Raw genomic sequence first — 57,050 nt, 5'->3', positions numbered from 1 at the left:
GCTTTCATATTAAAAGATAATTATTTTATATTCATAAAATTTGTTAGAATACAAGAAAAGAAAGTTTTAGAAAACCAGATAGGTACGAAATAGAAATAAGAATCTTTCTTTTATTAACATGTATGTTTATTAATATGTAAGTAAAATGTTTTCTTCACTTTAAAAGCTTAATTCCTAAATGTATAAAGTTAAAATATGATATAAAATTAAAAAATTAATAATTCTAAATATTATCATTGTCAAGGAGAAAACTTCGTTTACAAATTAGTACTAGATTAGAAATAAATAATACAGTATGTAAATTTTTCATGGACATAGAAATTGTCCATGAAATTTTCGGACTCAAGATTACCAACATAACTCACAGAAATACCAGTTTATATTTTCACCTTGGTCATGTTTTCACTGTACACTGTGCGTATGCACAACAAAAGCGTTGCAATAATCGATGTAATCTTTTTCCATTGTTTAATTTAATTAAATACTTGTTTGTATTTATCTGAATAAATATCTCTACATACCCTGTGGAAGGTACTCTTTGTTTCCATGTAGTTCTTCATACTAAAAAACTGTTTGTGTATATAAATGTTGTAAATAACTATTATATATGTTCCTAATTAACTGTTGCTTAATGAAAGCTAAATTAAAGCATTACTTGTACTTATTTAATAAATAAAGATATTAAAAATGTATGATATAAATATCATCATTTTCATTAAATTACGTTTTAACAACTTTAATTTTTACAGTGTGTAAGGTGAAGTTCAAATGTCTGGAAAAGAAAGAGGTTTGTTTCGAATTATTTTAAAAAATTTTATTGCATCATTTAAACCAACCCAACATAAGCTAATTGGTGAAGATTATTATGGTACAAAATATTACGAAATTGAAAATCCAAGATCAAGGAGAAAGAACTCACCTCGATATTTCGTACCTGTAAATAAAGATGATAACACGCAAGAAGTACCAGTAGAATGGGAGGCATGGTTAAGATATCGTCGAAAAGATCCACCGTCAGAAGAAGAAATAAGACAAAATTATCAATTACAAATGATCAAAAAACGAAATGCTGCAGAACTAGAAGCAAAACATGTAAGTAATGGATTACAAAAGCAAAAGCAAATTAACGAAGGAGAACATGTACCATTTCCAATTTATGAGGAGTATAAAAATTATGGTCAAGATTATAAGATAAAATATGATGGACAAAAGCACGAAAAAGATAAATAGACATAAATAAAATATCTGAGATTTAATTTAATTATATATACGCTTTTAGGATGTTAAAATTAATGGAATATCTAGTAAATATGTACAAACTTTATTATAACATATACTTGTAGTACGACATATAATTTAAATGTGTATATCATTTGTTTATGGTCTATGAATAAAACAATTTATTAATACCCTATTTTTCTGCATATGTACTTATATTCATCTGTAAATTAACCCTCTCTGAACAAAAATTAGTCTGCTACTGAATTTAAATAAAATATCCGTTTTATACAGAAGTAATAATAGTGATCCAATTGCAAATCTTCCATTCAATAGTTATTTCCAACTTATACTTTAACATTTAGCCAACCGAATAGGGAGATCTGCGTGACCGACCGGGAAGATCTCTCCTTTTGACTTTTGCAACGCGTTCTCTTCTTTTTTTTTGTTATTATCAGTTATTGTTCACATGAAATTGTTCCCAATTGATTGCACCACTTTTTCTGCTTTTATAAAGTACAGTATATAATAAAATACACCAATTTAGTGATATTAAAATTAATTAAAAAGTTACAATATCCGTTATGACTACATAAAGCTATAATCGAACGATACCACATTGTAAAAAAATATTAAAATGCATCATGAATTTTTAATTTCACGTTCAAGTTGTGTTATTTATGTTTAACCCTTTCGCTATTACGGGCGACTACAGTCGCTTTCCGTAAAATGCCACTGACATACTACGGGCGACTACAATCGCTCTGCGTAAGATACCACTGACGTACTACGGGCGACTATAGTCACTCTGCGTAAGATACCGCGTATTATACATACGACGAGTATTGTACATCCTCAAGCCTTTTATTAACAATAAAACGGTGTGACAAGAGGGCAATGTATATGTTGTCCTCTTTTCACAATGAAGAGTTTCGAAACGTCATTATCGCACGCAGAAAATGATTAAAAAAACCAAAGTGTGTTTTCGATTATAATCGATTGATGGAAACTGTGGAGCGAATCGCGATACCAGTGCCAGATTTGCGATGTTGGCCAATGTGTAACACCATGTTTCGAAAAATACTACACGCAATACCATTATTAAAAGCTATTAGTATCATATCATATTATATTATATTATATTATTAAGAAGTTATAAATACTCTGTTTTGAGGAAAGTTTTTTTCTTCGAAAAACACCGTCAGAGCAGCTCGGTTTGCAGTGAGACGTAAACGCGGCAGCGTTTATGATCTTTCTCGCGTACTATGCTCTGTTTTGGCGCGGCGACTCGTTCAGCGGGAATGCCGCGGCGGAGAAGCCGCCCGTAGCGAAAGGGTTAATCACCTTTAATGTTTTTAATGTTACCTATATTTTTTTATACTTTTAATATATACTTTTAATTTGATGTTTTGTATAAACAATATGTGAAATCGTTAAATAAAATCATTACCTTGGAAACATGCGCGGTGGACAGCGTATAGGTTAACTTGTTCGAGCGCGGTGAGAAACATATAGCTCGCTGTGACGCGCGCGGTTGGCTAAGTGTTAAAACGATTTTTTAAAACTATTATCTTATTAAGTAATGATAATAGTTTTGACTGATCTATTAATTTAAAGTCTACAAAAATGTAGATAAAAATTAAAAGCTAGACTTCTTAGTCAGAAGATAGACTATAAGTGTTGAAACTTCAAAAGATGTATTATGTACTTTCGATTAGACGCACGGAATATCACTCAACGATAGTATAACTTTTCTTTTGTTTCAAAGAAACTGACGAATTCAACAGATAATAAGTATCTTATGATCAACCAGAAAAGTCACTATTATCGAATAAAGCTTGATCATATAATTCTCCCTTCACTAAACGTCCACCGAAATAACGACCATTCAAAGAATCCCTTGCACGTTCCGCTTCTAAAATGATTATTTAATATCAATATCAAATTAAAATTCACACTTAATTAATTAGAAAACAATAATTCGTTATAAACTTACCACTCATTTGAGAAAATTCAACAAATATTTTTACGATAACTTCTGCATCTTCGTCATCTTCCGATTGTCGTTCATTATAAATAATAACTCTTTCTACAACTCCAAATTTAGAACATTCATCTTGAATTTCTTCTTGTAAACTTTCATCTACATCTTCTGGGGCTACCATGTTTCGTAAAATAACAACACGAGATTCAACTTTGCGCATAAGTTTCTGCATAACAAGATGACGCGCACTTTGTCCTTTGATCGACATATTTTCTTGTTGCTGTAATGTTTGGGGTTCTGTCTCCTCTAACAATTTCTTCTGTAATTCTTCCTGTTGTTTTTGATGAGCTGCTTGTTCTTGTGCCCGTCTCATAATATCGGAATTCGTCGTAGTTGTAACAGGTATCTAGCCACATTTCAAATAATTTAAATATTGTAACTTTTCAACGTATGAATAGAATAATAAATGAAAATCTTACGACTGGAGTTCCTACTATTGTAGGTGCTACAACAGCTGGAGGAGGTATAACAACTGGCTGTCCAGGTATCGGTTGAATTATCGCAGGAGGCCGAGTTAAAGTTTGCGGTATAGCTATACCAGGCGGAGGTATAACAGGTGCTACCGTTGCTATAGTTGGCGGTGCCATCATTGTCGCTGGGGCAATAGTGGGTCTTACTATACCAGGCAAAGCTGTGTATAAAATTCATGTTTATAATGACTTCAAAGAAAATTTCAGATTCTAAAATTTCCTCAATCACTATTAACTCATACCTTGATTCAAAATCGGCGGGGCAGCTGCTCCAAGCTTGGTCAAACCAAGAGCAACTGCATTACTAGCTACAGCATCCATTGCCTGAATTTTTGCAGTTGCAGCTGCAGCTGCAACCGCAGCAGCGGTAGGCATCATACTAGTTCCACTTGGTGGACCCATAAGAGCATTTGGTGGAGTAATAGCTCTGCCTACTCGCAAGTATTGCCCACCCAAGTCAAATAAATTCATTGATGCGATAGCTTCTAACGCGGCCTGCATTGTTTCGTATTCAATAAAACCGTAACCTTTATGTCGATGGGGCGAGCTGCCTTGTGCCAATTTACAATATGTAATTGGTCCAAACGCTTCAAACACGGATTTAATATCATCCTCGGTTAAATCTTGATGGATTGACGCAATATAAATTCGATTATAGTGTTTACTTTCTTCTGTAATTTCATCAATAACAGACTGGGCCTGGGGCATATTCGACGGACGCCCCACAACCTGAAGAAAAATAAAAATTCATAACTAATACTTTCGACTATTAAAAGAAAAGTATTTGTAACGAATCTGTCAAATATTAATATTTTAATTACAAAAAGAGAAGTATAAAAATAGGATTAGGTCCAGGAACTATATTCTTTATTCAAACACAACTTTTGACGTGTTAATAATAATTTTACTAATAAAAAGTATTAATTTTTATACAAATAAATCTTTCCTACCAAAACACATATTTGTCTAAAATAATGCTAGAACTCATTGTTATGTTCGTAAAAATATCAAAAAAAAAAGTAGTATCATAAGAGATTTTAAAATCTACGGTAAGAATCTAATGGAATCGTTAAAGAGTTTAACAAGATTTTTTTGACCGAAGTACATTTTCTAAATATAATGCAATTCAATCAAAAGGAATTTCAAATTGGATAAGGCTAAATAAAAATTTGCCGACCTCCGGCGGGATGATAGGATTGCTGGGGGACAGGAAATTCGTTATATAGGTACGTCCTGCTACCTTGATGTTACGTCCACCAATCATGACACCATTCATTTGTTCCAAAGCAAGTTGTGCTGCTTCAGGTATCTCGTATTCGACGAATGCGAATCCTTTGTGCTTCTGTGTAACTGGATCCCAAGACATGTTGATTGATTTTATAGGACCAAAAGGCAAGAAAGCTTGCCTAATCGTGTCCTCTTTTAATTCAAAACTGATGCTGCCCACATATACCCTGTCATATAGGAATTTTATTTTAGGTGATAGTCGCCCTTCGTTATATTAAACCGAGACATTACTGTTCAATTATATCCTAATTCATTAAGATACTCACAATCGTATCCTATCATAATCAAATAAAAAGGAAAAAAAAAGCAGAACAAATTTTTGAAGGTTCTTCTAAAAAAAATGTGTAAAGGAATTGTTATTTAAAAAAATATTGCCAATCTAAATATATATATATACTAAATAAAGCACAATACTTTGACAATACTTGAAATATAAATATATCATATAAAAATATATCCGTTATAAGTGACTATAACATGATTTTACTAAACAGAAATTTATTGAAAAACTTGAATTTCCAATTTGGGACAGTATATATATATAATTGAAAGAATTACAAATGAAGTTCATAATACTGTACTCAAATGATTTAAAATTCTTAACAGTAGAAAGAACGTATGTATAATTTTATTCTAAATAATTAAAATTTATCAAAATCTAATCTGAATGACGAATGGAAGCTTTTAGTCTATACACAATTAAATTTAGAATGTATTTTCTATTTAAAACGGCGAGTATCGAAGACGAAATTTGGAGGGCTAAGACAAAGAACAAACAAACCTGCACATGAGGGCGAGAGCCTGCTGTCTCTGCACCTGATTCCGTTGACTAGCCATTTGCTGTAACACAAAGGACCATAGGCCTTCTATTGATATCCCTCCCCCTTACATACACCATGTCTCATTCATCTCAAAAATCCCCCAAGCTCTTTTACCATTCCACCTTCGTTACTCAACTACTCTTACCTTAACCTTTGATTAAGGAATTAATCAAAGTTAAAATCTTGATACTACACTCAAAACTACAGATCAAAGCAACATGTGAACTGCAAGTATTTTCATAATAAACTCATTGAATAATAATCTAAATGTAGTATCTTCAACAAAGTCAAGTCAAAAAATAATTCAAATTTTTAACATTGTATTCTAAATATAAGTACAGTATCTTTGCAGCAAAGAGAGAAAGAATAGTTGAGCTCGAAAGTTTATATTGATTATTTTTCTCAAATCATCCAGAGATTCATGCACAAAAACTTGTCCTCCTTCGCGCTGGTACAGCTCTGCTCCCGCCGACTACTATTCTCAAGATATCTAACCTTCGCTTACAGTAGTAACTCAGGAAAACGTTTAGGAGTGTTTGATCATAAGGCGGTTTCGTATCGTTTCTGTCTTGACTTGGTTGACACTAACCTGCACATTAGCAATAAAACTTGCTGCCGCAGGACCAACTTATTCTTCTGCGGGGAGAAAAAATCAACCGATCAGAGTTAGGTTCCAGTGTTCGTTTTTAATTTCTGTTATATTTTTTGACTTTACTCGCTCGTCATAACGAACACAGGTTAATATATTTAGGATCAAATTAAAGATTACTCGGCGGGGCGAGCTAAATTGTAAGGACAAACATCAGCTTAAAACGCTATAGACATATTTCTCTCAATTTTTGTTATATAACTGGCAAAGAGCTAAATAGAGGAAGAAATGTAAATCCATCTTTTAATAAATAGCATTTTTTGAGACAAAAAAGAACCCCATAATTTTAATGTATCATTTCATAAATGTATACATTAATTCCATTGTTCATTCCTATAAAGTATAAACAATCAACATTCAATTAAATATTACAAATTTAATAGAAGATTGATTTACTATATACCATTTCCATTGTTGATTATATACAAGGTGATTGGTAATTGGTGGTACAAGCGGAAAAGGGGTGATTTTACGCGAAAAAGGAAGTTGAAAATATAGAATAAAATTTTTTTTTTTTTTAATTTTTCCATCGAAACAATGATCTACAGTGACATCCGTTATAACGTACCGCACACGTACCGAGCGAAAATTCAAAGTCGATTTTCTCGAAACCAAAGCCTCAAACGAAAAATTTTTATTCTATATTTTCGACTTCTTTTTTCGCGTAGAATCACCCCCTTTCCGCTTGTATCACCAGTTACCAATCACCCTATATATGTTAATTGTTTTATTAATTCCGTTGATATGAATGGAATTTTTAACACATTACTGATCATTCTTATTCAAACAAATCAATGGTAATAAAAGAATAGATAGATATTTTTTCAATATAGAAATCTATGAATGTACAATGGAATGTAAAATGTATGTTAGGCGAGTAAAGTTTGTTAGCGTCATGTTAAAAAATTACCTGCTGTTGATGCGCGAGAGTCTGCTTCATTAAAACCATTTTGATGCTTTGTTCCATTGCATACTTTTTTGCTCTATTTACTGTATCCTGTTGTTCAGATGTAATTTTTGGAAGACCCGCACCTAGAATGCCAGGTAATGTAAGATATTTAGCTCCAGGTCCTGTAACAAAATAAATATTATATGTAAAATAAGACATGCTTCATTAATACATGTTTTAAAACAATAATGTTCTTTCAGATCTTATCAGCTATTTGTTCACTAAATTATTATTGACTCTCAATATTACTTTAATTGGAGCAACAAATTTTAATTGTCACAATTTCTTTATAAACATCATATATAAATCTTAAATGTTTTATTTAAATTACTTTAATAGCTTATATTTTTTCTGAAAAATGAAATAATATTGTAATACTACATACCAGCAACAACTTGTTTTATTTGATTGAGATCATATATAGGGCCGGGCAAGAACTCTGATGCATTCCCTACGAAGAAAGTTGGCATTAGACAAAGATGAAATATAATACATATTACATTCAGTACTTCCACCATCACACACACATACGAACTTTTTAAAAACTGTTGTCTAATATTTGCTTTGACTCTTTTTTACTTTTTTTTTGCGATGATAGAGGTACCAGAACAATTCATTTGATTCGATTTCTTAATTTTTAGTTTTCTTATTCATTAAAATTAAACAGAATTTGAATTATACATGTAACTAATATTCAATTCAATATATTTAATATTTGGTATACAAGTATACTGTATAATTTTCTTAAGTTTTATATATCTCTATAAAGTCTTTAAAATGGATAAAAAGTGAAAGAAATGACTTAAAAAGAGACGGAAAAAGTAACGATGTCGTACAGCAATTCCCACTGCGGTAGGATCGTCCTCCAAACTGTAAGTTCAAAGAAATTAAAACAATCAAGAACAGTAACGTTATTCTTGTATATAAAGTAATGTATGTACACAATTACATGTATATACTCATACAAATGTATTTTGAAATAGAAATACATTTCCTTCTTTTTTTTCACGCCATTAAAATAAAAGTTATTTTATATTTTAGAAGAGAAATAACGTCAAGAGTATGCTAAAAACAATATCAAAATTGAAGAGAAATCATTGCAATTATTCAATTAACAGAGTTTTCACATTTAAATTTCATTACTGTTTACACTATCAGCCCCAAAAAAAGACTACCAATAACTAGATTAGGTTTCGTATGATCATAACCAATTTGGTCTGCTAGTCTCTGAAACAGAAATCAGAACACGTTGAAACGTTTCTTTTTCTCTTTTATGACTTTTGCAGTTTCACGAATTAATACTATTAGCTTTGTTCAATCATTTGATTAACAGCTAACCGTGTTCTGGGCTGAGCAATGATGGTTGTGCGCATACTATCCGAGATTGAGGCGACGCACAAATCTGTAAGCACAAAGCAAAGGAGAATACTCTCAGTGCATTTTCTGCGCCATTTTCTTACAGTTTGCCTTCTCCAACCTATCACGTAATTAACCCTAACATGTTCTGTATAGCAATGGCGATCCTAATTAATAAAAAAAAATTTATCGCGATCGACCTTCGTAAAAATATACTTTGCTTGTGATGTGCACCCTGTTCTGATAACATTCTTTTTGTTTATAACAGGTATATGTCTCTTCTTTAATAAACGAACAAATTACCTCATCTTTATGTAATAATATAAATGTGATTAAGAAAATCTTAAAAGACATACATCGCCATTGCATCTCCTATTTATAAGCTTCTGCCTTATTTTTTTGCACTTAAAAATTAAATCGGGGATCAAAGAAATTATTTACATTATAGCAAAAAAGGACATTGAAATAAAAAGGAAGATATGAAATAAAACAAAATTTAGTACATCAATGTTTCAAATAAAATATATTCAAACAATTATTTTTACTTTAATAAAATAAATTAGAAGCTTATAATTAGGATGAAAGAAAATTACCCTAAAATGCTGACCTATCTAACATACGCATCATATTTGGTACTCGACAATAGATGCTGTGTCAGTGGGAGTTTGCAAAACTCTGATTTGTTCTGTTCAACGAATGTAGCGTTCTCTTTCTTTGTTTGGCGCACGCTCATGATCACAGCTCAGTCGTAGGCCACAGATTCTGTACTGTCTCTCCGCTGTAACATCTCAGAACAGAAGGACAACCATACATTAGTTTTATTGAGGGCCAACGATCACCTATCACCCTAGCCTACCAAAATATATTCTGAAACTGCAATAGACCACTCAACACTTATAGCTTGCCAGCAGTTTAATAGAAAGCTAGCACCTGATTGTCCTAAATAAATAATATATGTTTTTCTTCATCATTTCCTTTGCTTAGAAATATATTATGCTTGCTGTTGCTTCTGTGTTCACCGTCTTTTCCAGTTGTACGCTTAATTGTATAGTTTATTAGTGTACATTAGAGATATACATTTATTTGGGAATATTAGCAATGTACCTTCAACTCTAGGTTTCTTGTTTGGAGGTTCCACATTATTCTGGGATGTTGGTGCCTAAGAACATATAAAACATCTATTAGATTTTACGATAAAAATTAGTGATTACTAATAAAAGAAAGTTTTTACGTTGCTTATTTATTGAACTACTATAATATCATTTTTATTAGTTCTAATAATATAAACATAATAATATGATTTTAAATATAATAACATCCATTATAGTCATTATAGTAAAAGAAAACATATTTTGCAATTATGTGAAAAGGAATTCAAGAAAAAATATAAACATATCTTTAATGAATCTATGTTAAAATAATATAACTTAAAAACAAAACTAAAAAGAAAAAAAAGTTAATAATTGTATTCATTATATATTGAATTATTATTAACAGGATGTTAGTAAAATATTGTAGAAATATGTTACTATCATAGATTTGATTGAATACTTCGAAAGTATTAATCATAAGTATGTACATTACAAGCATTTTACAACCGCCATTATGATCCGAAAAATTTATTACTTCTATCAATTCAATATTTCTTGCAGAAATAATAATTGCAGAAGTAATTAACTTACCATGGCCATCGCTCCGTTCATTATATTTTGTGATCCAATAAAATGAGTCCAACTTCTTTTAGACCTACTTTACCAAGCAAATCTCAAACGATTTTGAACAAGTAACTTATATGCAAAATGATCCGAAGCTTGCCTTTACGGAAGTGTTATAAGTACTATGTAAGTCAGTAACAATTTCATGTTGAATTGTATAATAATCGTTTAAATGAATAACAAAGAAATTTCAGTTTCAAATTTTAAACAAAAATACAATCAACCCAGAATCACCTCAATGTATAATATTCTTTACTATTATAAATAACTGTTCAGAGTTTCTGTAATTACAAGTTGACTATAGTAGTGTCATTGTAACAATTACAGACGTGCATTTAAAGGTTAGAAATTAATGTGATTTTTTTGTCAGGGATCAAGTTACAATGGATTCCAATGACTTTCAGATCAGATTAATTAACAATGAAAAGGTATAACAGTACATATGTAATTAATCATTATTTTATATAAAAATTTATGCGTTTCTAATTATTAACTTAAAAGAGAAAGACATACGAAACTTTCCTTACATTTATTAATATAGGAATCTAAATATTGATTATTATTAAAAGTAAAATAATTACAAATGTTTTACAGGGCAAGGGTCTTTTTGCTGTACGTTCATTTAAATATGGAGATACAATTCTAGAAGAAAAACCTATAATTTGTTGTCAATTCTCATGGAACTTAGACTATGGATACTTAGCTTGTGACAATTGTTTAAAACCTTTAGAAACTGCTGAAGAAAATGTACGTAGATTGACTGGAAACTCAGCAATTATTTTACCTTATCCAGAATGCTGCGAAACAAAAAAAGATTTGATTACAGAATGTCCTGAATGTGGCACAAAATATTGTAGTATTGAATGCCAGAATGATGCTTTTTTAAGGTAATATTACAATTCCATAAATTTAATATTAACATTAAGAACATTATATATAACTGTATGAAATGTAAAAATTTTAGATATCATAGTACAATATGTTTACAATCAAGAGAAAAGGATGAGTCTCATCCCTTGGTGCAATTAAATGAAACATGGAAGCAAATGCATTACCCACCAGAATCAGCAACAGCGATGTTATTAATTAAAATGGTAGCTCTTGTTAATCAAGCTAATAATAAAGAAGAAATGCTTTCAACTTTCTCACAATTTTGTCATCGTACAGTTAATGATACGCATGAAATTGCACACAAATTACTAGGAGAAAAGTTTATTGGACAAATTGAAGTGCTCAGACAAATGATGCAGAAAGCCGTAAATACAGAATTTACAGAACATGTATGTAGCGTAAATATAATTCAAAATATGCTATATTATAAAATAAATTGTTGAAATTTTAATTTACAGTGGTTTACACCAGAAGGTTTTAAAAGTCTATTAGCTTTAGTAGGTACAAATGGTCAGGGAATTGGAACTAGTGCATTTAGTCGTTGGGTTAAAAATGTATCTGCTTTGGAATTACCAAGAGATGAAAGAATCCAAGTTGATAAATTAATAGATCGAATTTATGATGATATGGAAGAAGGTAAATTTTTCTGATTTTAATATGAATTTATGTTTGTTACATAAATTGTACAAGTATAAATTTTATTTTATCATTAATGTTATCTTTTTTAGCTGTAGCTTTTTTTTTAAACAATGAAGGTTCTGGTCTTTATATCTTTCAATCATCAATAAATCATAGTTGTGTACCAAACGCAGTTGTGGAATTTCCTTATTCAAACAATGTATTGGTTCTAAAAGCTATACGTGATATTCATCCTGAAGAAGAAATATGCATAAGTTACCTTGATGAATGTTGTCTAGAAAGAAGTAGACATTCTCGACAGAAAGCCTTAAGCTCTTTATATTTATTTCATTGCTATTGTAATAAGTGCTTATCACAAGTTAATGATCCAGATTTAACATCAGAAGATGAAATAGACGATGACGACATTTCCAGCTGAAAATACGAATTTTTATAATATACATGCATATAAATCAATTTTTTAATATTCATATATATCATAATATATATACACTTCAATTTACTTGCATTTATATAGGTAATGTTATTTTACTAGCTCATAATATTAGTAATTACGTATAAACATTAAATATAAAATCGGAACTATTTACAGATATAATTCTTTATCTGGTTTTACCTCTTTCTAAACATATTTACAAATAAAACAACACATTTCGTTACAAGAAATCAATTAGTAGACAGTATTTCTATATACTAATTCTCCATAATACATTTAAAAATAAAATATTTAATATTTAATATTTAACTTCGATATTACTTACATAATTAAAAGACACATTATATTTATCTATAAAAGCTTTTTATTTATAAGCCGTTTTATTGTATTGTAAGTATCAAATAAATTGTATGTATGTGAAAATATTCTATCCTGATATTATATATTGTAATATATATGTACATACATATACATATATAAATGTAAATATAACTGGTATATTAATATAATAGTAAATTAATATAACTAGTATATTAATTTATAGAATCTTTTAATATACTTTTATTGTACTTTAAATAACATCTCACTTTTCACATATCCTACGTCATAAGCTTTCTTTTAACCTTGTTAATTAATGAGACTAATATAAAACGTTTGAAAAAGAAAATGAAAAATGTACTATGTTTCTTTATTTTTAGACATATGAAAATTACATTTTTTTATACGTAACAATTATTTAAAGATATTAAAAAATTTGTCAAAATCAATAACAAAAACATTTAAAAAAATAAATAAATTATGTCTTTATATATCATGGTAATACGTTTTTACTAATTCGTCTCTTAGAATTTGAATAATTACAAAATCATTGAAGTAATAGGCAAGCTTTGCTCACATTAGCTCCATACCAGTATAATATGACATTTAAATATTAATTATCAATCCTTCTTAAGTGTTAATACATTTCTTCCTAATGTCATTAAATTTGATATGTAATGAGGCACTGGTGTAACCAATATACGTCGTTCTATTAACTTTGTTAAACATGCAACAATGTTGTGACTGCGAAATTCCCATCTGAAATACATTTAAATACATAAAAAAATAGAATTTTGTTAAAACTATAAAATATTAAATCATATGATTTCATTTAAAAAGGACTCACGCTATTTGCATGTTTTCATTTGGTAATTCTTTTGATACACCTTCATGTGACAGAGGCATACTAGGCCCATTTACAACAAGTACTTCTAAGGTAGGAGGATTATCACCAAAACATTTTTCTGCATACTTTACCCGCTGCTTTTGTTGAGTAAAGTCTATGCCCGTCTTCCTATAGGATATATATGATATGTGATATTACTTTTCTTTAGAACTTTTAAGTTTCATTTTACATATAAATTTTTGAAAGATATGTTACTTTCTATCAAGAACACCATCTTCATATACCACAGTTTTATTAATATTTTCAGAATTCATTGTTCCTTCTTTCCTCTTCCAACATAATTTGCTCAAAGATTTAAGATCTCTACCCATCAATTTAAATCTTTTAGAGTTTTTATAACCCAAACTTCTTACTACAGTATTTAAAATATCAGATGAAATAGTTTTTTTGGTAGAAAAAAAATATTTTTGGCCCATAAATAAAGCAAAAACGTGTGAAATTGCACGTCGATTTTCTTTTCCTTTTTTATTTTTATATTTCGTTGCTGTTAAAGACATATATGTAATATCATTATGTGTATATATCTTTACATTAATTTTCATATTTAATGAATCAAAATTATCTTGCATATTATTTTGAATTTCTCTGTTTATGAAATAATTTACAGTTTTATCAGATCCTATTAATATATAGCCATACCACATTCTTTTATTACTGTGCCAGCTTATATCTGAAATATAAAAATTTCATTACATCAGTCTATAAAATAAATAAAGTCTATGATTGAATTTTGTGTGTCTTACCAACTAATCGTAGTGTTGATAAACGATCTCTTAAAATTTTCTCCGTAACTTTTTCTTCCTATAATAAAAAATAAAAGAAACGCAATATATAACAGTAAATAAAATTAATAAGATTGTATGCCTGTACATAAAACTTACGATGACAACCATTTTAATAACTTCTGCTACATTGTGTGATGTAAAATTTTTGTGATGTTTAATTAATTCGGATCTTATATTATTCCACGATATTTCTGGAAAAACTGGCGCTACTGATAATTCTAATTCCTCGAACTTGAATCTCTTAATAACGTTAACTATCTCTTGTACAAATGTAGACGTTGCTAAAAGATTTAAAAGAAATTATTAGTGTAATTTTAACTTAACGTTTCAAAATAACCTCTTTGATTTCATAAATGACATTTCAAGATATTAATTTATCAAAGAATACTAACTGGTCGGCATTATGTACAGCAAAAACGGAATAAAATTTAACAACAGAGTAATTTTATATTAGCGTCAAAATTTATGAAACTTTTTCAAAATCCATTAGGGTCTATTATCAAACATTTCACACATTAACAAAACATATATGCAAACGTAACTTATTTCCCGCCAAAATAGAAAGATTATGTGGCGCCCCCACGACCAACTTCACAATCAACCCATGAGTGGCGCCACGTCACGAACTACAAAAGCGCCTCCAAACCTCGTCAGTCAAAAAAGCAAACCCTAACCGCGCGACACAGACTTTCCATTTGTAATCTTTTCTCCAGAATAAACCACATCTTTTTAGCGTTAGCATCTCGTCATCTTTGTAAATTGGCAAACGCTAAAAATAGGAGAAAATAAAACTTTTAACTTCTTCCAAAAATGGTATATCAGTTGGTATAATATTAACCTTTTAAGGTTCTATATGTGAATGAATGAATCGTCGAGTGTAACTCGAGATATTATATTTCGTATGTGATTTAATATAATATATCATATAGTATATACATATATTTATAGTATATACATATATTTAATAAATATGTTATTGTGTTAGCTTGCCGCTAAAATATTGAAATAGCGGATATTAACTTGGCAACAGTAACTGACGAAAATAACCAAAATGAAAGTTCAAAAATACCGCGAATCATAAACGGTTAAATTCTATAAGATGTAAAATCTATACTATGGTTGATCTGTGATAATACGCAAGCGTATTGTGACGATACGATATTATAAATGCAGTACTAACTGAGGACTGTATGAAGTTGTCACGGTGCACTTGTCGCATGATGGCGCAACATGTTGTCTGCTCAAGCACACCGGCAGCTCTTTTATTACTTGTTTTTGTGACATCCAATTTAGTAACCGTTAATACATTTACAAAAGTGAAAGTATCTGATAATTTAAGTGTCAAGTCAGTGGATGTCTTAATCAGGAAAAAATCTTTTACGGGAGAGAACGTGTCTTCTAGTTCAGGTTTCTTGATTGAAATTCTTGGCACCGGCCTCGAGAATAATGTCTCATTACTCTGGTCACGTACAATTGATAACTGCGATTCAGAAAACAAATTAAGTGCAATTTGGATCTCACCGAATGGCAGTCGTGCGATATATAAGTTCGACAAAGTTCCTAATTTTAAGGTTACTACGATCTATTTCTGTCTAAAGATCGTCAGCATATTCGGTGAAATATGGACCAATCTTGGAAGCAATTTTACTATCAGGTCTCCAATACAATCAAAGTAAGTTAAATAATTAGATAACTTGTCTTTATCCGAGCATCATTAAAGAGAATTTTCTTGCCATATAAATAATAGACATTTATCGTATGACTTGGCACCATTTTTTACGAAAGCGGAAATCCCGATATTATCGACGGCAAGAGACTTCTCCTATAATGCTATAATTATATGTACATATGAAACATCATTATTTTGCTACTATGTAACGTTATAAAGTAACATGTTTATCTGATTCTATTCACAATTTCGTATTTAAACATTCAAATATAAGCAAGTTTAATTAATCGTTTGCATAAAGGTCAATTAATTCTAAAGATTAATTAATAATTTTAACTTTGCTTATACATCAGATATATTAAATTTATAATTCTTTTAATTAAAACATTAATTTTACTTTTAAAAAGACTAACAAAGACGTTTCTTATTAAATAAACTTTGGAACAATTCTTAAAATTACTTCTTGTTAATTCTAATAATTCTTAATTCTTTTTCTTTTTTTAAATAAAGATTAATTTAATCTATTGTTTTATGTCACTTATTCCCAGAAAATATTTTCGTACAAGACGTGACACTTTCAATTTATTACCTACTGTCAATGATGACCCCGAAAATCTATTTACTCGGCAAATTCATACAGATGTGTTTATTGAGGGTCTGAGAATAGAGACATCAGCAAAGGATCCTAGTTATAGGGAAGATGGTATTCCAGAGATACTTGCTGGCAGTAAGGCAGTCATAAGATTATTTGGTTTTGGTTTCACAGAAGGTACTTTGATTACTTTTACTGATGAACCAGCCAAAAGGGGTAGTATCTGCGATAAGATTAAAACCAATGAATTTTTAGTAAGCATTTCTATCTTACGTGTTAGAAAATGTTTATACCATAAATAATTTTTTAAAAATATGATTGATATAGATACAAAATGTAAGAAATAACACTGCAACTATTGATGTGGTATTACCTCTTGGTTCACCTTTCTTCATATGTGTAAAACAACCAGTATATGGAGAGGCAGATCCAAATACTTTACTCTTTAGACATCAAGGCACTGAATCATGGCAAACTGTAAGTAATAAAATATAATAAAAACAAAATACCATTAACCATTAATCAATATATTAGAAATATTTATTTTTACAGATATATACATATGAAAAATTTTTACCACTTTGGCTTAGTATTGTAATTATTTTCATGTGTCTTACTTTTTCTGCTCTATTTTCTGGTTTAAATTTGGGATTAATGGCAATGGACAGAACTGAGTTGAAGATACTTTGTAATACTGGAACAGAAAAGGTACCTTACTTTCTACTACTTGGAGTTATTTCAATTATTTAATTTTATTATTTAATTCATTCGATAATTCATGTATTAAAGGAAAAACAATATGCAAGAACAATACAACCAGTGAGAAATCATGGGAATTATTTGTTATGCTCAATTTTATTCTCCAATGTTTTGGTGAATTCGATCTTTACTATTTTGTTAGATGATTTAACTTCTGGATTAGTTGCTGTTATTTGCTCTACTTTAGCTATTGTAATTTTTGGTGAAATTTCGCCACAAGTAAGTATATTTGCAAGAGTATATATTTTATTTTCAATAGAAACATTGGATAAAAACATAACTTTTAAATTTTAGAGATAATTTAATAATTAGGGAAATTACTTTATACCTTTAGGCTATTTGCAGTAGACATGGATTGTGTATTGGAGCAAAAACTATTTACATTACCAAATTAACTATGGTATTAACATTTCCAATGAGTTATCCTATCAGCAAACTTTTAGATTTCCTTCTTGGAGAAGAAATTGGCAATGTATATAATCGTGAGCGGTTAAAGGAACTTGTGAAGGTATGGGGTAACGAAGCAACTGTTATAATTTTCTCTTTTAGCTTCCTATATTCTGAATATGATCTTTTCTGTTTGCAATTTGAAGTATATATTATCAAAACTCCTTTTCAAATTTTTTCCTGTATGGATCTTATCAGAATGCGTATGGATAGGACAGATAATTATACTAACATCTAAATTCAATCATATGTAGGTAAGATATAGATCTACTGACGTTTGTTTGGAGTTTTTATACTGTTCAGCGTATATGTTAGATTACTTATCATCATGAAACTTAAATAAGATAATCTTACACTCTTATACTGTGCCAATTTAAGTTGAATTTATCTTCTATATATATGTGCATTAATATAAAGATAAATAATATATTTAATTAATATCCATTAATTTTATCAAGTGTGTTATTCATGTAATCTAATAACATTATCAAAGATTTCATATCAGTATATGTGAATTATACGTATAATATATAAGTGTGTTATTCTGTATTGTTATCTGTAGGTAACAACAGGATATAATGATTTAGAAAAAGATGAAGTGAACATTATTGCTGGGGCATTAGAGTTGCGAAAAAAAACTGTTAAGGATGTAATGACAAAAATTGAGGATGTATATATGTTGGATTATAATGCCATTTTAGATTTTGAGACAGTATCAGAAATTATGAAATCAGGTTTAAATTTTGCATTACTTATATGTTTATCAATAGAATATAGAATATTGTTTTTACAAATAATAATACATATACATGTACAGTTTACATCATTTATTGTTGTTACTTTTTAGGTTTTTCTCGTATACCAGTATATGAAGGTGCAAGAACAAATATTGTTACAATGCTTTATATTAAAGATCTCGCATTTGTTGATCCAGATGATAATATGCCACTAAAAACTTTATGTCAATTTTATCAAAATCCATGTAACTTCATTTTTGAAGATGTTACGCTAGATATTATGTTTAAACAATTTAAAGAAGGTTTATATCTTTCAAACTAATCTATGTCATTGGATCGTTTAATGTATCTCTTGTAAAAGTAAAAATATATCTAACCTACACTTATTTTAGGTCATAAAGGACACATGGCATTTGTTCAAAGGGTTAATAACGAAGGCGAAGGCGATCCTTTTTATGAAGTAATAGGATTGGTTACATTAGAAGATGTTATAGAAGAATTAATTCAAGCTGAGATCATGGATGAAACTGACGTCTTTAGTAAGTCACCTGTATGAAAAATGCGCTATATTGTATATGCATGAATGCAATTAACATTAATAATGTTTTCTTGCAGCGGATAATAAATCTAAGCGCAGAAGACAAGCTAGACATAAAATACAAGATTTTACCGTGTTTGCAGAGAAGAAAGAAAATCAACGAATTCATATATCGCCTCAATTAACATTGGCTATGTTTCAGTATTTGTCTACAAGTAGGAAGAAGTGTTTTGATTTAAGAAAATATGAAATTTATATAAAACATTATTTTAGTGCTGTTAAAATGTATCTGAGTGTAATATATGATCCACAGCTGTAGATGCTTTTAAGCCCGATACAATATCGGAAACTATTTTGCGTCGTTTACTTAAACAAGATATTATTTATCACATCAAAGTGAAATCACGCGAAAAAGCAAGAAATGATCCCGTAGCGGTAATTTATCAACAAGGAAAAGCGGTCGACTACTTCGTCTTAATCTTAGAAGGTCGAGTTGAAGTTACAGTTGGAAAAGAGAATATGATGTTCGAAAGCGGCCCGTTTACGTATTTTGGTTCTCAAGCACTTACTGTCAATGTTGGAATTGGTAAAATTTATGTTAAGATTGCTCCTTATGTCTAAAATATTCAGCATGTTCATGGACTTATATGTAATTTTTCAGCTGAGTCACCTACCAATACAAATCCTCAAACGGTGGGAAGTATACAATCGATCAATTTAGATTCTATGTTACGGTATACATTCGTTCCTGACTATACGGTACGGGCAGTCACGGAAGTGTTTTACGTCAAAATTAAAAGATCTTTATATTTGGCTGCGAAACGAGCCACACTTCTAGAAAGAAGTCAGAAAGATTCATTACCCGGTCAGGAACAACAATTTGACGACGAAGTAGAAAAGGTTAATTGCATGATATTAATGGTCTTAAAAATATGATCAAATTTATATTATATAATAATTTCATAATTCTTAGTTACTACATTCTTTGGATGAAGATGATCGTAGTATGCCAGAATCTCCGATATTGCCTGTTGACAAAGAAAAAGAAAGTAAAAAGGAGAAGGAGAAAGAGAAAGAAAAAGATAATGTGCAATCTCCTATTCACAGTGCAACTGCTCCAACTTCACCCGCTCCAGTCAGTGCTAATCCAATTACACATTCGAAATTCATCTCATTATATAGTGATCATAATGGAAAACTTAAAAATTCACCAGTAAAGGTTGACTTTTTATTATCATAATTTCATTATTTTAATTTTATAGAATATAAAAAATTATACTAAAAAGTAATGACTTCATACATGTATTCTAGACAACAATAATCAGTCCTGGTCAGGCACAACCTAAGTTAGATTTAAATACAGAGATTCTGGCTCGTCAAGAAGCAAACAGAGCTATATCAGCAAAAAAATTAATCGAAGAAGAAGAAAGAACGAATCTCCTGCCTAAGCAAGAAGACTCTTAACGTTCGGAAAATAGTCGACAGCATTTAGTGAGTCGACATTAACACTGCAGGTATTAAACAACGAAGAGCAGGAAAAACCTCTATGACATACAATGCTATCATGGCATTAGGTACTTAACAAATTACTTAAATATTTATCGCGAAACAAATTGATAGTTGATCTTGTGTATTTTAAGTTTCAAATATTTGGGTTTGTGGAAACCACCCACTATGTTCTACATATATAAAGTTAGTACGCTCAGGGAAAGTTGCCAAAATTTCAGATACTCATATATCTACATTTGACTCTTCTTGTAGTCTACGTAAACAATTTCATACGTAATTAAAATTTAATACACTTTTAATCAATAAATGTTGCATAATTTTTTATAGATATTTTATATTTTAAAAGAGCGGAACACTTACTGAAGATTGTTTATTCTCGTTATTATAGCAAACTTCATTTTCTATTGTTTATCACAAAATGCATATATATTTTTCAACTATTCTTCTTGAACATTTGTAAATATCACTATACCATGCATTTCCTCATAAGAACGATACTTAATGTATGTGCATTTCATATTGATGAAATACACATTTATATGACATTTCTTAATGATTACATATGAATAATCCTGTTGTTATGCTTATGCCCCACAAAGCAAATGAAGTTTTTAAAAATTTAAAAACAAAGTAGCCAAATTTAAATGCAGTTGTATAACTACAATTAGTTTTTCACATTTCTTACACCATCAAGTCAACAAACTTTATTCAAGGATGTATTTGATTGAGAACGTGTTACATTAGAAGGTTAAAAGAACTCTGAATGTATAATTTAATATATTCTTTAGACACATAGAGTTCTTTGAAACGACACGTCATTTTTCAGTTATCTTGTATTCGTTAAATCATATTCCTTACACAAATGTGAATAGTGTAAATAGAAGGAACAAATTGTTCCCATTTGTAATGAATTATGAAACTCTCGGTATATATGGTATAAAAATACTATGTATTTTTATTCAGTGCCTTAAAAAATTTATAAACTGTGTTTAATCGTATTTAAAAAATTGCATTTTAATAAGAAATAGATATGATTTCTATAGCAAAATTCAAATTATATGTTCATTTAAATTTATTTGCTATAGTAAAATGCAATTGATTTAACTTTCGGTTTAAAACAGAAATTTACTTTGTTTATAAATCTTCTTTCATTTATGATGTATGTACAACATGAATAGTTATGTGTTTCTTAGAAAAAAAAAAAGAAATGTTGAGCGATAACACAATCCCTGTAGACAAATAGTGAATTGCAAAGAGTTCGATATTTTAACGATATATGCCTAATGTGTGCTTTTATTCCATTTGTTTTTCTCAATTACTATATTTTTATTATACAAAAGAGTGTGTGTCAGATATAAAATTTAATGTTCGACATTTGTACATATCTTAAGTTTCAAATAGTTAATAGTTTAAAATAGTATTTTACGAATAGAAGTTTTTCTAAATTTCAAAAAATCTCTAATAAAAAAATCATAAATGTATAATCAGCCGTTAAATGTGCAAAGTAATTAGATATTCTAAAAAAAATTTAGTATTGGTTTTCTTGACAAATAAAATTCAATTCATGTACTCACTCTTAAAAGCAGAACAAGTCTACAGTATAGAATTACTTGGATAGAGTGATGAAATTTATAATTCTAGATATAAATTATTGCAGCTTATCGTTATTTTTTCTTAAAATTTAATAGATAGACCATTACTGCCATATTTTTTAAACTTATAAATATTTCAATAATCCTTTCAAGTAGCTTTTAAAAATACGTAAGAAATTGAAAGCAATTACTACCATTATTTGTAAATATTAATTATTCAAAAACTGAATGAGATACTATAATTTCAAAGTATGCATTTTCGTTACAAAAGAATATTCATTTTAATGTAATATGAGCTTCAGATTTAAAAGAAGTCATTCAGATTTTAATTTTTATATAAGTATATATTTATTATTTAAGGAATTTTATGTAAATATGTTTGAGTATTTACATAAAATATGTTTAAATGTTTTGGGCAATTTTATGGAATATTTTACATTCGTACGAAATATACAATATAACTTTAAGATCCATATACTCATATTAACACATTATGTTACAATTAACATTAATGTATTTAGACAATGCATACCTTTAAATTACAATAGATAGACCACATAGTGTCATGTATTGTGTAGCATTTATTGTTCTTTTATTGTTTTTTTTCTTTATTGCTTAGTTCTTTATTCCCAATTTATTTTTAATTTTCGATGAATATTACAGACAATATTTTTACAATCCATTTAGTCATTATGCATTCTATTAACAGCAATTTAAAGTACTTATTGAAATTTATTTATATTTACAGTATTTTATAGAAATTATAGATATCACTAACTGTGAGTTTATACCCATAACAATTTTATGTTATTTTCACAACAGAAATTGTATCTTACTAAGTGAAGATATAAATATTAGTGAAGCATGTGAAAGAAAAATTAAAAAATAACAACTATTTATGTGTGTTATATTTGTAAACTGACTTTTAGTCGATTAACATTATGTAATAGTGTGCCTATAAATAAAAATAAGTGTATATTGCTCACATCAATAGCAAAATTTTGCCAAAATCATGATGCAGAAAAAGATATTCAGTTATCTCTTTCTGCACATTATTCCTTGATAAATCAAAATATTATCCAAAAAAAGGCATACACATTAATACTAAACCAAAATGCTCTGTATTGGTGTATAGCAGGGAACTGCACATTGCACATAGTTTCAGCAACATTGTATAATCTATATTGTATAATTATAGAATTGATAAAAAGCATGTCGATAAAAATGTGTATCCAAAAAAAGAGTCAGATATTTATCAACATATTATTATATCCGCAAAATAAAGATACAGTTTTGTTTTCAAATGCATTCGATTTTTTTTGTTGGATTCCTATATATTCAACTCCTATTTCTTATATAAATTTATATTATAAAAATATAACGTAAATATCAAATTTAAAAAAAATCCGTTCGTTTGTATGTTGTTAAAATTTATATATCACTAAGTTCTTTTCTTAGACTTTTCTTAACTTCAGATAATTTTTTCATATTAATGTTTCCTTCTTGTATACAAGTTTTAAGTATGGCAATTTTAGAATTTATAAAATCGACATTCAATCTCTTTTTCTTCTTTCTTCTTTCCAAATAATCACTGATTACATAATTTCTTATTAGACACCAAGGATATTTTTTATCTCTAAAAGCTATTAAATCTATTGCAATTTGTGATGTATCTGCCATTGAATTTTCAGGTATATAAATATCAGCTATAGTCTCCCGACCTACTATTTTCTTCATACAAAACAGATTTTGATATCCCAATTTTACATTAAGGACGACCCAACTATTTTTTGGCAGGACATCGTGAAAATTTGCTGATAAAAATATCCGATTTGCTATGTAATTTATCATCATTTTTGGGCATAACTGTATCTTGTCTTTATGTGCATATAAATTTATTCTTCTTAATTTATCCTTTTCTGCTGTTAATATTTCATTTAAAGTTTGTAATTCTTGAGTACCTTTATAAATCTTATCCATTATAAGTGACACACCATCTAACATACTGGAGTGAAGATTAATAAAAGTATTGTTTTCCGTTGACAATGTTCTTTCTACTGTACTTATAGGAAACTCTACTAACTGATTATCTTCTGTCAAACCTAAGATTATATTAGAGTCATATGATTGTAAACAAACAAAGCTTTTATCTTCAACTTTTACTTGATAAATATTATCAATTAGTAATTGCTTCTTTACATAATGTAATTTAGATTCATGTGAATAAACAATCCATAATATATCTTCTAGGGATTGGCTAAAACCAGCGCAAATGGCTTGTATCTGTGTTTTTATATAAATTGTTTCAAAAACAAGCACATTATCTTTTGAATGCATTAAAATAATATTTGTATTTGTAGTAAGAAGTAATGCTGCAATTTTGGAACTCTTTCGTACAGGTATTATATTACTAATGGAATAAATACTGCTATGCATTATTTTTACATTTTCATTGATTAGCATTAAAAGTTTTAGTCCATCTGCAATTATGCATAAATTTTTTACAGTAGAATCATTATTTGTTAAAGTTTTCATAAAATATTCCACAACGCCATCCGCATTTAATGAATAAACATAAAGTTGACTGGGATTAGTTTCTTGAGAAGAAAGCTTAAATAGCAGTTTATTTGTCATTTCTCGCTTATTATCTAAATAAAGATACTCATTTCTAGGTATCAATACTTCATGAAAAACAGTACCCATTCCAATTGCATTTTTACTTAGAACAGCAAATTCTCGGTCCCTTGAAAGTTTGTAAACGCCGTGTGGAATGCAAATTAAAAAAATTCGGCCAGTAAAACATTGTATAGTTTTTATTGGAGCTGGAGCTGTTAATACTTTAACAGATACGTACTCATTATTTGTATATGGAAATATTATAAGTTTATCTTGATTCCAGCAAAAACAAGTCCTTTCGTCGTAAAATGTATGAATAACAAAATTTTTTGATAAAAAATTAGTATCTGTAATAATATACATTATTATTATTGCAGTTCACGATATGTGTTAAACACCACGTGTTATTTTTCTTTTTATTGCGCAATAATATCAATCTAGCAATATACGTGTAAATAATATTTTATAACAAAAATGCTCCTGACATTTTTACTTGTATAAAAATTACAAATTAAGAAGAAATGTTCGAATAGGTTAATTCTCCTAGAGACAAAGCGCACCATCACACGACAAGTTTAATAACTAAAGCTTTCTTCTTACATTTTAATCATTTACGTATCTGGTGCAACTTCTAATTAGTTACTGTCAGACAAATTTTAACCTTCTCCTTGTCTTGAGTCTTGAAGTAATTATTATACAATCAACGTGAAAGTGATATAACCCTTACAACATTATTCAATTCGAAGAAATTTTACTTGAAATTCAAAGTTTTACTAAGAAGCAGAATTTTATCATTTAAAGCGATGACAAAAGACCCATCTTTTTTCCGTCTTTCCTTTAAAATCTCGTAGTACAATCTTCGTTTTATATATATATCTTTATTTTAATACATGATTTATTTCTTTCAATTGTTAATACAATATATCCACGTGTTTAATAGATCATGTGGAATTCAAAAATTAGTGAACGTGATGAACCACACATTAGAACTTATGCCGAGATATTAAAACAAAAACAGGATGATGAAGGATATCAAACAACAAGTTCAATACGACAAGTATGCTTTCAATATCAATAAATTAATTACCTACCAGATATACCTTTCTTTTTCTGTATTGTTAATATTCCTTAATGTTTTGAGTTTAGGATCGTGTTGAAAATGATATACTGAAATTATATAAATTAAGTAATGAACCTGTTTTAGCAAGACAGAAACATATTCAGTTCTTAAAAAAATCTTTGTTTCATCTTACTGAAGCTTACCAGGTAAGAATATCTAGATTGTATTTATTAGCAATCTATGTTTTAATTATACTTAAAATTGTTATATATATTTTTTTGTAGTGTTTAGATTCTAGCAGACCATGGCTCTGTTATTGGAGTCTACATTCTCTTCAAATCCTAGGAGAACGTTTAGAATATGATGAATATTCAAAAATTATTGGTTTTTTGGCCAAATGTCAATCACCAGAAGGAGGCTTTGGAGGAGGTCCAGGGCAGCATCCTCATTTAGCCTCTACATATGCAGCAATAAATGCTTTATGTACTATTGGTACTCCGCAAGCTTATCAAGTAATTGATAGGTATATACATAAAAGAAGTGATCGAAAGTACACATTTTAAGAGATTTTGATTTAAAAATTCCATTTGTAAGATTTTGTGTATTGATTTTAGAAAAGGACTTAAACAATTTTTAGCATCTTTACATGGAGAAGATGGTTCTTTCAGTCTACATAAAGATGGAGAAACAGATATAAGAGGAATATATTGTGCTCTTTCTGTAGCAAAACTGACAAATGTATATACTCCTGAAATATTTAAGGGAAGTGAAAGTTGGATAGCTAAATGTCAAACATGGGAAGGTGGTTTTGGTGGTTCTCCTGGTATGGAAGCTCATGGAGGATATGGATTTTGTGGGTTAGCAGCACTTATGCTTCTTGGAAAACCTCACTTCTGTTGTTTGAAATCATTTCTGGTATTCAGCTGATATAGTGAATTTTATAATACGTATACATTAAAAAAGCCATTCTTCATATCTATTTATTTTCAGAGGTGGATAGTAAACAAACAAATGCGTTTGGAAGGTGGATTCCAGGGGCGCACAGAGAAACTAGTAGATGGCTGTTATTCATTTTGGCAAGGTGGAGCCTTTCCACTGATTCATACAATTTTAAGTATGGAGAACAAAGTGTTTAATTCCGCATATTGGTTGTTTAATCAAGAGGCCTTACAAGAATATTTACTAATCTGCTGCCAACATCCTCATGGGAGTCTTGTAGACAAGCCTGGAAAGTATGAAACACTGCTATTACTTATTGTAAAAGCAATTTTATAAATTATTATATTTATTTCAGAAGTCAAGATGTATATCATACATGTTATGCACTTAGTGGATTGTCAATTGCACAGAATTCTCCATTGCCATTGATCATTGGATCGCCTAATTTAAATTTAGTGAAAATAATTCATCCTTTGTATAATTTAGAAAATTCTTGTGCAATTAATGCATTGAAATATTTTAATACGCTGCCGATACCTGACTGAGCATACATTTAATATTCAAAATAAATTGATGGAATATAAATACTTTTATTTCATCTTAGTAAGAAGTTTAAAGACAGGTTCTACTTTATTTTACATAAAAATTGACCAACAGATTGTAAATATAAGATTATTGAATAATAAAAGTAATAATAATTATAAATTATTGAATTAATGATTTTTTAATTCCAATGTTAATCAAAATTTAATTAACATTATTTTGTTGATGTTCCTTTAATCACTCATAACCTCACACGTCCTCTAAAAACGAAAACAACCTATCTATCTAATATATATTGCATCTTTGTGTAAAGTTAGCATTCTACAAATTTGTTTGATACTGTAATATAGACATCATTTTTTAAATTAGAAACTTCATATACAGGCAATCAGTAATATTAGAGTAATATATGTATTTCTATATAGTACATGTGCGTTTTAAAATGGTGCAATACGAGTATGAGACGTGCAACGAATAAGTTATATAAAGAAACCATCGTAAAAATTTGAAAACAGTGATATTACTATTTGAATATCATAAAAAACGAATTTTGTTTAGTATAAATATTTTCTGAAAGCTAAACCGCAAAAGAAAAATATACTGCAAATTGTTTTGACAACTATTTTCAATAAGAGGGAAGAGGTTATGGCAAAACACTTAGTACAAATAATTATAATGGGTACACAAGTCGTTGTTAAAGCATTTACACGTGCATTACGACAAGAAATTGCAGCAAGTCAAGCTGCTGCACATAAAACAGGTGGTGGAGCAAGAGGTACTCAACACGTCGCAGCCAATTACAAGACTGGTATTTCTTTGGAAGAAGCACTACAAATATTGAATGTTGAACGTGTGGATGAAGTAGAAGCTATTGAACGTAACTATAAACATCTTATGGAAGTTAATGATAGATCAAAAGGTGGTTCTTTTTATATTCAGTCAAAAATTGTACGTGCTAAAGAACGTATTGACGAAGAACTAAAAACTATGAAGACTCCTCCCCCAAACAGTAATTCTATACAACAAAATGTTTCAAAAAAACTGTAATACTAGAAATTTAATTGATATACTTTTGAAGTCTGTATATATAAATGTAATGACACTTTAGTCACCAATAAATAATATGGAACATCTATCGACAAAATTGATATACTTATGTCTTAGTATTGGTTAAAATGTTGAAATAAAATAAAACGTTATTTAAAGTATCATAAGTCTCTGTTTTTTACAAATTAAAGGTTTTTACAAATTACAACCAATCTTATTCATCAAAGTAAGGTAGAAAAGGAAAAACGTTATCGATTCTTATGTACATGTGTGTAGATCTAAATATATAAATAATATGTATGTACATGTATATATATAAATATATGCACATAACCAGAGATACAAATTTATGTAACAGTCTTTTAATACAAGTACTCGCTCTTATACGAGTCCTTTAGGTACATAATATTTAAAATTCAGTATGCCAAACCAGCTACCTTTGCATCTTCTGGTTTAATTCTGTTTTGTGATTGATGAATAATTAATCTTTCTTGATTGTGATGAACAGACCATAGATTTGGTAGATACTTTGGCTTCATAGTCAGAAGAAAATGTTCCCTCCACATACGTTCCAATTCTACTAAACCGCCTTCCCTTTTATGAAAATATTGAACAACCTGAAAAATAAAATTTGTAATATTTTTATAGAACAAAAGAACATCTATCATTCATTAATGATACCTTTAAACCATGAGGTTGGCATTTAGGTTGATCAGGATTGGGTATTGATATTGTGTTCTCTAATTTTTTGTTTAATACATCAAGCAGAATTGGTGTAACTTGTTTCTCATTTGTACATTCTAAAATATAATGTTCTAAATCTTTACGTCGTGCATCAGGCAAAGTTGTTCTTTCTCTTAAAGCTTTAACAGCTGAATGTAACTTCCTTGAATTATCTACATTTTTATTACGTATATGTGTCACTGGGCCAACTAAAGGTGCGTCGCACATGTCTGCTAGCTTTCTTCTGAGCTGCAGATCATGATAATTGCTAATTTCATGACAAGATGGACATAATAATAATATATCGTGAGATTGATGTGCTTTCATCACCACTAGAAAATATTTGGAAATTTATTAATAACGCATTTTACTATATGTGGAGTTTAAATAAAATTTTATTTAAAAGAAATTTAACTTACATGGAAAATATTTACGATATTCTCGAGGTACAACGTTTTTTCTAATAAACTTATCTGATGTTCCACAAACCACACACTGATTGATTTTAATTTGTGTGTAATACTGTCCAACCTGTCCCAAAGCTCGCCCAGAAGGTTCAAATTTTAACCTGACGGTAAGTGGTTCCTTTTCAATTACTTCTCCTAATCCTTTTGTAAGATACCATTCTGCTTTTTTACGATCACATGTACATAATATTTCTCCATCTGGTGCTTGTAAGTAACAATTATGATATAATGGTTTATTTCTTGTAGGTACATTATTTTTACGTATAGTGTTATTATTTGCTTTGTAATTTCTGGTATTCTTGCCAAAATGATCATTTTCTGTAATAGTTGTGTGTTCATGTTGAGCCTTGAACCTGGAATTCAAAATATTTTTAATATTTGATATTTATAAAATAAATGTTTTTAATATATTAAACATATTACCTCGTATCAATTACATCATTAGGTACACAATGAAAATGCATATTTAGATTTTTATTACACATACTTTTTATATAATTTTTTAAGATTTCCCACAATGAATACTTCTCTTTCATTTTCTGCGTAATCTATAAAATATGAAATAAGTTATTAGATATATTTTTCTGTAATGAAATTATTTAAAATGCATTAGAGATTATATTTTACTTGGTCATAAATAAGAACAGATGCAATTGCATCACAAGCAGCATATGCTACTTGCTCGTCAGTAAGAGTGCCAGCATCCCAATTGCCGCACCTAATTTCTATCAATTTATCCATTTCCAAGCCTAAATATTGCAAACTCATTGCAGCTAAACTTTGTGGACTTGGTAGCTTCACTCGTGCTGCTAATGTCCTTAAATCAATTGTACTGCTAACTCTACACCCATAATCTGCTAATATCTTCTGTCCATCCTCATATGAAGCAACTCCTACTTTAAGAATATCTTTATTAGCTAGTAAATCCTAAAAAAATGTTTGTCATATTATTTACATAACCATTTAATTTACATATTGATTTAAATTTGTGAAATATTACATACTTTCAATTTTTGAGGAATATATCCAATTTTGCCAATGCGAAAAAGGCCACATACTCCATTAAATGTAGCAAGTTGAAGCAAAGAAACAGATCCTTCATTGACCCATTCACAATCAAAACCCAGCACATCATTAGACAAGTTGCTTTAACACAAAAGATATTTATTCCAAGATAAACAAATGAATAATAATAATGACGATGTTTAAAATTACATTTCTATACTTTTAATTATGTATTGTCATAAAATGTATGAAAATCCTAATTATATACTTAGGACCATTACCAAACAAAAATTTATTATTGTAAAAAGATATATGTATGATTAAAATATATGAATATACTCTAAAATTCTTAAATAGCAGGAACTTATTGAAGGATAACAAGTAAGTAATTAAAAAAATATATATCAATATAAATAACGTTCTAAAAGTCCATAGTTAGGTATACAAGAAAAAATGTAAATAGAGCACTAGTGTATACTTTCTATATATAGCATTTAGAATATGTAATTTAATATTAAGATAAAAACAATTGTACAACTTACCAATGAATACGTTGAATAGCATAATCACATTTTTCTGGAGTATCAGCTAAAATGATTTTGTCCAATGTGATTTTAAGATCTTTCTTCTTATTATCACTTTGCTTACAGCTTTTACTGTTTATACATTGACAGAGATGTCTAACACTTTGAAAGACATTTTTGTGATATTTGGAGGCCAAAAGTACAAGGCCCACAGTTACGCATACGAGAAACATGTTGCCCCTTACAGGATGCATTAATTGCACAGATAAACTTTTATTTTTTAGAAAATTAGAATTAAAATTTCGTATGTACAATTTATTTTCCCTCCTTTATGTATATTTGTGTATGTATGTACATATATATATACACATATGTAAATGTATATATGTGTATGTAAACACATATATAACTTTTTTAAGATATAAATATTTACATTGATAATTGGTAATTAAATACTTTAAATAAATTATGTTAATTAAATTTGTTATCTAATTGAGCTATAAGAATTATAAATCATGACGACCGGTAGAGGAATAACGATAAAGATGAAAAGTTTCGCGTAATCAATGCACGAATTATTGAATTATACAAAATAATTAAGTAAGTACGCGAAAGGCACATCACGATCTTAATTATGAAAGAGTAAGTTAATAACCGGACAAGGTTCAAGGGAAACCGAAGCTACTAGAGCACCGGCTCACGTAAGTACACGGATACGAGTATCACACACGACTATTATTCTAACGTTATCTTCCTTGTTTATATTTCGATAGACCGTTCTATATACTGATTGGTTGATGTGACTTTCTAGACAATTTTTGTGATGAATTCTATGTATATATTATGTTTTATAATTTTATCCGTTAACATCGTTTATTATATAAACTAAAAATAAAATGAGATTTTATAAATAACATCATACATTTTTGAGAATTTTAATTGTATCTACAAAATTTAAGTTTTTTCTATGCATCTTTAAAGAAACTTTTCAGTTTCATACTTTTCAACTTCATGGTATGTGTATATAAATAAAATGTATTAACAAAGTGTAATATTTATTCAAACTTATATGGCAACTTTATTATTATTCACTATATCTGATTTAAAAGAAAAATACAATTAATTAATCAATTAATTATAAAATACAATTAATTATATTCACTTTGTGTAGACAAATTTATGTAGACAGAATATGACGAATATATCTATATAATTAAAGATGTATTTTCTGTATAAATGGAAAGCTATAATTTATATCTACATGCGAACATATACAACAGTATAGAAAAAATTAAGTATGGCGTTAATCCTATCAGCTGATATCGTCTGCTGGAATGACGAGTCGTAGATATTAATTAGTTACACAGTGCTCCTCTAAGCATCATAAACATATGCCTTTATTCTATGGCTATTCTCATAAGTTAATAAATTCATAATAATTCAGAGTTGTTATTTTAATGACGCAATGATTGCTTTAAAATTTGTAATGGCGAAAATACTTGTTAAACACGAGTTCGATCGTTTGCATCATTGACAGGTGGGAAAGGAATATGGGGAAATAGATAGGATTATTTGTGCAAACGATTTTTTAAACAAACGGGTGATAAAAGGATCTGCCAAATAACTAGCAGATTCGGTTGTAATGAGCGACTCCGAACAGCGGCAATTACACGTGCCTTATCGAGAATATCATAGCCAGAACAATACTAATACTTCTGCCTTAGTGGAAACTGATGCATTGGTAGATCTTTCAATCACATCTAACAATTGTTTGCCAGTAAATGAGTGTTCAGAACTAATACCAGACGTTGAATTTGTTCCCAATCTGAGCAACGAACAAACCATAGCCATTGATTCCCCTGGGATGGACCGGGAGAGCCAGCCTCTCCTTGGTCGACTGGAGCTGGATGTCACCTTTAATCGTTTCCCTGGTTTGTTAATATCTATTCTAATAGATTTATCTTCTAATTCTTTATCTCTAGTCAAATCTGTTATATCTTATAGATGATCCACAATTCTCTGAGTTAGTATGGCAGGCTGAATTGGCAATAGACAATGGAATCTCCCCCGAAAGGATATACCAAGGTTCTAGTGGCAGTTACTTTGTAAAAAATCCCACAGGGGTAAGGTATAACTTCATTTTATATTTAAAAATTACAATTTATTTAATAATATCAACCATTTAAAATCATAATTTTATAACAATAACAAGACATTTTGTCTTATAGAAAATAATAGGTGTTTTTAAGCCAAAGGATGAAGAACCTTATGGAAGATTAAATCCAAAATGGACAAAATGGATGCACAAACTTTGTTGCCCGTGTTGTTTTGGGAGAAGTTGTTTAATTCCAAATCAAGGATACCTCAGTGAGGCGGGTGCAAGTTTAGTTGACCGTAAATTGGGTCTGGGTATAGTTCCAAATACTAGAGTAGTCAAACTTGTCAGTAAAACATTTAACTACCCACGCTTAGACCGTCAAAAAGCTCGTATGAAGCAAGCTATCATGGACCAGTTTCCTACAGTGGGATCTCATTTCAATCGTATTGGTTTGCCGCCGAAAGTTGGTTCTTTTCAAGTTTTCGTAGATGGTTACAAGGATGCTGATTACTGGTTAAGGCGATGGGAAAATGAACCTCTATCACCACGTCTTAGTAGAGAATTTCAACTCCAATTCGAACGCTTAGTTATTTTGGACTATATAATTAGAAATACTGACAGAGGTATTTAACATTTCGTAAGACTTTTTTATTTTTATATTTAAAGCTAAACTATTAAATGACACACTGACTTTTTTTTTAAGGTAATGATAACTGGTTAATTAAATACGATAATAGTAAAGGAAAAAACGGATCAGAACAGGGTGAAGTAAAAATAGCCGCTATAGATAATGGTTTGGCTTTTCCTTTTAAACATCCCGATTCATGGCGTGCTTATCCGTATCACTGGGCATGGTTAAGTCAAGCGAAACAACCATTTAGCGATGTAACGCGAGAACTTGTATTACCACAACTTTCGGATCAAAATTTTGTACAAGATCTTTGTGACGATTTATATCAATTATTTAAAGTAAGTCGTATAAAATGGCGATTATTTTATATAAATATATATAGTATTCTACAATCATAACTCTACAGTAAAACACATTTATTCTTATAGCAAGATAAAGGTTTCGATCGACCTCATTTTGATAAACAAATGAGCGTAATGCGCGGTCAAATCTTGAACTTACAACAAGCTTTAAAGGATGCCAAAAGCCCTGTGCAGTTGGTACAAATGCCTGCTGTGATCGTTGAAAAGTATTTTACATATTTTTTATAAGTTACAAGAAGATATATAAATAAAATTTGATTTTACCAATGTTATTTTACAGGGCCAAGGGAAACGGAGCACCAAGACTATTCTCGTTCTCTGATACATTTACACAGCGCTTCCAGAATAAAAGCCCTTTCTTCTCTTGGTGTTAAAAAGATCTTGAATGCTTGAAAAATAGCATTAGCCCTGTGTCAACTGAGAAGAATTATTCGATGCATTACAAATATCGCATCTTATTATTTGTGCTGTCTCTCTTAATTTTATCACGCATTACTACCTCTTTTTTCAAACGCTAGTTTCTAATCTACGGTCTGCGTAGATTTATCGACAATTACATTTAATTTATCTTGTGTTTATACCATTTTCTTTTAATTCGACTATATTAATTCGAATCATAGTATGATTATATTGTATACAGTAAATATATATAATGTTAACACAATGTTTTTCGATATGCTTCGTGGAAATGTGAGACAAATGATAAAACGAATGCAGACACTGTTTTACGACTACGCATATACATGACATCCCCTTAAAATGAAACGTGATCAATTACACGTAATTGCATTGTATGTTTTCTATGTCTTCCATGTACTATTGTCTTAAAAACACATCGATTTACATGCATTTTCGCTAGATACTGTCGAAAAGGAACATTTATCTAATCTTAAAAATTAACTGTGATCTAAAATAGCAAAAAGACATATTCTTATTGTTTAAAATAAACATTCTACATATTCATATTATATTTTTATCCGATACGTACGAGAAAATAAATTTTCTATTAGTAGCTAAGACAGAAATTTCCATTACAGTTATTATTAGTAAATCATTTCGGTCTATAAAATATCAACAAATATTTTTGTTCTTACCATTGCTATGATTTGAGTATACAAATCGATCATCGACACAATCGATTTTATCATTGGCTTTATTTTGTTTCCATTTAAATAACGATGACATAACAGTAACTTCGAAGTTTGCCTCTCCAAATTGTATGTCACTGAAGTCATAAAACGGAATGTAGAGATTCGTGTTCGCAGCTGCACTTTTATTGTTTTATATTGTTATACTTTATATATTACGAATCTTTTGAGAATCTCAATTTATTGACTATAAACACGTCTTTCTATCTTATTCATAAAAAGGGAAATAGTTTTTGATTGTTATTATTATATGTAATAATATTAAGTACAAAATGGAAGTAGTGGAGATACAGAATACAAAGAAGCAGTTTCAACTGCCGTGCCAGAAACCAGCAGAATGCCCCTGTGACATTAAAGTAACGAACCCACTAATTTTTCTATTATAATTTCCGACTGATAAACTGGGTGATTTAATATCGTGCATATCTAGTGCACAAGGAAATACGTGCAACCGTCTCGAGCAAAGTCATTCGCTCCGGTGAGAACGTATAAGCCTCCTTCGAAATTATTCGAAAATAATACCACATATCACTTATCATATTTAAACGTGGATCATGCGGAAATGCGACGCAGCCGATCTCAACCTATCCGACCCAAACCTGCTCTTACTAAATCCGATGCTCGATTTCTCGGTGAAACGACTAATCAATTGAGTTACAAACACATTGGGAGTATTCCTAAAACAAAACCAATCATACCCAGGCAAAGGTAACGAGTTTAAAGAATTGAAACGAATGAAATTAAGAAATCTGTTAGATGTCATTCTCTGATGTGTTAGGCCGATGATCGGATCTGGTCGAATGGAGTCTGTTACCACAATTCGTCAGGATTACCCGCGTAAATACGTGGACAAACCAGAAATTATAATACCTTGTGGGAACATTCGTTTAAGTTCCGGCAAGCTGGATGCTAGTACCACAGCGAAACTTTCTTATGCGGACCCAGGCTGTACGGAACCGACATTGAACTTCAAACCCATAGCGATTTACTATCCACCTAGCGAACCGATTCTTACTGATACTACACAGAAGTTAAGTTATCAACCTGTTCACATTCCAGAAAGAGATACGTACTCCTGGCAGCAGAAACCAATCTACCAGTATATATGTATTATATTTGAATACCACAGGGGAAAGATATGAAAGTCATACTTTTTGTGTCTTACAAGGGAGGACTTTTACTAAAATACAACATTATAGTATTTACTAAAATATAATATGCTGTCAACTAGTCCTATGTTACTAAACTTGTTTCTTTATTTTTGTACTAAACATCTGTTTTACTACCTCCTTAGACATCTCAAAAATATTGATTGCCATAATTAAACCCTGTGGCTTATTCGATTTAAATAGATAAACCAAAGGGATGTTTTTACTATAACGTTTATAGAGCTCCAGATGTTGCTATGTGCGGAAAGACAACGTACACTGAAAGTTTCTTAAAGAACGAAGAGCCATGCATGGAGAAACCTGTACGGCCGACTGCTGCCAATGTCTTTCCTATCGGTGGTGAATTTCACTCGGATACTATTTATAAACAAAGCTATTTGCAATCGGCTATCGTTGAACGAGTGGAACCTGTTATTCCTTGCAATGCTATCTCGAAACCTGATGGCAAAATTTCAACAGATACAACAAGCAAAGTAAATGTATTTCTGTAACATCTGAAGACATCACAGCAAAAAGAAGACAATTCCAATATTTAAATTATATTTATTGGAAAAGAAAGAAAGTTATAGATTACATACTTACAGCTTTCATATTCAGAAGTTCAAAAATTTATTACTACAAATATTAGTTGACTACTAATTTATAGTATATATCAAAAAATGCTTTGATTTTGAGTTAGTTTATTTAAATTGCTGAAAAATGAAATTGTCTCTTTATTCAAACAACCCTTAATTTACTAATAGCATTTGCTATTAGTAAATTAACTAAGAGCATTTGCTCTTATTACTACTCTTTGTTTCCTTCTATATTAATTTTCCTACAGTTGAGTTACCTACCGGTCCAAAGCGAAAGACGTTTGCCGATATTACCTCGAAGCAGAAACATGATAGGCGATGGTCTAATGCAATCCGAAACTACCAACCGTTGCGATTTTGTGGAAAAAATTACGTTACGACCGGATCTCATTATTCCATGTGATAATCTTCGAAGCCCAGATACACCTATTGACGACAGAACTACAACGAAACTATCTTACGCGAAACCTGGGCCAGTAGAATGGGTTAAAAGCTTTAAACCTGTCGTTCAGTATCAGAGGTAGATCAGACATTTCTTATTAGCCAAGCATATTGGGTTGTTGTATACACTTTCGCTCCAAAGTTAAAGGATATTTATTACATTCATTCCAAAATTGAAAGAAGTTTAACAAAAAAGAAACAACTTTGTGGTCGCAAACAACTTAATAAGTTCTTTTTTCTTTATAAAAGAGACATAATGCTATATGCACATAGATGAATGTTATAAATTGTAATTGTCATTAATTATATATGTATTCTTAGCGAACAGATCTTATCCAGCAACCTAATACTATAACAAATTGCGCAATAATTCCTTGACCAACTTGACTAACCAACATACTTTTTACTAAACTGTTAGATCTGAAAAAATTGAATATGACACTATAAACAAACTATCGTATCAGTCTTGGACTCCACTTCCCAAGGAACATATACCATGGGCATCTAAAGAAAAATATCAACCACCTTTAGACCCTATGTGTGCTGATACTATTTACCAAGTCAGTTATCCCGCACCCGGATATTACGAAGATACTTGTATGCCAGTTGATTGCGAATGTTTGGATTTCAAATACGATAATCTCCCGGCACAAATATGTGAAACTGTGACGTGTGAATGAAATACGAACAAAAATAATTGTAATCTGAGTAACAAAACTTCTGTATAACTTCTCTATTTTCCTATATATAAATTTCTATCGTATATTATAATAAATATTTAGAGGAAAAAATATTGAATTGTTTAAAACTTGAATAAAAACAATTTAAAAATCGAATTAAAAGCTATTTTATTCGGTATGTCGATTCGGTATGCGAACACATCTTATATTTTACGCTTATATAATAATAATTATTATTATTATATATAGAGGAATAAAGATAATAATAACGTATATCTTTTACAAACAGTAAAATTGTTCTCAATAATAAAATAAACTCTAATCTTTGATAAAAGATAATAGACAATAGATTTAATAATAAACAGTATTAACGCACTAGTCTTTCAAAATTTAGTTTATCTTTACATACATCCATACATACACGTGTACGTATGTACACGCATGTACACCATTAGGTACATGCATGCACTCATACATACATAGATACGTACGTACATGGATTCATACGTACATATATATATATAATATTATATAATATTTATATTATATATAGTAAATATAATTAGGATAACGGCGACTTCAATCCTATTCAAAAATTTAGCGTATATCGATGTTGTATATACGCGCAACAATTCATAGTTTTTAATAAAGTACATAAACTATAGGGGAGGGAACGATTATTAGAAAACGAATATGTAATTATCTATTTTAACCGATAATAGAAACTTCCTACGCTTAGAGATCTAAAAGGTTCACCGAAAAGTTTAAGTTACTTCGGCAACAATTGAAAAATATAAATTCGTCGCATGTCGTACATCGCACTAAAAATATCACGCACCAAACGGAAATATTCAATTTTAATTTCTCCAAAAATTTTTGGAAGTTAAATTTCAATATAAAAGAGATTTAAATGATAAGAAACATAATATTTCTTCGTTAGTTAAGTTAAACGGCGATTCGAAGACAAAATTTTTTGCTAAAAATACATGCAACTTGTCTATAAGAGTTTTCAAAAAATATAACGAGCATTAATTCGAAGATTATAAGGCACATATTTAGGTCACGCTGATTACATGTTACACATACTTCATATTAGCGTTGCACAAACCCCGTTTCTTATTCCGGCACGCTGGCCCATTAGTAAATTAAAATTCTTCTTTTTTTTTTTATTTCATTATTTACATGAATGGACGTGCAAATGATTGTCTGTATTATATTCTACGTATTATCATAGCAATTCTACTTTCAGCTGACATCTAGATCTCATCGTCACCTGCTACAAGTTTCTCTTGTGCATTTTTTCCAATTAATAACTAAAACTTTGATCACATAATGTAAGTCATCTTTTACTTAAGAGAAAAACACAAAGTTCGTTTAATCTTATACTCGTAAAACAATTATCGTTACCCTGTATATATAGCATTATAATTGCACACTACACATTAATATTTCCCTGGTCATGGTAAAGTATTCATGCACAATATTCGATACTTTGTGGCGAACACTGTTTGTTTTCGAATAAAATCTAAATGGTAGAATAAGACCAGTTTCTACAATCGTGTGTCTCGAATGCTTTCGGTCGATCAATATCACTCAATTGAACACTCCATACATTGAATTGTACCGTCGTTCCGTAGCAAGCATTTAGTCAAAATCGAAAATTAAGTATTAGGTTTATAAAGCGATATACAGAGTACCATTGCACATGGTACGCTCAGGCATACGTAATTGCAACTCGACAATGTTACTACATAAAGATCGATCTCAATCATTCATTTATAATAGAACTAAATGATAATAGCTCTGAAACATATTGCACTCTTACACGATGAAAATCAAAGATATGCCACGTTTCCTCGGAGACAAACCTACTTAATAGGTGTGTGTGTGTATATATATATTTAAGATAATATATATTGCAAACGACGAAAACATTTTTACATCCCTCCCCTATAAAACAACGATAATAACGCATTACATTCGTTGTGTGTACGATTAAAAATATAATTGGGATAAGAAATAAAGATAATTGATCGATAGATAGATACAAGAAATATATCACGCCTGACATACCTATTGTGGCTTAGTGTTGTAGGATTGTATGAACTCAGAGAAGGTAAAGTGATCCAAGTTGAGATTTTCGTCGATCGAGGGAAGTTCGCTGTGACCCATCAACTCCACATAGTCCATGTCCGGATTTGTTCGCCCAACGCTTGACTGGCCAAGGCCCGGAGCGTAGCTACCACAAATTAAAAGCACAACTCCAATCACTGGCATAGTAATGAACAAGAGACTCTTACTGAATCAAAACATATTGCGTGTGATACGAAACCGATTCGATCCAATTTTGTTCTTTTTTTTTTCTTTTTCCTTCTCTCTTGATTGACTACTTTAAAAATTCAATTTATCGCTTATATCATACATACGAATCATTAAGAATCGTCTATTTCGTCGAAACGTGTGACCGATTAGCCTGATAGCGGTACAACACGGCAAAGGAAATACAAACAACCACAAGAAATCCCCAACCTAGCCAAGATTGATCGGTCACTTGAGAGCTATTATTTATCCCCGATTTCTACTCTATTATAATTACACCTATTGTATGACTCTATTTAGACGAATTTTTATTAAAATTCTAGTGCCACTGCTTCATAACAATTTTGCAATAATGTTTAAATACACTCGATTGCCAGTACTAGAATTGTAACTGTGATTGGAGTTGTGTTTTTTATCAGGAGTAGCGTTTATGCATTTAATTTTCCGTTGCTGTGGTTGTACCGGCTTGCTCCAGGCCTATGCCTTCGATTTTTCAAAATTTCGTGTATTACTTTTGCACATGCACAGATTCGTAACACATTACTCTTTCACATGGATTTATATATAAAAAGATATATGTATATGTACACACATGTGTGTGCAACGCGCACATGTGTATATGTATGAGAGAATATATATTTATACATACAGAATACTATTAGCGATACAACAGCTTTTTCACTTTTATTTGTTTTGTTTTGTAATGCCATGGATAAGCCGTTTCTCTTTAAAGAAAGATAGAGAGAAAAAAAAAGAAAATTTATAAAATTTGGCAGTCTGAGGAGAACGCATATGTTATTGGTCCTTAATCTGTTATTTTTTTATGTTCATTATTAGTGCTACAAATTACGTACTATAACTTATGATAGAAACAAAGGAAAAAAGAGCGAAAAACTTAAAAAGATCGATGATCTTTACGCCATACATCCAAAGATCCTCCAATCTACTGTATCTACTTTATCCGTTGGACGGATTTCATTACAATTTGCTTTACAAGTAATTTTATAAAGTTTGAAATATTATAATATAACTGTATTATCCTGTGTACTACAAAGTATCGCGTAAATCTTCAGAATAAGCATGAAATAGCCTATTTATCAACCATTCCTTTAAGAACGTATTTCTGTTCTCTTTAAATAGTAGTAGAAACATTCTTGTGGAGGACTTTGGAAATTTAATAGAGGCATTATTGAATTATATCGAACTTTTTAATAATGCCACTTAATACTAGTCATATGCTTATTGATAAAAAATTATAATATCAGCATAGAATACTGGATAACATGAAGGTTAAATCTTTGCGGACGGGGCCGCTCGACGAGAGGTATCGGTGCGCGTAGTTGAGAAAATATACACGTTGAACGTTTGCGTTATTCATTGTCGAGGCTTATATTATTTTCATCAATATTTAGTTCATCATCGCTGTCACTATCATTAGAAATATTGAAACTTCTGAACCGACTGCTTATTGAACGGAATTTGTTTCCACTGCCTGAAGCACTGTCGTCGTCTTCTGTCTTGTCAACTTCAAAATAATATTCGTCATCACTACTATCACTATCGAACATGTCCTTTCTAGATTTTTTAGGCATCGTGTATAAAGTATTATAAAAAATATAAAATATATAAAAAGCTTGCTGATTCGTCTGATAATGCCATTGAAAGACTGAAATTCGTTTTGACTTGACCATCATCCTACATCGCGAGTTTACGTTAAACGGAATATAAGGTCTCATCGCTAAAGATCTATAATTTTCTTTCATCAAAAACATAATACTGTTTAGTTTACTATACTTATGCGTAAATACGCGTAGATATTTCAGAAAAATAGACGTACGCCAGCCACTTCAAAATAAGTGTCTGGAACTGTGAACAGATTCGGGCGGCTATTTGCCGATACTCGTCTTCAAAGGGTTAATTTAAAACAAAATCTAATTGTAAGAGGAAAAAACTGAATAACGCCAAAAAATTCGTTAACTTCAGCAATCATCAGTATCGTGTACATAATAAAATATGCTTTTTATCAAAATTGTCTTTATGCATCCAGTATTCTTCAGTATGCAATTTACTTAATCGTAAATAAAATTGTTTGATAGGGTTTAACGTTACTTACACTTTCATTTAATGTTATAGTAATCAGATATAAAAATTTTCAAAATTTCATTAAAAAGTTTACAAAATTTGAAACTACAGTATTATTGTAAATTATAATATTTGCTAAATGTTCGCAAAAAGAAAACATAAAAAAAACAATACTGACATTCATCTGCACAGATAGAATATAAAAGACATGCAAAGTGTTATTAGTTGTAGGAATGTGTCGTTTCTGCCTTTTAGAAACTCTTCATTAATCTATTTTTATTGACCAAACATTAAGTACTCAAACATCATGTCGATTCGATATGTTATTAGTAAACAGTACATACGATAGTCGTATAATATTATATAAAATAATTATTGCAGTCACCGGAAATGGTATGTTATGAATTAAAAGATTCAGACACACTTCTTAGAACATATACTTGTCCGATATTTAAATACATTGCACGAAGAAACAAAAAAGAATCTTTGCATATCTTATATTGAAATTTCTATGGCAGCTTATATTAATAAAAAAATGTATATGATACGATTGATATTTTAAATCCAGGGGACTGACCTGGAAGCCACTGATGGAGTATCACGCGTTACAGAGGGATCTGGACTGTGCGCTTGAAATATAGTTGATGGTGTTGCTGGATAACTACCACCGGGACCACTTTGACCGCTACTTCCTACTCCTACTACGGAGGAATGCGACGGTGTTTGACCACCGACACCAGGCCCGCCCCAACCAGGTACGTGCGTTACCAAAAACGGTTTCACATATCCATTTGCCGATGTAGATTGATTTTCTATGATAAAATATATTTTACACAATCTCAATTCAAAGTATTACGAAAATGAATAAAAGTGAAGAAACGAGAGTAAAGGATATTTACCTGTAAATGGCGTGTAATATTTAGAAAATGCTTGATCTTTCGATATGTCTGGATAGAGATAAAGCAGGTGTTGTAAATCGGACACACGGTCAGCTAAACTACGTATCGCAAAATCTTTGCTCGTGAAAGGTTGTAACATGAAAACTTCAGTCTGATCTACAAATATTAATATAAAATTGGAGAATATTGACTGAAAGAGAAAACAGTAACGACTCTAGTTCAAAGTAGTAAAATGTATAGATATTTACCTCCAACCCAAGCAATAGTAACACCACCAAGTTCAGAATCTGAAAAACGCATTAGAAATGTTCCTGACGCACAACTCGCCAACATTTCTTCCGCTTGTCTCTTTCTCACAAATCCCAATATATAACCGTCCATCCATTGACTTTTTAAATGCTCCCTGGTTAATTTCATCACAGCATAAAACCATTCCCAAAACGTAAAATTTCTTTCTGGTAATGGCTCTTTGCAAAACTGTGCCCAACTCAAAAGCAAACTAGAGTAGTCTTGCCCACTTGCATTACCACCGCGAAACGCTTTTTCCGCGAGAAATCGTAAATTATCTTCCGTTAATGAACGACCTGTCGCAGATTTAAATTTAACATTTAATGCTTCAGCTACTTGACCCCATGGAACTTTATCAGGCACTGCGAATGGTACTCTTCCAGGTTCAGCAAATGCATTATCCCATGTAACTGTAGCCCATGCGTGTGGTTCTTGATTTCCATGTACAATTACTACAACTGGTAAACTTAGAGTCCAAACTGCGAATACCAATTCACCTCCCCCAACGCTAAATTGCGATTGAAAGAGAAGGGAAAATTTTTCATCCATCACAGATTCCGTTCCTTTTTTTTCTGCTCTTTTGATCTTTTTTAACTGCATATTACGAAAGCTTACAGAAAGTTGTCTTGTTGCCTAGAAAGTAAAAGCATGATGGCTCATGTTTTGTTTTAGCAATATAGTGAATTATGATAATTTTATTTTCTTCTTCTTACCTGATGATATTCCATTGTCCCCGTATTATTTAAAATTTCACCACTAGCTTCTCCATTCTTTGCCATTTTATCGCTCTTTAATAAAGCATTTGCTTGAGCTTCACTGATAATGCTCACCTTAACTTGAGGAGGAGTCATGTGAACATTCAATTTTCCGCCAACAAGCAAGCGTACTGTACTTGTAAAACGAGTATTAGTTTTCATTACTTGCGGTGGTTGTTTTTCTATGATGAATGTACTTGTAACTAACGAACTAAGTAACTGTGTAATTTGGGCATTTAAAGTAGGAAGAATATCTTGCATTCCTGGTGGTTCTAACGCAAATTTTTGCTTTAAACGTTCTGCTTCTTTAATTTGTTGACGATTAAGCCAAATTAATTCGGCTAAGCTTTCACACCATTCTTGAATAGAATCCAAATTGCTGTTAAATAGCGCGCCATTTCCTGCTAGTTGTTGATCTCTTTTCCATCTAGATAAATATGTATTTTTATCTTTACAACTTGCACGATTATTTGAAGAGAAAGAAATTGAACAAGTTTTACCTAATAAGTTCATCGTCTAAGACTCTAGATTGCAAGCTATTTAATCTAGTAATAGTATCCTTCAGTTTGTCAGCTAATGTCAGTCGTAATTGCATTAAACCTGCTACTTTATGGTTCAGTAATTGTTCTTGTTGCTCTTTTTGCCTATAATAGCATTATTTTCATTATTTACGTTTTATTATTATATACATCAATAAGATAGAACACCTGATATTATTTTGATTTAGATCAATATTATTATCTATAGCAAAATATTGCAGATCAAAGGAGATCAGTAAGTTAAAACGATAATATCAAGTGCCTCATCCTACAGTAGATATACACAATATTATTAACCCTTTGTCCTACCCGCCAACTCCCGATTGCTCGGGCCACAATAAACAAGATCGGTCATGCGTTAGCTGTTTAGCCGTATGCTCGAACTTGCGCAAAATGTATGCGTCTTATGACATGTATATTTCGGCGCAACGAAAGGAGTTGTGAAATAATAAACATATTTGGGCACAATTAATACTTTTAAGATATCTGAGAAGTAATTATGATCGATTCATCAGTAAAAAATGATTTATTATTTGAAAGCGGATAATGCATCAGTAACAATTTGAAAATTAATACTTAGTTTAAGATAATAATATTTTGTGAAAACTCGTAGAAAATTAGTAATCTTCAACTGTGTGATATTTTTCTAAACAATGAAACACAATAGGAAACACAATATTACCATCACTATCAATATCAGAAGAATCTACCGAATCACTATCCACAATAATAACATACTTCTGATCATCATTAATATTAGATTAGAATATCATATCATCAATATTAGATTTTCTCTTTACTGACATGATAGGTATAAGGTTTTTTAATTCCTTTAGCGAATTATAACCTAAACATGTGAACATAACAAAGAATTACACATAACTAAAGTAAGAAAATATGGAGCGCAACTGAACCACGAGTCTGACTTGTGTTGTTTACATTTATCCCAAATGAAGTATCACGAGCCAGGCTAGTGTTGTTTACATTTGATCAGCTTATTGTTTTTGTCCCAAATATTTATTATGTGTCTCACTCGTTGTTGTAGAACAAAGGGTCAATTATATAAATATTTAAATACCTTCTAATTTTTTTCTCCATATCTAAATTTTGTTGATTTTGTGGTTGCGTTGCAAGATGTTGAAGATGTGCATTTAGCTTAGTACATTCGTGATAACTAATAGCAAATGCCTCCTGTTCTTGCTCCATTTTTCGCAAATCTTCTCCAGTTTCTTGAGTTCTACGTCGCAAAGACTCAACATGTTGGGCTATTTCAGCTATAGCATCACTAATCAATCCTACTTTTCCTCCTGCCATACTCATTAATGCACCTCCTAAATTCTCTACTTGAGATACTAATTTCATTTCTGTTCCTAGGCAATGTCTAATTATTCTAAATAACGCTGTAGGATTATGTGTATATCTCTGCTGCATTAAAAAAAGATACATTGTGTTAAATTAATATAGTTCAAATTAACTATTAACGCTTCATTATAAAACTTACACGAAAATTTTTTGCAGCTTCCATTAATTTTAATTTTGTTAAAAACATGTCATCTGTGTTTAATGAAGCTGCCTTAGTTTCTAATTCTTGAATTAGAGATCTCACAAGAGTAGCTATATATTGTTCATATTGTGGATTATCAGGTTCTATATCAGTCCTATAGTAAAAATATTGCTCCAAATACTCTATATACATATATATAAATTAAAAGATAGATGAAAGCAAATATATTTAACTTACCACATTTTTTCTTCTATCCAAGAAGATAAAAAGTGTCGGACCTCAATTGGAAAATGTTCTCCATAAACTGAACGTACTTCTTGCAATGCATCTTGTGGTAATTGTTGTGCTTTTGCCCACAGTGACATTTTGATTGTAATTATAAATTCTTCACCTTAAACATATTTAGTTGCGTTATTATTTTTCACTAATTAACATCAATGTTTCCATTAAAAGAATATTAGACGTGCTTGCTCTAAAAATAATATAACCACAAACTAACAATCTACTTGATATTTGACAATATTACATTTTCAAATTTATTAATTAATATTTTTAATAAAGATGTATTCATTAGATATTTCGTCTATATTTCTTGCAGAATGTGTAGTATCAGTATTACTTGATAAAACGAAATGCTCGATATTATCAGAAACCGTACATTCTTTCAAAGTGGATATATATACTTCCGAAACTCAAGTAAGAAAAATTACATATATTTAATATTATTTTAAAAGATATCGAATAAATTGAATTAAATAAAATAAGTTTACCGATTATTCAATTTTTAATTTAATTTTTTGAATACAATTCAAAGAAAAGAGTATGATATCGAAATTTAGAAATAACAGAACGTAACGTATTGCAATAACGCGTAAATAGATAAGCGGGAGGGGCGAAAGAAAAAGATGTTCACTTTAAGAATTGGTTACACTCACCTGCTGCTAGTCCGCAGACAGAAGCAACTAGGATTTGTACTGTATGATTCCGATACCTTCAGTTTGCTTCGATTTGTTGAAGATGTAACCTTTGAACTGATCAAACTCAGTCTACCGCGCAATAATTGTAAACCTAATGATTGAGGGACCGGTCGCACTCGCGAATCGCATCAATAACTCTCCCCCTTCTGTGTTACTCACATCAACGCGGACGTCGACGAAGTCCCGCGAACGGAAGAATTCCGAGAATTTCTTACCGTAAATGGCGCGACACAAAAGGGAGAGGGTAGGGCACGTGACAAGGCACCAATTACGCATACGCAAAATCATGATTTTCTCAGGGACGTACGAAATGGAAGAAAATATTTTTATCTTTGATTTCAATAATTTTCTTTGTGATTCTTTTGCATTAATGAAATATATCTTAATCGTATTTTTCTTATAAGTTTATCGCAGGAAAAAGCACGTTATATCACAGTACCATTAATTTGATAACTTTTCGATAAATCAATAACTACTAAACATGGCGGAAAAGGAGGGAAAGGTAAAGAGAGAAAATTTGCATGTTAAAATGTACAATTATTCACTCTCCATACATGATACAAAAAGCGTATAAAGAATATTTTCTTAAATGTTTACATAACGTTATAAAACGTTGTAACAACAAACGTTATAAAATGTGTAAAAATACTGTACAAATATAAATATACAATACTTATATAAATACCTTTGTTTCCTTTGTTTCAAAATGACTTAACAGTTTGAAGAATTAAAGGTGGAAATACAAGAAATACAGCACCGGTAAGATATGTTGCCTTACTACCAATACACCAGAAAGCTGAAATAATAATTCAATATAAATTACTGAATTAAATGATTCAATATTCTATCTTTACCTGAAGAAGCTACAATAGGTCCACAAGCTCGTGCTAATGCTCCAAGAGAACGAAAAACACCTGTTATTGCACCTTTTTGATGATCTGGACCAATACGTGTTACAAGCGTCATCATACATGTAACAACCATGGCAGTTGCTATAATGTATGAAAAAGATATAAAATTTTTATTTATTTTAATCAAATATAATAAATAATCCATAGATATTTGTTGTATTTCATATACATAAATTTATGTCACAATATACTCACAAATTGCAAACAGAAATACTCCAACTGACAATGTCAATATATCATTTGCTAAACCTACACAGATAAATGCTGGAATAATCAGCCATAAACCCTAAAATATTTAATATATAATAATATAATTTAATCAATGTAAAATTAATAATGGCAGAAATAGTTGCTCTATGTTTTCAAAATATTTACCAATCCTGCAACAGACTTTGTTTTATTAGGTGGAATTGTTCGTACCCAACTTCCCTGCAAAATTGCCATAACTAATCCAATTCCCAAAAACATCCATCCTTGTTGCATGCTTGTAAATTTAAACAAATAATGAGTTAAGAAAGTTAAGGTAAATTCCAAGCCACTATACACGAACAAATATATGAAATATACACAACCCAGTGTTTTTAAATCCTTTTTGTCTGAAATTGTATATATATATATATGTATATATATAATTTTTATTGATTTCTATAGAATTTATAATATGCTAATTTAAAGCAACTTCACCTTGCAAAGTTAGTCCAGACACTCCATTAAATTGGAATAGATCTATAGGATTAATGTAAGTAAGAATTCCAGAGGCACCAGTTACAAAATTACTGGTTCTACAATTCAACGGTAAAGATTCTTTTAAGTAGCAAACAGTAAAAAACAAGTCACTCGCTGCCAAGAAAAGAGCAAATACTGCAGGTATTATGTACCAAGTCCCTTTTCTATTATCACTAGAAATCCATGAAAAAAATGCTCCTATCATTGGACCTGCTACAAAGCCTATAGAAAAAGCTATGCCAACAAGTGCCTGAAAATAAGAAAGATTAACTTATTTCTTTATTTACATTCATCTGTCTTCAATGTATGTTGCATTTATTCATATGTTTATCTTAAACCTCACCATTGCTTTTCCCCTTGTTTTTGGAGATGTAACATCACTAATGATAGCCATTGATAAATTAATATTTCCTTTACTAATACCTCCAACAAATCTTGCTAATACAAATATAGCAAAATTACAAGAAAGTGCCCATAACAGGTAAGACAATGCAATACCTGTTAGACAAAATATCATCAATGGTTTCCTTCCATATATATCTGATAATGCTCCTACTATCGGAGCACTCAAAAATTGTAGGAAAGAATACATAGAACCAAGAAAACCTATAAGATAAATTATGCACCTATGTTAATACATATTAATATATCAATAACTTAAATAAAATGAGGAAAAAGACTAACCACCATAAAGTACTGTATTGACTTTATCAGGAGCATCAAAAAATTTTCTTGCATTTTGTATGTAATACAAAATTTTAAAATATATGCCTTGATTATCTTCTATTTCTTTATAATAGTCTAACAAAGCTGGTAACAATGGTAATATCATAGTAAATGCCAAAAGGTCCAGCAGTAAAGAAATAAATATTATCTGGACAGTATTATCTTTTATTTTAGCCATTATTGAATATAATATATTATAACAGCGAAAGTACTTAATATAAAAACTTTTAAATAATACTGTAATTTAAAATAAAAACTATGGTCCACTTGTATCAAATGGACCATTAATATTTTCAATATTTCATAGCTTCCTCTTATTAATTATCTGCATAGTTGATAGTTGAACAATTTCACTTTGACATTTTACACAACAATCTTTGTAGCAGGAATTAATTCTTCTGAAAATGTGAAGTTTTGCTTAGCTGTGATACTTTCTATTTGTGCCATCGTAAATACTTTGAAGAATTAATTCCAACGAGTGAAAGGATTTGACCTACTTTTCCTTGTATCTCTATTTCGGTAATTCCTTACCGACTGTTCGTGCAATCAATAAGAAAGAAATCTGTTTTATTATTGGATCAAAACATTGGGGAATAAAGTATTTTTTATTGTTCCATCATTTAGAGTAGTTTACAAAATTATTTATAATTATGTCTCTATATATATTATGGTCTTTAGAATTTTTATATACCAAAAAATAAATCCTCTCTTTATTATGATTTACATTAACATATTAACTGCCGCAATGATTTATAACTGCTGTTATATTAAAAAATAAAATTGATAGGACGTGTATAATTATTTATAGATTATATCTTTCCGAAATATTTTCATTTCTAGTATTACCAGAATAGTATCAGTAAAAGATAATGATGTAAATAAAAAAGAAATGGAATAAGTTCCCAAGAAAATTGGCCGAAATAATAAGATATCTTTTATATATATTTGCATTGTAATAATGAATATTGTATTCATCAAATCATGATTAATCAGTAGTTTGTTTTTATTTGCCAGTGAAGCGAAAAATAGCACAAACAGGCGCACCCAGAAACATTATGTATGTTCAACTTCCGGTTGTTATAGACGATATAAAGTATTTGTATACACGGACACGTTTGAATTCGACCACGGATTCACTTCCTCGATACGAACAAAGATCTTTTGAATTTCGTCTCGAAGTGTAACGTCGCTCGGAACGACCGTTTGTTAACTCAATACATTATTACGAATAGATAGATCATTATGCATAAAATCTTTTTCTATTTAATGTAAACGCAGATTAAACAGATTACAAAAGATATAAACATCTGTTTAACATCACTAATTATATTAATGGTAACACAAACATTTTTATAAGGTATAATATTAAAAATAAGAATTTCTTTTTTAATGCAGGGTGATTGAAAAATTGGTCGATTTATACTTTACACATATACATACATAATTTACATAGCGTACATATGAACGGTTAACAAATATAAAGGTTCAATAGTTTGAAAAAATTAACGAAAATAACACAATTTTTTTTATTATTACATACACTATTAATTCATATATGTATTTGTACGTAATGTAAAATTATAGGAATAGCTTCAAACTACGCATAGAACAGGTGGTCTAGAAGGCAGTATGTAGTGTTATATCGTGATGAAAATTTAAGCAAGGGATTCAACGCTTGCCATCTGGGCCCTATGGTGTGAAGCACATGCTGCACATTGATGCCATTCTCTGACATGTGTCGATATACTTCAAAACTTTTCTTATTTAAAGATAAGATAACAAAAATAACACTGCAGAAAAGAAATTCTAACTTTCTACGAAATTGATCTAGCATTAACCTTAGCATCACGCTAAACATTCAAGAAATCGCCTTAAATATTATAACAGATTTCAATTTTATTCTTCACTACAGATAAGAATCATAGATACATTTTGCAAAATTAAATGCTGATGACAAATTTTCTACTAACATTCTTTCGTTCCTGAAAATAAACGTGGTAGATGAACTCAGTGAATTTTGAGAAAAATTTAAACGAAGCATACCAATAACTACCGCATCAGTTCGTTTCAACGAGAGCAGGTATGCAAAGGAACAAAAGAGCCGAACTTAAAATCCCGTGAGGGTTTTCGTAGGTAATAAAGAAGAAAAAAAGAAGGAAGGAAATAAAGGCGGAACAAGGTAAGCAGATGGAAAAATCCCTCGGTCGACAAATTCAACAATTTTCTAAGAAACGTAGCTATCGTAAAAGCACGGTGGAAATTCGCTGAACAATGGGAACAAAGAAAATTTTCGGGTACCACGGCGGCCTACGTACCGGCTGTATGGCAAGCTGCATCGTGTGCTGTTACACACCGTAGAAAACCCTATTGCTCGCGTAAGCTCTGTATTATGAACTAGGTGTACGAACCTTTCGAAATCAGACAGCCATCGTATATGCCATAAACACGAGTAGACCCTCTCTTTCATGGATTATAAATCCTTACCCTGAACGGTATTAAAGGGAAGATGATGGTCGGTCAACCCCCAATACAACGAGAAGACGCATTTGCTAGAAGGTATATTGAAAACGGGATTCGAATGCTGCGATGTCGCAGTTTGAAGGGTGAGAAAAAAGAAACCAACTGAAATGAACGAAGGACACAGGTAGATAGGAGGGGAAGGAGGAAAGAATGAGAAGAGTGAGAGAGGAGGTGAGGAGAGGGGCAGCGAATGTTCGGACAAAAATAAGGAAAGAAAGGGAAAAGGAAAGGACTAGCGAAAAAAGGATGGAACAACACGGTAGAAATAAAGAGAACAGAGGAGTACCGTATGCGTTCGACCCGTGTACATCTATATAGAGTGTATAGTACCAACATAGGAATAAGGATATGTAAGCGCGCGTGCCCGCGCAACCGACAGCAGATGCGCTCGCTGCGGCAGCTGTCCTCCTACAAGTGGTTCTCAATCATTCTCTGTTTTTAATCTTCTTTCTTCTTTTGCGTATCAACGCGTGTCAACGCCAAATCAAAGAATGACACTAAGATAATGTCTTACTTGAAAACTTACAGCAACTCGATCAAACAGTTATATCATCAAATTGTACGTTTTTCAATTAAACATATCACGTACTTCGTAGGAAAATATTTCAGTTTCATTTTCGAATTTATTACTGAAAATTCTCAAGGCGAGAATTGATTGTAATTTTAATAAATAAATAAAAAAAAATTTTTCGAATTTGTCTTTGCTACTTCAATCCTATGTGTTTACATAATATTTTTATGAATGTATACTAAAATGATAGAACCAGGTGTTAAATCCAATTCAATTAGTTTACGGTCAAATTAGTTGATCTCGTCAACTTGTCAAAAATTTCATTATTCTATCCCAAATCTATTAATTAAGTTATATGTATTGGAATCAGAATTATAATTGATAACAATGTTTATGTAGTATAACTGCAGCAATTTAACTTTACAGTTAAGGTAATTGTCAGAGATATATATATAATCTAGAAAAAATGATATTTTATCATCGAAGAAGATATTTAACCATTGATGTTCCTTCGTCCAAGTTTTGAATGATATATGTTCAACGTTCGCACGTTTAATCATTCGTAACTGCAACTACGTAGTACAAACTGTAAGGAAGCTTTGTTTCTTAAAACAAATATACAGAAAAGCTAAAGACTTATTTTAATTAAAAATTCGTTTTTATTTAAAAATAAGCTGTTACGTATTTATGCATATTTAGTATGAGTTATGCACGATAATTTTGAAACGATATTTTTAAAACGTCACGAAAAGTGTCACTGCGCAAATTGTAATAGCCTTACTATTGTAAGATTCGGGTGACCCTTTTTTCCCATAGGACACCTAGCTAACAAAAAGACAGAACAAGAAGAACCGTATACGTCACGTACTTGACAGGCGGAGCAAAATTCAGGACAGCTGATACAATTTTGGCGGGCTTTAACGATAGATCTGCGCTACAAAGTGACCCAAGAAGGACGAGGAAGGAACGTAAGATAGAAAGAAAGAATAAAGCCACTCGAATAAATAGGAGAAAGAGATAGGTAACAAGAAAGTAGAAGGAAGGTGACGGAAGGGAAAAGAAAGGGAGGAAGAGAAAGGGATAGCAAATGGGAGAAGAAAAGGGGAGGAAGTTGGAAGAATTGAAGGTAGAAACTGACGGAGAAAGACGGAGAGTAAAAAGAGATCGAGAAAAGGACACGAAAAAGAAAAAGAGGGAAGCTTTAAAGTTGGTTGTTGCTGGTGTTCCTGCTTCGTTGCTGTTAAATAAGAATAAGCCCCCACCATCGACCCTTAGGGGTACCTATATAGCTGGGGGCTTTCATGTACTTGGGACCCAAAAGGAATAAAGAGAAGAGACACCTGGTCACGAGCAGCAGTTTGTCGAGAACTCTCTGGGTGGGATGTTGTCACGTCTTTCGTGCTTCCTTCTCCAGAAACACGAGCTCAACGGAAGAAGTTTACATCTTGTTATTGTAATCGCTAATATTATTATTACCGTTGTCGTCGTAGTTATCATCAATGTATTGTTCTAAAATAAATCGTGATACATACGTTGTATTTTGTCGATAGTGTCGTGCAGTGGACGAATAAACTCGGATCGTTTGGTTTTCTACGTCGATTTTACGACGTTTACATCGCACTTTCCAACTAGATGAGAGACGAAACGGGACGAAACGGGACAAAACATTGGACGTGACGAGGGGTAAGGAAGAGAGGATAACCGTAGCGCGGGATATTGGCAACCGGTGAAGGACGTCATTTATTTTGATTTGGGGGTTAGGGTGTACACCGGCAACGTGTTTTTGTCAAAATGTGTATTACTCACTGCGATATGTCTGTGACGGTTACTGAATAGCGGACTGCAAACACTATCTACCTGCTATTTTATTTTATCGTGTTCGAAAAGAGGCAAGATCGAGGAAATGGCTTGTTGAAAATTGTAGTTACCGAAACTGTAGAAAGCCGTTTGATCGAATGTGCGTCGTAGGTATGTGCGTGAAGATTAACCAAGAAAATTATAAGACCTTCCTTTAAATTTAAGTCTTAATATTAAATTAAAGTGTTCGAATAATGTTTGACTTAAAATTATACGGCGCGTACCTTGTATGTTAATCGTACCCGGTTTCTACGTAATATTTGTGCACGAAGCTGTAGTGGACCCAAACTCGTGTACAAAATAACACTAGCACACGATCTATCATAATTCATAACATAAATGAATTAAAATGGATAGAGTTCTCTTTGATTTGGAAATGACTAATTTGAAGACCGAATCGAAGAGATTGTGTGAAAATACCTGATTGTAAGATAGTGGTTTTTTCAAGAGCACGTGTTTACACAAAGATTCAATGAAGACTTTTGTTTCCAACTCATTACACAACTTTCCTTATAACCTAATAGAAGCAAATGTTTTATATAAACAATTGTTTACGTAACCTCGCTGTACATATAAATTTCATTGTTCTATTGTAATTTATCTTGGCACGAGAAAATCTGTTATTTTGCATAGAAGATAGGCCGAGATTTGTGACAATGTTTTATAATATAATTCTCAATATTGCACTTGTCCCGGCCTATCGGAATGCATTATATTTCATCGTAGAAGACAGAAACAAACAACGATCGATGAATATTGATGGAGAAAGGATTAACAAGAAGACAATGGTAATCATTTTACCTAAATTCGTCGAGGATACTAACAGGTTGGGATGTGGGCATTATTTGTTGAAGGTTAGATCAAATTGCACTCGTCCCGGCCTGCTAGATCTATTCGACCTATCATCTGTTGCGCTTCCGATACCGGACTAAAATATCCTCCAGATTATTCATTCTTCGAAAAGCTAATAATGTACACAAAATCTTTATCTTTTGTTACTATAAAAATATACTGTTTATTTATGTATATTGATATTCGTTTTATTTAGAAATAAAAATGGACAGGACAAAATGCCCTCAATTCCTTATATTACGTATACTACGTATATTACATTTGGGTATATCCAAATAAATGGCATGTAACATCTAAAATATATTAGATTTTAGTGACAAATGTCAAATTTTACATTACAAATCTTAAATGTACATATTCTTCACAATTAGATAAAATTTATGTGTGAAATGGAATAATAAAAAACGTTGAAAAAATTAAGTTCGTTTTATCTTAAATTCATCATCCTAATCCTAATATCGCAAAAATTTCTTTCTCTTAGTTTTAAAGTATATTGCAATAAAAATTAAAAATCGATGAATAAGTTGAGAACTTTTACTCTATTAATTTCTACTTATATCTATAAATTTACTAATCCATATTATTGTTTCGTTCAGTAAATTACAGATCATATACATAAGCTTCTAGAAGTCGATAATTATTGGATGATTTGAACTTTAGTACCGTTAAAGATCGTTAAAAATTTATTTGTAATTGTAAACGAAAAGGAATCAATTTTCCTTTTTCATAGTATCATTCTCTCACGATCGAATTCGTTAAATTCATGAATGATTCGACCAAGAATAGAACAGAAGAAAGTGATGGACAATGATAGATTCGATATTTCTTTGTTCATCTTCCTAAGTAATACAAATACAATATAATATGTATTGTTGCTTAAAAATTCATACTAAAGTACGGTTTGATTTTTTTTACTGTAGTGAAATACAAGGAAAAGAGGAAATTAGCTGAAAAGAGAAGAAGAGAAAAACGAGAGGACTAGGGGTTAAGTTACGTTCGATCGAATAAGAAAATACAATGAAAGTAGTCGAGCTAATGTCGTTTCTCTTGTTGGTCGGTGAAACACGAATTTTGTTTTTCATTCATATTCTTCAAGTAGAAGACGTGGTGTAAGCATCCCCTTTTAAGAGTCCCACGGTTTGAAATAAAACACCTGGCTTCTTCCCTATGTGAGCACTATATAGTATACGTACATGCACATACAATTACATGTTAACACGTTTACGCG

General features: G+C 30.6%; 13 protein-coding genes across 23 annotated transcripts; 7 read left to right on the top strand and 6 right to left on the bottom strand.

The window, feature by feature from the left end:
* Positions 1 to 768: 768 nt before the first annotated feature.
* On the top strand, positions 769 to 1,230 carry LOC126870516 (NADH dehydrogenase [ubiquinone] 1 alpha subcomplex assembly factor 2). Its single transcript, XM_050628315.1, has one exon. It carries the CDS (start codon positions 769 to 771, stop codon positions 1,228 to 1,230), a length of 462 nt encoding a protein of 153 aa, XP_050484272.1.
* A 75-nt stretch (positions 1,231 to 1,305) lies between these two features.
* Positions 1,306 to 10,640, bottom strand: LOC126870616 (poly(U)-binding-splicing factor half pint). Of its 6 annotated transcripts, XM_050628490.1 has the most exons (11): positions 10,477 to 10,599; positions 9,899 to 9,953; positions 9,402 to 9,581; positions 7,824 to 7,889; positions 7,400 to 7,560; positions 5,801 to 5,859; positions 4,973 to 5,186; positions 3,975 to 4,461; positions 3,682 to 3,893; positions 3,215 to 3,608; positions 1,306 to 3,133 (listed from the first exon to the last, which is right to left on the bottom strand). In XM_050628490.1, the coding sequence occupies exons 5-11, from the start codon at positions 7,454 to 7,456 to the stop codon at positions 3,024 to 3,026; spliced, it is 1,533 nt and encodes a 510-aa protein (XP_050484447.1). In that variant the 5' UTR covers positions 7,457 to 7,560; positions 7,824 to 7,889; positions 9,402 to 9,581; positions 9,899 to 9,953; positions 10,477 to 10,599; the 3' UTR covers positions 1,306 to 3,023. The 6 variants fall into 6 exon arrangements, with proteins under 6 accessions (XP_050484447.1, XP_050484446.1, XP_050484450.1 ...); XM_050628489.1 differs by lacking the exon at positions 9,402 to 9,581 and having other exon boundaries at positions 10,477 to 10,640; XM_050628493.1 differs by lacking the exons at positions 9,402 to 9,581; positions 9,899 to 9,953; positions 10,477 to 10,599 and adding an exon at positions 8,275 to 8,356.
* A 107-nt stretch (positions 10,641 to 10,747) lies between these two features.
* LOC126870634 (histone-lysine N-trimethyltransferase SMYD5) lies at positions 10,748 to 12,903 on the top strand. The gene is made up of 5 exons (XM_050628541.1): positions 10,748 to 10,937; positions 11,104 to 11,396; positions 11,474 to 11,789; positions 11,859 to 12,036; positions 12,129 to 12,903. Exons 1-5 carry the CDS (start codon positions 10,893 to 10,895, stop codon positions 12,455 to 12,457), a joined length of 1,161 nt encoding a protein of 386 aa, XP_050484498.1. The 5' UTR covers positions 10,748 to 10,892; the 3' UTR covers positions 12,458 to 12,903.
* LOC126870639 (uncharacterized) lies at positions 12,305 to 15,797 on the bottom strand. Its single transcript, XM_050628545.1, has 8 exons — positions 15,666 to 15,797; positions 14,878 to 15,254; positions 14,582 to 14,766; positions 14,444 to 14,501; positions 13,896 to 14,370; positions 13,641 to 13,808; positions 13,384 to 13,552; positions 12,305 to 12,453 (listed from the first exon to the last, which is right to left on the bottom strand). The coding sequence occupies exons 2-7, from the start codon at positions 14,885 to 14,887 to the stop codon at positions 13,414 to 13,416; spliced, it is 1,035 nt and encodes a 344-aa protein (XP_050484502.1). The 5' UTR covers positions 14,888 to 15,254; positions 15,666 to 15,797; the 3' UTR covers positions 12,305 to 12,453; positions 13,384 to 13,413.
* LOC126870604 (unextended protein) lies at positions 15,676 to 23,632 on the top strand. 2 transcript variants are annotated; one of them, XM_050628444.1, is made up of 14 exons: positions 15,676 to 16,157; positions 16,703 to 17,000; positions 17,074 to 17,223; positions 17,299 to 17,454; positions 17,536 to 17,724; positions 17,840 to 18,013; positions 18,515 to 18,686; positions 18,800 to 18,991; positions 19,082 to 19,228; positions 19,305 to 19,442; positions 19,541 to 19,813; positions 19,889 to 20,127; positions 20,201 to 20,362; positions 20,539 to 23,632. In XM_050628444.1, the coding sequence occupies exons 1-14, from the start codon at positions 15,676 to 15,678 to the stop codon at positions 20,689 to 20,691; spliced, it is 2,925 nt and encodes a 974-aa protein (XP_050484401.1). In that variant the 3' UTR covers positions 20,692 to 23,632. The 2 variants fall into 2 exon arrangements, with proteins under 2 accessions (XP_050484401.1, XP_050484400.1); XM_050628443.1 differs by having other exon boundaries at positions 20,201 to 20,446.
* Positions 22,908 to 25,361, bottom strand: LOC126870619 (uncharacterized). The gene has a single exon (XM_050628497.1). It carries the CDS (start codon positions 25,305 to 25,307, stop codon positions 23,760 to 23,762), a length of 1,548 nt encoding a protein of 515 aa, XP_050484454.1. The 5' UTR covers positions 25,308 to 25,361; the 3' UTR covers positions 22,908 to 23,759.
* Positions 25,362 to 25,550: 189 nt separating this feature from the next.
* On the top strand, positions 25,551 to 27,136 carry LOC126870644 (protein farnesyltransferase subunit beta). Its single transcript, XM_050628550.1, has 5 exons — positions 25,551 to 26,001; positions 26,091 to 26,210; positions 26,289 to 26,527; positions 26,619 to 26,861; positions 26,995 to 27,136. The coding sequence occupies exons 1-5, from the start codon at positions 25,888 to 25,890 to the stop codon at positions 27,002 to 27,004; spliced, it is 726 nt and encodes a 241-aa protein (XP_050484507.1). The 5' UTR covers positions 25,551 to 25,887; the 3' UTR covers positions 27,005 to 27,136.
* On the bottom strand, positions 26,955 to 32,153 carry LOC126870614 (exonuclease 3'-5' domain-containing protein 2). Of its 3 annotated transcripts, none has more exons than XM_050628481.1 (8): positions 31,271 to 32,153; positions 30,728 to 30,869; positions 30,351 to 30,650; positions 30,147 to 30,271; positions 29,676 to 30,076; positions 29,215 to 29,588; positions 28,971 to 29,150; positions 26,955 to 27,229 (listed from the first exon to the last, which is right to left on the bottom strand). In XM_050628481.1, exons 1-8 carry the CDS (start codon positions 31,504 to 31,506, stop codon positions 27,158 to 27,160), a joined length of 1,830 nt encoding a protein of 609 aa, XP_050484438.1. In that variant the 5' UTR covers positions 31,507 to 32,153; the 3' UTR covers positions 26,955 to 27,157. The 3 variants fall into 3 exon arrangements, with proteins under 3 accessions (XP_050484438.1, XP_050484439.1, XP_050484440.1); XM_050628482.1 differs by having other exon boundaries at positions 30,351 to 30,619; positions 31,271 to 31,419; XM_050628483.1 differs by having other exon boundaries at positions 30,351 to 30,616; positions 31,271 to 31,419.
* Positions 27,497 to 28,694, top strand: LOC126870651 (mitochondrial import inner membrane translocase subunit Tim16). The gene has a single exon (XM_050628558.1). The coding sequence runs from the start codon at positions 28,132 to 28,134 to the stop codon at positions 28,531 to 28,533; it is 402 nt and encodes a 133-aa protein (XP_050484515.1). The 5' UTR covers positions 27,497 to 28,131; the 3' UTR covers positions 28,534 to 28,694.
* Positions 32,154 to 32,546: 393 nt separating the features above from the next.
* On the top strand, positions 32,547 to 35,007 carry LOC126870624 (phosphatidylinositol 4-kinase type 2-alpha). Its single transcript, XM_050628506.1, has 6 exons — positions 32,547 to 33,183; positions 33,257 to 33,375; positions 33,481 to 33,973; positions 34,054 to 34,319; positions 34,410 to 34,549; positions 34,624 to 35,007. Exons 1-6 carry the CDS (start codon positions 32,895 to 32,897, stop codon positions 34,715 to 34,717), a joined length of 1,401 nt encoding a protein of 466 aa, XP_050484463.1. The 5' UTR covers positions 32,547 to 32,894; the 3' UTR covers positions 34,718 to 35,007.
* Positions 35,008 to 35,219: 212 nt separating this feature from the next.
* On the top strand, positions 35,220 to 39,537 carry LOC126870632 (stabilizer of axonemal microtubules 1-like). 2 transcript variants are annotated; one of them, XM_050628538.1, is made up of 5 exons: positions 35,220 to 36,199; positions 36,270 to 36,590; positions 36,881 to 37,133; positions 37,484 to 37,755; positions 38,095 to 39,537. In XM_050628538.1, exons 1-5 carry the CDS (start codon positions 36,054 to 36,056, stop codon positions 38,354 to 38,356), a joined length of 1,254 nt encoding a protein of 417 aa, XP_050484495.1. In that variant the 5' UTR covers positions 35,220 to 36,053; the 3' UTR covers positions 38,357 to 39,537. The 2 variants fall into 2 exon arrangements, with proteins under 2 accessions (XP_050484495.1, XP_050484496.1); XM_050628539.1 differs by having other exon boundaries at positions 36,063 to 36,199; positions 36,248 to 36,590.
* LOC126870608 (signal transducer and activator of transcription 5B) lies at positions 38,508 to 47,881 on the bottom strand. Of its 2 annotated transcripts, XM_050628448.1 has the most exons (10): positions 47,678 to 47,881; positions 46,980 to 47,133; positions 46,740 to 46,896; positions 46,317 to 46,663; positions 45,200 to 45,343; positions 44,658 to 45,126; positions 43,905 to 44,577; positions 43,657 to 43,812; positions 43,335 to 43,569; positions 38,508 to 40,595 (listed from the first exon to the last, which is right to left on the bottom strand). In XM_050628448.1, exons 2-10 carry the CDS (start codon positions 47,105 to 47,107, stop codon positions 40,430 to 40,432), a joined length of 2,475 nt encoding a protein of 824 aa, XP_050484405.1. In that variant the 5' UTR covers positions 47,108 to 47,133; positions 47,678 to 47,881; the 3' UTR covers positions 38,508 to 40,429. The 2 variants fall into 2 exon arrangements, with proteins under 2 accessions (XP_050484405.1, XP_050484406.1); XM_050628449.1 differs by lacking the exons at positions 46,980 to 47,133; positions 47,678 to 47,881 and having other exon boundaries at positions 46,317 to 46,660; positions 46,736 to 46,881.
* LOC126870629 (major facilitator superfamily domain-containing protein 10) lies at positions 47,676 to 50,799 on the bottom strand. Its single transcript, XM_050628522.1, has 7 exons — positions 50,041 to 50,799; positions 49,700 to 49,962; positions 49,315 to 49,606; positions 49,006 to 49,226; positions 48,826 to 48,916; positions 48,574 to 48,711; positions 47,676 to 48,515 (listed from the first exon to the last, which is right to left on the bottom strand). The coding sequence occupies exons 1-7, from the start codon at positions 50,258 to 50,260 to the stop codon at positions 48,421 to 48,423; spliced, it is 1,320 nt and encodes a 439-aa protein (XP_050484479.1). The 5' UTR covers positions 50,261 to 50,799; the 3' UTR covers positions 47,676 to 48,420.
* Positions 50,800 to 57,050: the final 6,251 nt, after the last annotated feature.

Source organism: Bombus huntii, chromosome 10 (assembly GCF_024542735.1).
Source record: "Bombus huntii isolate Logan2020A chromosome 10, iyBomHunt1.1, whole genome shotgun sequence".
NCBI classification, from domain to species: domain Eukaryota; kingdom Metazoa; phylum Arthropoda; class Insecta; order Hymenoptera; family Apidae; genus Bombus; species Bombus huntii.
Note: the sequence above shows the minus strand (reverse complement) of the source record. Positions and strands in the feature narration are given on the sequence as shown.

What these genes read in the sequence shown, in the direction of transcription:
- LOC126870632 (XM_050628538.1), top strand. Translation starts at nt 36,054, where the DNA reads ATGCGACGCAGCCGATCTCAACCTATCCGACCCAAACCTGCTCTTACT. An exon ending in CAACAGATACAACAAGCAAA is followed by an intron (nt 37,134 to 37,483) that starts GTAAATGTATTT and finishes ATTTTCCTACAG; the next exon opens with TTGAGTTACCTACCGGTCCA. An exon ending in CCTGTCGTTCAGTATCAGAG is followed by an intron (nt 37,756 to 38,094) that starts GTAGATCAGACA and finishes CTAAACTGTTAG; the next exon opens with ATCTGAAAAAATTGAATATG.
- LOC126870516 (XM_050628315.1), top strand. Translation starts at nt 769, where the DNA reads ATGTCTGGAAAAGAAAGAGGTTTGTTTCGAATTATTTTAAAAAATTTT.
- LOC126870644 (XM_050628550.1), top strand. Translation starts at nt 25,888, where the DNA reads ATGTGGAATTCAAAAATTAGTGAACGTGATGAACCACACATTAGAACT. An exon ending in CAACAAGTTCAATACGACAA is followed by an intron (nt 26,002 to 26,090) that starts GTATGCTTTCAA and finishes TTTTGAGTTTAG; the next exon opens with GATCGTGTTGAAAATGATAT. An exon ending in GCTTATCAAGTAATTGATAG is followed by an intron (nt 26,528 to 26,618) that starts GTATATACATAA and finishes TATTGATTTTAG; the next exon opens with AAAAGGACTTAAACAATTTT.
- LOC126870604 (XM_050628443.1), top strand. Translation starts at nt 15,676, where the DNA reads ATGAAGTTGTCACGGTGCACTTGTCGCATGATGGCGCAACATGTTGTC. An exon ending in TTAAAACCAATGAATTTTTA is followed by an intron (nt 17,001 to 17,073) that starts GTAAGCATTTCT and finishes TGATTGATATAG; the next exon opens with ATACAAAATGTAAGAAATAA. An exon ending in TTGGTGAAATTTCGCCACAA is followed by an intron (nt 17,725 to 17,839) that starts GTAAGTATATTT and finishes TTATACCTTTAG; the next exon opens with GCTATTTGCAGTAGACATGG.
- LOC126870651 (XM_050628558.1), top strand. Translation starts at nt 28,132, where the DNA reads ATGGCAAAACACTTAGTACAAATAATTATAATGGGTACACAAGTCGTT.
- LOC126870629 (XM_050628522.1), bottom strand. Translation starts at nt 50,260, where the DNA reads ATGGCTAAAATAAAAGATAATACTGTCCAGATAATATTTATTTCTTTA. An exon ending in AAACAAGGGGAAAAGCAATG is followed by an intron (nt 49,607 to 49,699) that starts GTGAGGTTTAAG and finishes TCTTATTTTCAG; the next exon opens with GCACTTGTTGGCATAGCTTT. An exon ending in GTCTGGACTAACTTTGCAAG is followed by an intron (nt 49,227 to 49,314) that starts GTGAAGTTGCTT and finishes ATACAATTTCAG; the next exon opens with ACAAAAAGGATTTAAAAACA.
- LOC126870634 (XM_050628541.1), top strand. Translation starts at nt 10,893, where the DNA reads ATGGATTCCAATGACTTTCAGATCAGATTAATTAACAATGAAAAG. An exon ending in CAGAATGATGCTTTTTTAAG is followed by an intron (nt 11,397 to 11,473) that starts GTAATATTACAA and finishes TAAAAATTTTAG; the next exon opens with ATATCATAGTACAATATGTT. An exon ending in ATACAGAATTTACAGAACAT is followed by an intron (nt 11,790 to 11,858) that starts GTATGTAGCGTA and finishes TTTAATTTACAG; the next exon opens with TGGTTTACACCAGAAGGTTT.
- LOC126870608 (XM_050628448.1), bottom strand. Translation starts at nt 47,107, where the DNA reads ATGTCACTGTGGGCAAAAGCACAACAATTACCACAAGATGCATTGCAA. An exon ending in AAGCTGCAAAAAATTTTCGT is followed by an intron (nt 46,664 to 46,739) that starts GTAAGTTTTATA and finishes TTTTTAATGCAG; the next exon opens with CAGAGATATACACATAATCC. An exon ending in ATATTACACGCCATTTACAG is followed by an intron (nt 43,570 to 43,656) that starts GTAAATATCCTT and finishes ATTTTATCATAG; the next exon opens with AAAATCAATCTACATCGGCA.
- LOC126870624 (XM_050628506.1), top strand. Translation starts at nt 32,895, where the DNA reads ATGAGCGACTCCGAACAGCGGCAATTACACGTGCCTTATCGAGAATAT. An exon ending in TTGTAAAAAATCCCACAGGG is followed by an intron (nt 33,376 to 33,480) that starts GTAAGGTATAAC and finishes TTTGTCTTATAG; the next exon opens with AAAATAATAGGTGTTTTTAA. An exon ending in CCTGCTGTGATCGTTGAAAA is followed by an intron (nt 34,550 to 34,623) that starts GTATTTTACATA and finishes GTTATTTTACAG; the next exon opens with GGCCAAGGGAAACGGAGCAC.
- LOC126870614 (XM_050628481.1), bottom strand. Translation starts at nt 31,506, where the DNA reads ATGCATCCTGTAAGGGGCAACATGTTTCTCGTATGCGTAACTGTGGGC. An exon ending in ATATTCCTCAAAAATTGAAA is followed by an intron (nt 30,651 to 30,727) that starts GTATGTAATATT and finishes ACATTTTTTTAG; the next exon opens with GATTTACTAGCTAATAAAGA. An exon ending in TTAAACCAGAAGATGCAAAG is followed by an intron (nt 27,230 to 28,970) that starts GTAGCTGGTTTG and finishes CATACTTTCCAG; the next exon opens with GCTTGTCTACAAGACTCCCA.
- LOC126870639 (XM_050628545.1), bottom strand. An exon ending in ATCAACACTACGATTAGTTG is followed by an intron (nt 14,371 to 14,443) that starts GTAAGACACACA and finishes TTTATATTTCAG; the next exon opens with ATATAAGCTGGCACAGTAAT. An exon ending in AATGAAAACATGCAAATAGC is followed by an intron (nt 13,553 to 13,640) that starts GTGAGTCCTTTT and finishes AATGTATTTCAG; the next exon opens with ATGGGAATTTCGCAGTCACA.
- LOC126870619 (XM_050628497.1), bottom strand. Translation starts at nt 25,307, where the DNA reads ATGTATATTATTACAGATACTAATTTTTTATCAAAAAATTTTGTTATT.
- LOC126870616 (XM_050628489.1), bottom strand. Translation starts at nt 10,497, where the DNA reads ATGAACGGAGCGATGGCCATG. An exon ending in AATAAAACAAGTTGTTGCTG is followed by an intron (nt 7,561 to 7,823) that starts GTATGTAGTATT and finishes ATTTTGTTACAG; the next exon opens with GACCTGGAGCTAAATATCTT. An exon ending in CTCTCGCGCATCAACAGCAG is followed by an intron (nt 5,860 to 7,399) that starts GTAATTTTTTAA and finishes TTTGTGTTACAG; the next exon opens with CAAATGGCTAGTCAACGGAA.